The sequence below is a fragment of the Clupea harengus genome, chromosome 21 (genome assembly GCF_900700415.2).
Source record: "Clupea harengus chromosome 21, Ch_v2.0.2, whole genome shotgun sequence".
Classification (NCBI taxonomy): domain Eukaryota; kingdom Metazoa; phylum Chordata; class Actinopteri; order Clupeiformes; family Clupeidae; genus Clupea; species Clupea harengus.
The window spans coordinates 11,910,695-11,982,783 of record NC_045172.1 but is presented as its reverse complement, the minus strand read 5'-3'; the positions used below and the strand labels follow the sequence as shown (position 1 = coordinate 11,982,783).

Below are 72,089 nucleotides of genomic sequence, written 5' to 3'. Positions count from 1 at the left end.
TAATAGCAGGAGACAAAAGTGGATTGTAACGAGTACGCAGGTCTTGCATACGCACACACACAAAAAAAACAAAAACAAAGGGCTAGATCATTAAAATCTCTGTGTCTGTGGTAGTCTGGCTTTCTGTTTCGGTTAAGGCCCCCCTTTGCTGGACAATGACTTTCTAGAATACCGTCAACCTGCAGAAACAGGGAAGCTAATACACTCTTCTTTTCATCTGGAGACTTAGAGGCAGACAGACACAGACACAGACAATGATGTTAAGTCCATCTGTATGCAAGTAGAGGACAAGGGACAGTGAAGGAGCCGGATCAGTTCCTTTTTTTATCATTTTTTTTTTTTTTTAAGATTGTAAAAGAATGCATCCGTCTTCTCTCCTCTTTCCAGAGGTCCTGAGTCTTATAATGTGGAGAATAGCTGTGGTGTCACTGATAGTGCGTGTGTCTGACATCAGCAACCCCATCTCTCAGCATTGAGATCAGCACACGCACGCACACACATGCACGCAGTAGTCGTCACGGGGGTCCCTAAAGACGATAGCTCTGTTGACATTCACAAAGACAGACTCCCAGTGAGAAGAGTGCACACACACACACACACACACACACACACACACACACACACACACACACACACACACACACACACACACACACACACACACACACACACACACACACACACACACACACACACACACACACACACACACACACACACACACACACACCCTTATGCAGTCTAGCTGGGAGTCACCCATTCTCTTTTAGAGGAGCCTCAGATGCAAAATAGAAGGCGTGAATCTATGAGACGTATCCATGAAATCCATGAAAATGAATGTCAGATGGTGCAAGCTGGTGTGTGTGTGTGTGTTTGTGTGTGCGTGCGCATACATATGCATGTACAGTTATTTTCAATCCACAGGTAATGTTTACTGAAAGTGTACTTTTACAAGGAACAAATGCAATTTAAATTCCAACCAGCACCGGTCAAGTAGGGCCCTATCATTTTCACAATGCAGGAAAGGAAAATGGAAATCACAGTTAAATGCAGAATTGCACAGAATATGACATTTTCGAATAAATTGATGGGAGAGATACATTTGATAGCATTATAGGCAACATTTTTCCCTGTATGAGTGACACAGGCACATCATAGATGTTGTCAGAGACAGCTAGCCAGAGTTAATGAAACAACAACTCTGTGAATCTCAGAATATCAACCCCTCGTGTTCGGTGGTTTTAAAATAAATACAGGGTTTCCCACAGAGATGGCGATCTGACACATCCCTACGTATTGAGAACTGAACAGGAAATACGGTCACTCATTGTAGACTGACACAGGAGACTAAATCTGAAAACAGTTAGAACAACCAAAGTCTTAACTGGAAACCTCAAGGTAATCTCTCCTTGCGAATGAAACTGTTCTTGTAGTTTTCTACCAGCCTTATGGTAGCAATGCTTCCCTATACTCCGTATCTTATTACAATATAGGTCTGCCACCTAGACAGATTTAAAAAAAAAGGTGAAAAAGGCACAGTAGTCTATGTTCTGAGTACATCCTTGGAAATTGGACAAATGATTTGATGATAATCAAATTGATAAAAACTGAATCTACAAATATTAAAATCAGGACATGGCAAAAAAATTAAAACAGAATTTGGCAAAAAGATTCAAACTGATTTCATAGGGCCCTAAATGAGGGATAATCCAAAGCATTCCATATCCAGAGCCATGGCAGACAACCGGGCAGTCTGTACACATCAGCCACTACCACAGGGGAGAGCACAGCACGGAAGATGTCACTGATTCAATAAACTAGCAGGGGACTTGTCTGCAGCCAAGACACCTCTCACACACACACACACACACACACACACACACACACACACACACACACACACACAGACACAGACACACACACATGCCTTCTGCCACCTATGCACAACCTCCTCAGACTAAGACCAGAACTTTTTCCAGGTTTCAAGGTTACAGAAAGGATGGACAGCAGAGCAGTATGTGTGCATGTGTGTGTGTGTGTGTGTGTGTGTGTGAGTGAGTGAGTGAGAGACTGCACCTTGAGAGAGTACCAAAATGCCAACTATGAGCCTATACTAATATATGGTGCCTTAAGAGTCTTCCACTAGGAGTTAATAAAGCATTTTCCATATGAAAAACATTTCTTCAGGCTTCAGTCAGAGTAGACCCACCATGATAAATATTTAACCAGTGTGTCTAATCACTTAATACACACACCACAACTTCTTTGAAGTACTATGACTGCACGGAGGAGTGGCATGCGAGATGTGAGATGTGTGTGTGGCACTTTATCACACAAACAAACCACACCTTCATAAAGGCAAACACTTCCAGTACCCTGAATGACTCTACTTAAATTAACATGGGCCAACCCAAACCACCCCTCCACCTCCCCCGGCTGACTCACTGCAGGGAGGCAGGCTGCCATTCCTCACGAGGGGAACACAATCAGCATTTTAGGCTACTCTCTAACCTGTGCTTTTCCAGCAATTACAAGTAAATGTATTCACTTTCTGAGCGAATGTGTGAGAGCACGTGTGTGTGTGTGTGTGTGTGTGTGTGTGTGTGTGTGCGTGTTTGTGTGTGCGTGTTTGTGTATGCGTGTGTGTGTGTGTGTGTGTGTGCGTGTTTGTGTATGCGTGTGTGTGTGTGTGTGTGTGTGTGTGTGTGTGTGTGTGTACTCACTTATTTTCTCTACAATGCCTTGTGCCGAATAAATTCTACAGAGACTGAGGGCTAGAATTTAAAGGCTGTCATTCAGGAAATTGGCAAATTTACTCTCAGGGTCTGTTAAAACAGAGCCCCTCGACTTTAATGTGAGTGAATGGAAGGGGGCTGGCATAAGTGGTGGCTGCTAATGGTGTTCGTTTAACCAGTCTGGCCACGGCTCCCAAACAAACACTCCTTACGGCTGGATTTATTTCCTCCATGGGTTATGCAAAGGACTCAGTGTGAGTAGTTCCTGACAAACAACTGAATTCAAACAACTGGTTGGTGGCTAGAGGCATCAGAATCAGCTTGAACACACACACACACACACACACACACACACACACACACACACACACACACACACACACACACACACAAATGGCAGTCTCAAGAAACTGACTGTGCCTTTAGAAGGTAACCATTGCTGTAAATGCACACCTGTAATCCAGCTGGTCAGGATGGCCACTGAAAGGACAGATGACAACATCACTGGCCAAGCACTTAGCCTCAGAACGGCGAAACAAACGAACTCAGGAATAAAGCAACGGCAGTGACTAAGGCGCTCCGCTTTTGCATTTCAGTCCAATTCCCTCTCACCCTCCACCTGTCTAATTAAACAGAATTATGGCTGTAATTAGTGGCGTTAGCCTGCTCCTGTGCCATGCATTATTAATAATTATGGCTGTTTATTAGGCCACAGTGTGCCGTCATCCATCATAGCTATTCTGCCACTGAAAGGTCGACTCTGCCAAAGTCAGTGTGGGTTGGTTAAAGGGAAACTGCTACTTGGCGTCAACCTAAGCTGATATTCTTCACTCTTTTCAAATCATAATGATAGGAGGGTATAGGCTTTGTCTCCTGAAAAGAGGTATGGATAATTTTGATGGGCAAAGTGCTAACATCTTGCAGTTGTGTTCCACTTCATTTGTGGTTTCATTTGGATCAAATCCAGTCATGCTCCAATTCCTCTTGCCCTTGTTGTCATTTGTGGTCTTCTTCAGTTGGATGACTTTATTTGGTTAGGAGAGGGGAGAGGAGATGGAGAGAGGCGGGGGACTACTTACTCCCTCCAAAAAAAGCCTTGTGCTCTGCCATAGCCCAGCAACAGTTGCTAGGACACCCCATCTCCCAGCCCAGAACGACCTCAACGAAGTGAGGAGGCGAGGCTCATCCGGTTGTTCGTGCTATGGCCATCGCGGGAGTCTGACACACAAAGTCAATTAGAGAGGTGGCTGTGGCCAGGAAGTGGGCCAAAGGGGAGAAAGAAAGAAGACTGAGGGGACATATTTGGCTCTTATTAATGGTGACTATAAGGAGAGAAGGGAGGACAGTGGTTGGAAATCTTCCTTTGCGAGGAGGCAGCAGAGACCTTGTTGGTATTCATGCAGGCAGGGTTCCCTTTCGCCCAGCCAGCAGCTCATTCTCTGCAGTTACGGCTGACCGGGGGTAGAGAAAAGAGCGGCGCCTCTCCTTTGTGAACGCCGTCCTCCTTCTCCTCCTCCTCTGAGAGTGGGAGTGCGGAGCAGGACCTGCGAGTCATCTGTTTCACTTGCGTTGTTATCTGTGGAGAGTCCCCGCTAATTAAAACACTGATAATGCATCTTTCAATTACCCTCCTGCACCGCGCCGAGAGGGAGGACCAGAGCGCGCTGGGAAAACAGAATGGCCTACGTGGCACAGGTCCACCAGGTAACAACATGGTTAGTGGGGAGTGTGTGTGTGTGTGTGTCTGTGTGTGTGTCTGTGTGTGTGTGTCTGTGTGTGTGTGTCTGTGTGTGTGTGTCTGTGTGTGTGTGTCTGTGTGTGTGTGTCTGTGTGTGTGTGTCTGTGTGTGTCTGTGTGTGTCTGTGTGTGTCTGTGTGTGTCTGTGTGTGTCTGTGTGTGTCTGTGCGTGCGTGCTTTCGTTCGTTCGTTCGTTCGTTCGTTCGTGTGCGCATACATACAGAAAAATGGCAGAGATGGCCAGATCACCACGTCAGCCATCAAGGTCACACCAAACACCTTCCTCCATCAATCGCTCCCCTACACCCTGACAAGACGTATGAATGCCAAACAGATTTTTCACTCATTGACGCTGGCGTGAAGTGCAGTGAGCCCCCATTAAAATCAATCTGACGCCCCCTCCATCAAGGTGAGAGCCGCTAATCATGTGGATTGCAGTCCATTAGGCCAGGCTGCCGATCACCTGCTGCTCACGGGGCCTTAACCTTGGGTGGGAGGACCCGCCTCTGTGCTGCAATCAGCCACTCAAGACGACAGATACGCCTTTGCCTGGTGGGGTGATGTATTAGGTGTTTGTGTGTGTGTGTGTGTGTGTGTGTGTGTGTGTGTTTGGGGGGGGGGGGGGGGGTGGTCTGGGCACACAAAAAAAGAAAAGAAATACCAACAGAATGACAAATAGCAAAAGGGAGAGAGAATAATAGGGTTTTAGAAATGGAGGGGCAGAGGTGCTTCACAATCAGAAACAGAGCATCTCCAGCATACCTTCTTGCCATTTCTAAAGAGTACCATATAGAATCAGAGTAATGACAGATACATACACACACATTTCTTGCATTTGTATGGATATGTGTGACGACCATCCTTATGTGCTACTGTGAGTGTGTGTGTGTGTGCGGCGTACGTGTGTGTGCGTGTGTGGTCGTGCAGAGCCAGTTTTGAATATTTGATACATTTTCATTGTACTCCTCAAGCCCTGTTTAGGTGGTGGAGAGTTGGGTTAGGTCTCATTTCAGGCTCTGTGTCCAAGCGCAGTTCGTCAGTGTGAGACGGGAGGGGCAAAGACTGGAGCTGACAGGTCGTCTCCATGGACACAGGAGAGGTCAGGCAGTAAGAGGTGCCAGTGGCCACCAAGAGCAGCATAGCAATCAGGCCATCAGGGAAGTGAAAGACAGAGTCGCAGGGCGGGGAGGGGAGAGAGAAGGACAGAAGGGGGAGGGAGGGAGACAGACAGAGACGGTTAGAATAAAATAAAAAGAAAGCAAGAGTGAGAGGGGGAAGACAAAGATAGAGGAGAGGTGTGTGGGGTGTGTGGGGGGTGTGTGTGTGCAGGAAACATGGAATGCCAGGACAGACAGCAAATAGTGTGGTTGAGAGATGGACAAAAGCCACAGAAGGGCAACAGGGAGCTGAAGACAAAGGGAAGAGGAGAGCTACATCCAAACTCCATCTCACACCTACCCAGCTCTGGAGGCGCGTCAGGTCATCGGAAGTGGGACACCCTGGGACCCCCCACCCACCGCACCAGTACCTCCTCCCTACCCTTTTGATGGAACACCATGGCTCAAGGTTGTAAGCTTTATATCACATTTGTCTATTTTTATTTGCCAATTTCCCCCAACCCATGGGATTTCATGTCGGGACTCATCTGCAGAAGGTTGTAGAGCAGGAAGTTGCTATGACCGCTCCACACAAATACCATTCTCTCCACGAGATCCACCACCCCCACACCTCAACACACACACACACGCACACGCACACGCACACGCAGAGAATACTCCCTCGAAGGGCAACAACCCCATAAAACTCATAGGCAAAAACCCACTGCGGCACAGGCCAACATCCCCACCCCTTGTTGCTGCTGCATCTGCTGCCACGGCGCCCTGTTACCATGGAGACAGGAAACAATCTCTGTCTGCGTTTGTGTGCGCACGTGTCTGTGTGTGTGTGTGTGTGTGTGTGTGTGTGTGTGTGTGTGTGTGTATGTGTGTGTGTGTGAGAGAGTGAGTGAGTGAGAGACAGTGTGATAGAGATAGGGCCAATGATTTTCCGTTTCAAAAAAATGCATTTTCCGTTTCACATTTGGTGAATTCCGTTTTTTTTTTCGTTTCAGCTCATTTTGTTCACCCTGAGGTAGATTGATGGCTTAAAATGAGTGAATAATATGTGCCCTTCTTAGATTGTTGTTTGCCAGCCATCAACAGAACAGAAGACTAAACATTTTTTGTTTTAAATGCGATTGGGAAGACGAGCGCGTGAATGTGACTGAATGTGGCTTTAGCGGAAATCTGTGGGTCAACCGTTGAAAAGGGGGGCGTGGCCAGAGCAGAGTTCAGTGCAGACGTGACATTTTCTCAGTGGTTTTGTTCTTTAATTAATGTTTGTTCATTGTTGCAATCGTTGTTGTGTTTATTTGAAAGAAATATAGCCTTGCAGCCCAAAATACAGGGGAATTTGGGCGATTTGTATGAACAAAATCATGTTTCCGTTTCAAAGGTGCAATTCCGTTTCAAAGTGTTCATTCCGCGAATTCCGTCCGTTTTCCGTTATCGCGGAAAATCATTGGCCCTATAGAGAGAGAGAGAGAGAGAGAGAGTGTGAGAGAGTGGGGAGGGCAGAATGAATTCACTCATCATGCCAGTCATGAACCGCCATGCCTCCTGTTGTAGGATGAAACCACAATCCCTTCTTTCCAACCAACACTCTGATGCACACCTCTGACACAAAAAAAACACACACATAAATGCACACACACACACACACACACACACACACACACACACATAAATGGATAAACACAAAGGCTGATCAAACGAACATTCATCAAAAACACTTGCACGCACAGAGACAGACAGATACACACACACACACACACACACTGTGCGTGTGTGTGTGTGTGTGTGTATCTGTCTGTCTCTGTGCGTGCAAGTGGTAACACACTGCAGCTCTTCCCACCACAAGACTCTGTTTCCCACAGCCGTTCCTGCTGATCAACAATCACCTACGCAACTTGCTCCTGAGCATGACATTGGCACACTGCTAACGCGCACGCATGCACAAACACACACTGGGGCTCGACATTCACGCTTGCCAAGTTGCCTTTGGCAACCAGATTTTGGCAACTGGCAACCACTATGTGACCATGGGTTGCCTCTCTTGGCATCCACTTTATTAATGCAAAAACAAAAACAACAAAACCAGAAACTCTAATTTAAACAAATTAAACGTCAAGTTTAAAAGTCAACCCGTGACTGATCTACATTTGAAAATAATTTACAATATGTCAACACAGATGACAAAGCAGCCAAATTAAAGATGCTTCAGGGGGCCGAGTATCCAGGTTTGTTTGTGTCTCTCTCTCCCTCTCCCTCTCCGACTACACCGCTGACTGCAATTTCTGCTGTTGCAGCCTGAAGCAATAAACATTCCACATTCACAATTTTTATATTCCTACATTTCTAACCGATAGTGAACGCTTCCTAGGGTGCAATAAGCTAGCCTAACTAGCGAATGAGTGTGACTCAAGCCAGTCTTACATGGTGCTATGAGAGGATCTCGTCATCTGATGGCTTTTGACTCTGCAACACTATACGGTTGAGTGGCACAATACACAAAATGCTTTCCAGATCAAACAGTGTAAGCATAGTATTAGACAGAGCCATCTCAGCCTTATTCCATCACATTTTACCTAGTCTGATGCTGCTACCAACCGTTCTTCTAGTTAAGCTTAGTCAAGGGAGGGCCGAATATGGTTCCGGACATGAAAACAGACATCCTCACACTCCAAACACTCTTACTCCAGCCAAGCTCTTACAGGACAGGGCATATTTGTCCGAAGAATCACAGAAAAGCAACATCTAAAACTCACCAAACAACCCAACCAACCAAACAAAGAAAAAAAAAAAAAAAAAAAACAAACTCACCAACCAACCAACCAACCAACCAACACACTCACACCAAGACAGGTAGAAGAGGGAATACAGCTCGAGTGAAGAGGATGACAAAGAAAGCTTGAACCAAAACCACAGGGGTAGAGTTTATGTGGGATTAAAAAGCTGCTACAGTTTGCAAGTACACACAGCACATATTGGAATCTTAGGGAAGCAGTGATTAGTGGAGACATTCGTTGTCATATAGTGCTCTTCCAGACAAGGATCCATATTAACCAAAGACCAGACAGTATACTTCAAAATAAAAGTACCTGCATTGTAGTAATGGTTTCATCAGCAACCACGGGCAAACAGACACGTACAACCCCACATGTAACAACATAATGTGACCAGAGTTTCTTTTATATAAATTGACAACCAATTATGTGTGCAGACACTGGGGAGTAAGTACAGCACGTTAAAACAGATTCCATACATTTGTCTCCATCTTGATACCAAAACATGGCCACCATATTAGGTCCCATTATCAAATATTTCATTTATTGTATTTCTTGTATCATCATTTGTGATTATGGAGCTGCCCATAACACCCATGAAGACTGACAGGCCACCAGACAGAATATTGGCTTCTGCAAGCAAAACACATTTAGTGTGGTTTTCTATTCAGAATTCCATAGCCCTACAAACTAAAAATAATCCATTAACATCTGTATCTAGTACATTATATGGGGTAAAGAATGCCAGTCAAAACTAATTTCTGAACACACATGAGATTTAAACATTTCTTCATTTTTTTTTTTTTTTTTTTTAAAGAGGTCTTAATTAATGCCTATGCATCCCAGTCATGTGGATGTTTACCTGTAGGCATTTGTAGGGAACCTGTTAAGCCCTTTGTCAGGCTAGAGGACTAAAATAAATGCCTGCCTGTGAAAAACATCATAAATACAGGTCTAGAAGACCATACCTGGGTTTTTTTATTTTTTGCCTCTCCTGTAACGGAGCATTTTCCCAGGCCATCGCTCATGTCATTGGATTGGATTGTCACTGTGGTCAGCTGTAAAAGCAGAGACCCAAGTCCAGTGTGACAGGCGGGCTATTCACCACGCCGATCCTCACAGCTGGTAATGAGTAACCACACCAGGAAGCCACCAGCAGCAGTCAATCACACAACAGCAGGCCTGAAAGGTACCTGCACATTCCCAACGACATGGCATTACAGATAAAAACGGGAGGAATAATTAAATAATTTTGCATTCATGAGAGGGGGAGAGAGAAAGAGAAAATGAAAGGGAGAGGGCATAAAGGAGAGAAAGGGGCAAGGGAAAAGGAAGAGGGAGAAAAGTTTAGAAAGGGGAAATGTAATTGTAATTGGAACGCCCTCTGAAGTTGTGCTTTCTCCTCTTTGTGTTGCTGTTATTATTACGAGGTCCTTAGATGTGGGGGGGTGGGGGAGTCAGATCTTTTTCATTTGGCCACACGTTGAAACGTCTGCGAGGTCCGGCCGGTTGGGCGCTGGTGTGATAAACAGCCGGCAGCTGCTGTAATTGCTTCTCCTGCTTCTGGCTCTGTTCAATAAGAGCAGTGCCATCGCCACGGCGACTACCAATGAGGAGGAGGCGCCACAGCCCCAACCTCTCACCTCTGCCAAGGCCATGCACTGTCTTCCACACACTTACTGAGCACTCCTTTCCTCTGCTCAGTTTGTTTTTCCTTTTCTCTCACTCGCACTCGCTCCGTGTGTGCGTGTGCGTGTGTGTGTGTGCGTGTGTGTGTGCGTGTATGCGTGTGTCTAATTTCCTATCTGTGTGGTATTCAAGGTGAAGCATGACAAGAGAAACCTGGGTGGAATCCAGTGATGTCAAGTCACCCCCCTGATCTGCCTGTGTCTGGGGGTGTTTTTTAAACAACCTGGTGGAAGATGGGAGCATCTCAGTGTGTATGACCACCGTAGAGTCAGTCAGGTAACCAAATAGGCCAATTTCACATTTCCTATTGTTAAGTTAATTTTACTCTTGCGTGTTGGTTTAGAGAGAGAGACCACCAGAACGAAGCATTTAGTTGTAACAAGTGTAGTTTTACTGGTACATAGTCACACAAAATTCAGCCTGACCTGACTTCATCACACACAGTTCCGTCACGCCAGACTGGAGAATGCATTCTGATACACAAAACAAAGATTCAGTCTTTTAAGGGCCAGACCCACTGATGTTACTTCCTGGGGGCCTCAGGTATCCGCCTCTAGGGGACTGTAAGTCTGATTCAGTAATAATTTCTACGTGACAATTATGGCTTCGTGAACATTTTCACTCCCCTACGCAGATGGCGCCTTTATCTCTTCTGCGCTCTGCTAGAAAGGCCTCATACCTTGGACTGGTCAGCTAAGCTGAAGCAGATGAATTCTTGTTATTCCAGGCCTCTGGTCTGAACACTGTGTTCTAACTGCACTAGTATACTGGTTAAATAGGCCCATAAATTGTTAATATGAATAAGTTGTTAATAAATTCGTATTGAACTGATTTTATCTTACACTATGCAGTGGAGGAGAAAAGGGTTCAGAATCCTAAACACCCCCTTCACCCCAAATCTCAAGAGTTTATACCCCATAAAGCCAACTATAAGTTTGTCAACTTGAATTTATCTAAAAGAACAACAAGAAGATAATGGTTATCCAAAGCTTCTCTTCCAAATAATGTAAAAAATGTTTTATATATTATATTAACCTCTCACTCAGATGTTACCACAGACTTTAACCATGTCACTCACTTATATAAACTCACTGTCTCACTTATGAAATCAGTTTATAAAATCACTTATAAAGTTATTATAACACCTTCCATCACCATGTACCCATAGCAGTCTCTCACTTCACACCTACACCATGCCAGACCCACACACACACACATACTCCTGGGGTCCCCACGTAGGTGTCTCAGCTCAACTTCCCACACACACACACACACACACACACACACACACACACACACACACACACACACACACACACACACACACATCCCTGCTTGCGGGCTGCAGGGACAGCGGGGTGTTGGGCGAGGGACATGAGCGAGATTGCCCATGAGATGCCAGCTGTTGGCACTCCAGATGTCCAGGCATCGCCGCAAACGCTGGGCGTAAATTGTTTTTCTTTTCTTTTATTTTTATTTTTTTCTCTCTCTCTCTCTCTCTCTCTCTCTCTCTCTCTCTCTCTCTATCTCCCTCTCCCTTCCCAGATCTTCTTTTCGATCTCTCCTCCACCTGCTACTCTCTTCGGCTGTCCGCGACAGAGGAATCAATCTGACGGCTTAATTGCCGCTCGCTCCTCTAGTTGCGTTGACCCTCATCATGTTGCACTCCCGTCGGAACAGTAGTCCGGGGCTTGTACTCCATCCTTCTCTCTCTCTTGCTCCGTCTCTGCGGCTTTCACTCACGTGCTCTCCCTCCGTCTCGTTCTCGGCCTCCGCAGAGCCAGATGGGAGAGGTGATTGTTTGGCTTAGGACAATGCATTCTGAAGGGGACCGGGGAATGTCAACGAACAAATTCGAACACCTGCTCTGGCAATTGCGGCTAATCGGGCTAAATTGAGTGCTTTCTGACTCACCGGAAACAACTCACTCTGGCCTCATCAAAGGACTCATTATTAATGAGGTTCGGGTGGAATCAAATTAAGACAAAAGGCAGAGTCTTGCCTACAGCCCTGTGAGGCCAATATTGCATTATTATCAAAAGAGAGACAACAGAAGGGACAGCAGAAAAAACAGAGAGAAATAATAGAAGACTCATGGCTCTTAATCGAAGCTAGCCAATGACAATTCAGCTGTGGTTATAGGTCACCAAGAGTGAAGCACAAGACAATGCCAACAGTGTTCGTGGTACTTAAGGGTAGTGACTTGACCCCTTGAGCTTGACAGTATATACACACACACACAGAGACACACAAGCTTGCAGGCATGCACACAAACACAGTGCATGTGTCATTATACCAGACGTCTATTCATTTGAAAACAAGCACTGAACAGTTTAGATGCCAATTATATATAACAACCAATTCATTTTAATTGACCCAAGATTTTCATCTGGTCACAGATGTATAACCATGTTATGACAGCCATGTCAAGCATTAAGTCAGACTTTTTCTTCATAAATGTTAATGTTCTATTGGTAACTAAAACGAAAATCTATTACCCACCGAAGCTCAGAACATGTTTTATGAACACGGCAACCTTATAGCCCGCTACAGGCAATGTAACCCTGGTAGATAGGGGTGCATCAGGAGAACGGAGGATGTATACACAATCATATCATGGTTTTTGAGCACCACCTAATGGACAGCCAGCAAACTTCATAAGACCAGCAAGCTACCAGGAAAACACTTCCGAGGTTCATTATGTGCTCACATTAGCTGCATGGCATTGGCATCCTTATAACTTAATAGTGGCCCAAATGCTTTCATTAGGCTACTTACAACAACAGCAGACAAGACCAGATATTGTTCTCCAGTGTGGCTCTGAGATGTATGCACACGAAATTCACATAGTCCTGATTTTTAAGGCACAAACCTCATTAACTGACTTTCTAAAACAATTACTAAAGGTGATCAAATGAAATAACTAAAATAAATAACACTAACTGCTAACACCCAGGGCTGAGTTTAAATATCTTTTAAATATTTCTGGTACCTCGACCCTTCAAATGTGGAAGGGCATAAGACAAAAGTTCAGAATGAAGACTACAGAAGACAGCTTCTCCCAGGATACATACTAGCCTTATCATGTTCAGTTAGTGTGTACCTCCTTTCTCTTCTGAGGCCATATCAGACCAGGCCACCGGTCCATGTCTACTGGCCACTGTAGGATGGCATGCTTCACTTCTCACCTGCAGAAACCAATTAATTTACAGCCTAATTCACAGGCCGCAATCGATAAGAGATGCTGCTGGGATAAGCATAAAAGACTCCTGCTCTGCTTGAAAATCAAATGAGGATTAAGCAGGAGAGATTGGGAAACAATCAGCAGTGAAGACACTGGAGCCACGTCTGCGCCACGTCTTCTTTCAAACACAGGTTGCCAACAGAGCAGGTTGAATCTTTTTTTCAATGAAAGACAGCTTCTGCTCCTGAAAAAGTATTTGATCATTTAAAAAAAAAAAAAAAAGGAATTGTGTCCAGGTTTAAAGCAAATTAAGATGGCATACAGAAAACATCTTTTGTTTGAATGCTGATTGTGTTCTCATCGATCGGCAGCTGAAGCTGCATTGACTGCATTATTCTCCAACATCATAGACAACACGCTTGTCATTCATCAAACTTTCATCACTACTGTGGGTAGTATCCAAATACACAGCAACGGGTGAACTGGGGAAGACCCTTCATTTTTGTTATACACATACCCACATACACCCAAGGCTCCCTCTGCATGGCAGCTCTCAGAAAAAAGAGAAACTGCAAACTGCTGACAAAAGCCCTTCACACACAAACCAAATGTGTTCCTTGGGCCCCATCTGCAGAGCACATAACCTGTAACACCAAGGACGTGGCTTCCATTCCCGGCGAGCGTTTGCACCGATAAATGTCCTGCACACTGTGACTCAGCCTTAAAATGTCTGTGATGAACAGGCTCCACTCTATTCAGTCTGCAGTCATCTGCTAACCTGGGTGTGGACCTGAGCAGGATGGAGGGAAGGCTCAGGCCTGCTAATTACATTAAAAGGGACACATACCCACTCACACACACTCACACACACACACACACACACACACACACACACACACACACACACACACACACACACACTTGGGTGTGCTCTCAAGCACACAGACAAGCACACACACACACACACACACACACACACTTGGGCGTGCTCTCAAGCACACAGACACATTCACACAAATAATCCCTGACACACACGCACAACAGCCAGGAAAGGACAGCTTTGCCACTACAGCCTGCGGCCTGATGCCCTTCATGACACACATATAGAGTAACTATCACACAACACAATCAGTTCTCTGAAAATATTAATAGAATATGTAATATATTTAATAAAATGTTAAAGATCATAAAGGAAACAAAGTTTCATTGAGTGTGACGTCTGTCAATTTGAAGAGGTCATTATCACTGCAGTAAAATGTTGGGCTGTTATGTACTGCAAATGTAGTAAGAAATCCACCCTCCTTCAACGGTCTTGGCATTCCTTTCGAGATTACTAAGGCTGCTGGAATGGGTGCATGCTGACAAGTCGGCATAAGTCAGGCCACTAACATAAGAATTCCGGTGGTGTCCCGCCAAAATGAAGAAATGGAAAAAAAGAAAGGGAGTGAGGTTAAAGAAAAAAGACGTTGAGGTAGAGAGCAGCCAAGCATGACAATCCCTCTGGAACAGGCCCACACCCTTCCTTATGCCTGAATCCATTACAGAAGGCACTGCATACAAGTGCGTATTGTAGTAAATCTACTAGGCACACACTTGTGTGACCAGGTGTCCCGCTCTGCACTGCACAGCATTTGGACCACTTATCCCCACATCATGCAAATTGAGATAATGTCTTGTTTTTTTTATTGGTCATTTGGAATTGAATTGTGCATTTGGTAATTAGTTGGTTTTTAATGTACACAGGTGTTTTTTTTACATGCCTGGCACATGACTCACTTAAGCAGTTTCTTAAGCGGCATAGTTTGTACTCCATTTAATAATACTACTACATCAAAAGCAGACACTTGGCTAATGCAAATGTAACATAGCCCAAGACATTTCTAAAAGCCTGGCTTAGAATGGCTTAGAAGAGAGCAGTGTCTGCCGTCAATCAAACAGAGTTGGGACCGGTGAACTCCTCAACAACATCACAAAAAACAACTAACTTACACAAAGTTTGCAGGTGAGGTAAAAGCCATCTTTTTATATCTTTCACACAGCAAAAGCTTTAGCCTGTATCTTGAATGGCCCAACTGGTCTACTGTGGAAGTGAGTAGAGGACAAAGTATAGGCGTGTATGAGCCGAAAGGCAGAATACAAATGTTTGTTGTTCAGTTAGATAGACATTATGTCAAAGTTTTAGGTTACCTCTCAGCATTGGTAACATGTCCCACACAAACTTCCTACTCGTCACACATTTGGTCTGCTTGCACCTGGTCACCCTAGCAAAACATGCAAGCGCGCACACACACAGACACACTATAACACTACTGAAAACCTCCATTAAAGCTTCTGTTTCTTCTTTCCCTCTCATTTTCTCATGCACATTGCATAAACTCTGACTATTACCCAGCACCCCTCTGCCTCCGGGACAGCATAGGCTATAGGAGCGATTAATCATCAGTGGAAGATTGGCCATTACTACAGCGAGATGGAGGCCAGGTATCCGCTAGGCCTGAGGCAGTGGCACAGCTCTGATCAGCAAAGCACTATGGGAGAATACAACGAACCATGACAGCCACAAGTCTGTCTCCATGGGCAACAAGCAGCAATTACATCCTGGTCCGAGAACCACTTATCATGCCGTTGGTGCACATTATAACATTCTGTATCTTGCACACCTGGCAACAGGGAAGAACGTGACAAAAGCAATGGTCTGTTCTTGCCCATTATAGCGCATGTCACAAATTGAACAGACCTCATTGGTTCATTGACATTTATTTCTTGCACTAAATCATGGTTGAATGTATGAGCCTGGTTTGCCCTGTCTGTCAAATTCTAACCCAGAAGTTTATTATGACTTTAAAAATGGAAAAATAAGATCATCAAGAAGCTTTCACACCACAATCATTATTTAAAGTCCAAAACAAATTTTACAATGGTGGATGTATTTAGCTAGGTATTTCAATTGGGTATTTTTTTTCATACCTGGCCATAAGGTCATATGATTGCGTTGTCTGGCCTAGGTGACAGTGAATCCAGTTCATCGGTGGTGTTATGGTTCTGGGCTACCTTTTTCTTATACCCATGGTAATTAATATCCTTACACATGTATGAAACATTTTACCGTGTCACACTGATGAGTTGTTTACCTCTACACGTGGATATGGTAAGGTTAGTTAAGATGCTGACAGACACAATGCGACCTGCCATTGAAGCACGGAAGAGAAACCGGATTAAGGCTACTTATGCTTGGCTAATTTTATCCTTCGATACGTAAGACGTCAACAAGCATACATCAATGTTCATGGAGCTTTTCTCTCTACAACTTCATGACGAATCGAAGATGATTCACAAAAACCCGCAATTAAGTTAGTCATCGTGACTCATTCCGCAGGCCTTTTAAGAACGGTTTCAATAATAGGCAAACCGCCACGACAGTACATCATAAAAAGCACAATTGATGCCAGTGCTGTTGGAAAAAGACCAGAACATTCCTGGACACTACTGTAATCTGTCTGAGCGATTATTTACCCATTCACAGATTTATTAAGGCAATGACGTATCATTACTTTATTGTATGGTATGTGGGATGACATATCAAACTGGCCCTTTAGGGTTAACTCGCATGGATGTACTAAAGACAATCTAATAAAAATGCCACAAATATCAGACTTCGCTGACTGAAAGCTCCCTTGTTCTTCAATAATGTGCTGGTCTTTATAAGGAGTGCTACAGACACCACCGAGTACATTATATACAATAGCTCAAGATGACGTAGGCAAATGTTCAATCTTTCAGAAAAAGTCACCATTCATTTAAAGAAATCTATCCAACAATGTTTGTTGGTCTGCTAACTAACATGTTAAAAACACGACTAGACTGAGGAGCCATAACCCTAATAAATGGCTAGCTAGACTGTCGGAAAGGCAAAGGTGACATATATGGCACATTCTGGCGTTGGTTAACTTCAGGTATGACAGCATGGCTAGGATAGATAGCATTACTTACAAATTTAGGTTTCCTTTCGGCGTCTTCATTTCCAGAACTTCCCATTACCACTCCTGTGACGAAACCTTTTTTGCGGTGCAATTTATTTTCTCGACTGTGGCCAGATGTATCATATCGTTGATTGTAGTTATCCATGTTTAAGCTAGGAAGATAGCAAACGAGCTAGCCAGCTACCAACGTAAACTCTTAACGTTACAAGCCTACCGGATGGTTAAAATCACGTCAGCACAAACAAGCTATAAAGTTTTTCTTAATGCATGCTAAGGGTATATCAAGGAGGTCTTTATCTTCTATGGTCCCAAACCACTGTCACAGGCTAATTATAAAGTCCTGCCATGGGGTATAACTGAGAGAAAACTAGATACCGCAACTAGCTAACGTTAAATGAAATACAAGCGCTACTCCGATGGCTTGCTAGTTTAGCTCCAGCTGATGTTAATCCAATTTCAGGCTTTTTTAGATCAGCTAGCGAGGTAACTGACGTACTGGCATAGGTTTGGCAACCACCCGTCAATTTGCGCTTTTATAATAGTATAAACAAAAATAATTATAAATGCTAACTCTAATTAAGTTCTTGGTAATTTTCTAAACAAACTTGAAGCGGAAACGACCCAGTCGTTAGAGAAGTCCTCCCTTAGCTAATAATTCTGAAAAGCCCGCCATGAAGGTTGTTCAATGACAGATCGAAGATAGCCAATCAGATTCAATGCTCCAACTTCAAGTGGGTGGACACGAGCAACCTGATTGGTTTAAAGTAGGAGATACAACTTCTCTGTCGTGCCTGTCAGCTCATCTGCTAACCCAGAGCGGTAGGGAAAAAACAACGGCTCTGGCTAGACCATGATCTCAGTGAGGTGTGTACTGGCGAGGAATTCACTGGCGATAAGATTTGCAATATTTCGCGCCAACAGAGAGTGAAGTGTATCGGTGGTGCAGTGGTTAGTATTGCTGTTTTCCAAGCAGTTGGCCTGGGTTTAATTCATGCCAAGTCAATTTTAATTAAATGATCATGATAAGTAACTTTAATCAATGTATGATGTCACAAAGTTACTGACTAATCATATGGCCTACAAAGATTAAAATCCGGCCCTGTGAGACGCGCCGCGGAGCGAGCCCACACATCGACAAAAGCGCAGCACTAGGATTCACCACAGCGGCGGAGGCAACCGTTGACCCTCTCCACTGGCAAGCACCATGTTACCTAATGCTACGGAATGGAAGTAAACCATACGGAAAGAAATCTACGGAATTTCTTCGGCGGTTGCGGTTGCAGTAGCTTGGCACGGAAAAAAAAACATTCCGATAATATTCAAACATTTGGTAGCCTATGGAATTCTGTAGCCGTAGCAGGTGGGGTCCCAGTCCGTTATTTAGCCTATGTACTGGAAAATATGGCACTTTGTCAAAGTAATGTATTAGGCTATTATATGAAGAGTCCACGTGTATCAATGTAAATAAATATAATCAGGAAAGTGTTGAGGAGTACATCGAGGTGTCTTCGAATTTACATAATAAGTAATAACCTATATAACGCTAACCCTACATAATAAGTAGACATTATAAATTATGCTACTCTCTCCACGTTCATTTACCATTTCCTGCTACAATGCTGCCATCTACGGGACCTAAGAAAAACTGGATGTTTTCCAAAAGCAAGGTAAATCCCAGTGACTGTAAAAAGCATGCATTGGTAAATCTATTATAGTCTACTGTATTGATAAAATATTGACCACACTCATTCCATGATATTGTTTTTGAAGTGATAGTTGTTCTAAAACTAATTTCTACTTGATCTGGCTCTAAAAATAGTGTCAAGGACAATTTTCCTCAGCAATGGCAACACAATAGTCATCTTGCAGTAATTAGGCCTAGGGTTAAAAAAAAAGAGGACACTATTATACATTATATATATACATATATATTATAATACACCACATGCCCGTGCAAGGTCGGTAGTGATGCGCAGCATAGGCATGCTGAAGGGAAGGTGGCGATGTTTGGATGCATCGGGAGGGAGACTGCTATATGACTCCGAAAAGGTTTGCCAGATCATCCTAGCCTGTTGTGTGCTATACAACATCTGTCTAAGCCATGGCATAGAGCTAGAAGAAGACGAAATGTGCATTGACCAAGATGACCACCCTCCCATCCCAGCTGGCTGGAACACGCACATCACTGCGCTGAGAAGACGGGAGCTGATTCACCAACTATACCAACCGGTAAATAATGTTGATAAGAATAAATGCACAAATGTTCACATTTTCTTCAGAATGTTTTTTAGGCACGTTTTTTCAAAGAACCCTCAATAGCGGACAGAGTTCGGCAACAACCTCACTAACAGACTCATTCAAGTCCCTTTGTGTCTGAAGGACGGCCTTGGATAATACTGTAATGAACTCTGTTTACTGGCCGCAGTGGGCACGCCCCGCCAATGGATTAATTATGACCGGCTGCAGGTGGGTGAGACACCTGTTGCCTGTGAAGGATGTATGATTGTTCCTGGAGTAGGATGTAAAAGACAGTCTGAATCTGGGCGCGGGAGAGAACGCTTGACAGCACTAAGAAGAGAAGCCCTAACCTTCTGTGGACTATTGTGTGATTGCGTGTTTGAATGCAGGGTGAGTTAGCCCCCGGCCGGGGTTAATGGCCAGTCCCCTCCCCTACTTTAAGTCGGCCATAGAGAGGCTCAGTTGTGTTTGGGGTAGTGTAAATATGGGTGGTTGGGTTGTATGTATTGACTATAACTTGTAATAAACAGTAAAAGTGTATTCTGTGTTTTCATGGAATAAATCTTTGTTTTTTAATATATTCTACTCAAAACCTCTCTTGTGTGTTTTTTTTTCATTGTGGAGTGCTATTTAAACCGCACCTCCCAACTGCGTCCCCCCCCCCAAAATAAATCACCAGCCGCCACTGACTGCTACTGTACTGCTACACTGACTTCCTTGAGGGTCACTGTCGCTCACACTGTTCCCTAAAGAGCAAAGAAAACTTAGCCTGGATTTCTGAGTTTCGTAAATGCATTTCAAAACTAGAAAATGCATTTCCTGAAGGAAATACCAGTGCATGAAATGCAAAAGTTGAGAAAGGAAGAAGAAAAGAAAGAAGAGTGAAAGAAGGAAAGAAGAGTGAATGAAGGAAAGAAGAAAGGAAAGAAGAGTAGAAAAAGGAAAGAAGAGTGAACAAGAGTGGCTCTGGATAAAGACAGTAAAGAGAGAGTGAAGAGGGAAAACATTGAAAAAGGAGAGAAAATGGAGTGAAGCAGAGAGATGGAGTGTGAGAGAAAGTAGATGTGAGAAGGATAGAGAGAAAAAAAAGGAGAGTATGGAAGGTGTTAATATTCCTAGTTATACAGTTGAATGGAGAGGGACAGAGAGAAGAGGAGCCTTGGAACCTTGGTGCAGGTGTCAGTGAAGCACAGGTGCAAGCCAGTTGAATGACCCTATTATGATGTCATAATGGCCCAATGTAAGTCAATGGGAAAATTTGTATCAGAATCAGAATCAGAAAGGTTTTTACTGCCAAGTAGGTTTTCACCTACGAGGATTTTTTTGTGGTACGTTGGTGCAAACAATAAACATACACAATAAACAATAAACAATACACATATTAAGTTACAGCAGGAGTGTGCAAAAAAGGGATTAGAGTCCGTGTTGGGGGGCGGGGGTCCCGGGCCTTGTTGATGAGGCCAACCGCAGACGGGAAGAAGCTGCTCAGGTGGCGTGAGGTTTTGGTCCTGATGGACCGCAGCCTTCTGCCGGAGGGGAGTGGCACAAGGAGTTTGTGTCCAGGGTGGGAGGGATCAGCCATAATCTTCCCTGCACGCCTCAGGGTCCTGGATGCATACAAATCCTGGAGAGATGGCAAATTGCAGCCAATCACCTTCTCCGCAGAACGAATGACACGCTGCAGTCTGCTTTTGTCTTTGGCAGTGGCAGCAGTGTACCAGATGGTGATGGAGGAGGTGAGGATGGACTCAATGATGGAGGTGTAAAAGTTCACCATCATTGCCTTTGGCAGGTTGAATTTCTTCAGCTGCCGCAGGAAGTACATCCTCTGATGTGCCTTTTTGGTGAGGGAGATGATGTTTAGCTCCCACTTGAGGTCCTGGGAGATGATGGTGCCCAGGAAGCGGATGGACTCCACACTGTCAACTGGAGCGTCACTCAGGGTGATGGGGTTGGGAGGGGCTGGGTTCTTCCTGAAATCGATAACCATCTCCACTGTTTTCAGCGCGTTGAGCTCCAGATTGTTCTGTCCACACCAGGTCACCAGATGGTCAATCTCCCACCTGTAGGCAGACTCATCACCACCAGAGATGAGCCCAATGAGGGTGGTGTCGTCGGCGAACTTGAGGAGCTTGACGGACGGGTGACTGGAGGTGCAGCTGTTGGTGTACAGGGAGAAGAGAAGAGGGGAAAGAACGCAGCCTTGGGGGGAACCGGTGCTGATGGTTTGGGGGTCAGAGACATGTTTTCCCAGCCGCACGTGCTGCCTCCGGTCAGACAGGAAGTCTGTGATCCACCTGCAGATGGAGTCAGGCACACTCAGCCGGAGAAGCTTGTCCTGTAGCAGAGCCGGGATGATAGTATTGAAGGCAGAGCTGAAGTCCACAAACAGGATCCTGGCATAGGTTCCTGAGGTGTCCAGGTGCTGGAGGATAGAGTGAAGGCCCATGTTTACTGCATCGTCTACAGACCTGTTAGCTCTGTAGGCAAACTGGAGGGGATCCAGTAGAGGGTCAGTGATGGCTTTGAGATGCCGCAACACAAGCCGCTCAAATGACTTCATCACAACAGAGATCAGAGCAACGGGTCTGTAGTCATTAAGTCCACTGATCTTTGTTTTTTTGGGGACGGGGATGATGGTCGAGGTTTTGAAACAGGCTGGTACGTGGCATGACTTCAGTGAGGAGTTAAAAATGTCTGTAAACACCGGTGACAGCTGTTCAGCACAGTGCTTTAGGATGGATGGAGAGACAGAGTCTGGCCCGGTTGCTTTGCGGGGGTTCTGTCTCCTAAAGAGTCTGAAGACGTCCCTCTCCATAATGGATAGAGTCGTCACTGTGGTGGGGGAGAAGGGGGGTGCTCTGAGGTGGGCAGCTGTGGAGAGGCGTAGGCCTCTGCTGTGGTAGGGAAGGTGAAGCTGATGGGCTGGAGCTGGTGGGTGGTGTCACAGGGGATGGTATCAGGACTGTCCCATTGTCTTTCGAAGCGACAGTAAAACTCGTTCAAGTCATTGGCCAGGCGTGGGTCGTTAGTGGAGTGGGGGGCTCTAGGCTTAAAGTTTGTTATCTGCCTAAGCCCTTTCCAGACAGATGCAGAGTATTAGTTTTTCTTTAATATCTTAAAAAGTATAAAGTTTAGAAAAGTGAAAAATACATAGCATAAGTGTCCTTTACAAGACCTAGGCGCCAAAGTTTGAACAAAGTGATGGAAATTGATATGTTTCTAAGTTAAGCGGTTCGAGCTGAATTAAGCGCAGAAGTTCGGTACAAAGAATAATAATAAGTATAAGAAGCCTAGGAATAACAATACAGGGCATTTCATGCACTGTAATAATAATAATAACTAGAAAATGCATTTCCTGAAGGAAATACCAGTGCATGAAATGCAAAAGTTAAGAAAGGAAGAAGAAAAGAAAGAAGAGTGAAAGAAGGAAAGAAGAGTGGAAGAAGGAAAGAAGAGTGAAAGAAAAAACGAAGAGTGAAAGAAGAAAAGAAAGAAGAGTGGAATAAGGAAAGAAGAGTGCAAGAAGTAAAGAAAGAAGAGTGGAAGAAGGAAAGAAGAGTGGAAGAAGAGTGGCTCTGGATAAAGAGATAAAGAGAGTGAAAAGGGAAAATATTGAAAGACGGAGAGAAAAATAGAGTGAAGCAGAGAGATGTAGTGTGAGAGAAAGTAGACTGAGAGAGATAAAGAGATAGATGAAGAGAAAAAGAATTAGAGTATGGAAGGTATCTTTTAATATTCCTAGTTATACAGTTGAATGGAGAGGGACAGAGAGAAGAGGAGCCTTGGAACCTTGACGCAGGTGTCAGTGAAGCACAGGTGCAAGCCAGTTTAATGACCCTATTATGATGTCATAATGGCCAAATGTAAGTCAATGGGAAAATTTGTATTAGTTTTTCTTTAATATCTTAAAAAGTATAAAGTTCAGAAAAAGTGTCCTTTACAAGACCTACGCGACAAAGTTTGAACGAAGTTTCTACGTTAAGCGGTTCGAGCTGAATTAATCGCAGAAGTCGGTAAGAAGAAGAAGAAGAAGAAGAAGAAGAAGTATAAGAAGCCTAGGAATAACAATACAGGGCATTTCATGCACTGTAATAATAATAAGAAGAACTAGAAAATGCATTTCCTGAAGGAAATACCAGTGCATGAAATGCAAAAGTTAAGAAAGGAAGAAGAAAAGAAAGAAGAGTGAAAGAAGGAAAGAAGAAAGGAAAGAAGAGTGGAAGAAGGAAAGAAGAAAGGAAAGAAGAGTTAAGAAGGAAAGAAGAAAGAAAGGAAGAGTAAAAGAAGAGTGGAAGAAGGAAAGAAGAAAAGAAAGAAGAAAGGAAAGAAGAGTGGAATAAGGAAAGAAGTGAAAGAAGGAAAGAAGAGTGAAGAAAGAAAAGAAGAGTGGAAGAAGGAAAGAAGAGTGAAAGAAAGGAAAGAAGAGTGGAAGAAGGAAAGAAGAAAGGAAAGAAGAGTGGAAGAAGGAAAAAAGAGTGAAAGAAGGAAAGAAGAAAGGAAAGAAGAGTGGAAGAAAGAAAGAAGAAAGGAAAGAAGAGTGAACAAGAGTGGCTCTTGATAAAGACAGTAAAGAGAGAGTGAAGAGGGAAAATATTGAAAGGATAGAAAATGGTGTGAAGCAGAGAGATGGAGTGTGAGAGAAAGTAGAGTGAGAGGGATAGAGAGAAAGATGGAGAGACAAAAAAGTAGAGAATGGAAGGTGTCTCTTAATGTTCCTAGTTACAGTTGAATTGAGAGGGACAGAGAGAAGAGGAGCCTTGAAACCTTGGCGCAGGTGTCAGTGAAGCACAGGTGCAAGCCAGTTTAAAGACCCTATTATGATGTCATAATGGCCCAATGTAAGTCAATGGGAAAATTGTATTAGTTATCACAGTGGTTCTCAAAGTGGGGGGCGCGAACACTCTCCAGGGGGGGCGCGATGTCACAGACGGAGAAAAAAAAAAAAAAAACGCCGACCTGTCACTGGTTAGTGAAAGCTCCCTCAGTGGCGAAATGCAAGGGGCTGGACTCACCCAAACAAATCAAATACTGTTTTTGCTCCTGATCCACCAATCAAAACGTAGTCTTATCATTTCAACGCGAGTTGCACCTCCGCTTCCGAGTATTAAAAAAAAACGCAGGCATGGTAAGCGCTCACCCTGAGATGACACTCTGCAGAGTTTGTCCAATTTCTCTTGTTTCCTCTATCATTCAGATATTCATTGCTTTATAAACAGTATTTTTAAAGACTCACTCCTTCCTTAGTAATACCTTACTGCACTTGCAGTAGGTCTATTCGTAGCCTATTCTAAGGAGTAATTTGCTCCACAATCTTTAAAAAAAGCTTGTAGCCCCGAGAGCTAGCCTAGCTAGCTACCTTTTCCAACTACAGCTAGCCCTTTTCTCCTTAACACCTAGCCTACCTTTACATTTTTTGATTATCCACCATGTTGCAACAAATAAAACACCAGCACTTGAATACTATTTTGTGCTGTCCCTGTCTACATTGTGTACAGTTCGTTTTGTTAGGAATCATTGCCTAGCACAGCCTTATCCATTATTCGTGTGCAAATCGTTCACAACCACACATACAAGAACACTACGTTGAAATTAGAACTTTATTAACTTCACACACAATGTATCAGCAAACAAACACAACATGGACAAGTTTCTGATTCGTAAAAGTCAGAAAGAGAAGCCTGTGGATTTCTTTAAACATAAACGTGATGGCCTCCAGCAACAACGAACCACCATGTCCAAGCTTAGCACTGTCTCCAAGCAGTGTCTGGAGGCATCTTATGTAGTTGCTCATAGAATTGAGCTTGGCAAACCCCATACAATTGCCGAAACACTGATTTAGCCGGCCACGCAAGACGTGTAGAATAATGATAGGTATTGTGCTGAGTTTATCTCCTATGTCAAATGAGACTGTATCACGCCGAATATCAGAAATCAGTTTGGGTCCTATTTCAAAGAGGACTACCGTTCATTCGCCTGAGTTCGGGATCCATTTCTGATAGATCAATCAGAATGATCAGCTTTGCGACATAGCCTTAAAAATGCTCCTCCTTTTCGCGTCGACATATTTGTGCGAGATAGGCTTTTCAAAACTGCGCTCAAAACTAAATACCGCAACCGCGCACAGATCGAGGATGACCTGATGATATATTTGTCAAACATTGCCCCAAGATTTGAGGACCTTTGCAGTGCAAAGCAGGCTCATGTCTCACATTGACAGACCTGTAGGATTTTTTTTGTAAAGATCACAAGAGGCCCATAATAATAACAGTATCCTAATGATAGCAATAATAACACTTATTATTTTTATGATAATAATAATAATACAATAATAATAATTGGTCGATAATCATTAATTATAATAATAATATGGGCTAAGACCAAGTTACATTGCAAACTCCCTAGTCAAATACTTGCCCTCAAGAACACTGCGATCATCGAATGCTGGTTTATTGGAGGTTCCCAGCAAAAGCCGTAAGAAAATCGGGGACGCACATTTGTCAATTACGCCCCAGTGCTATGGAACATACTGCCTATAGACATCAGGGAAGCCAGCTTGCTTAACATCTTTAAAAGAAAACTAAAAACGTACCTCTTCACATTAGCCTTTAACTAGCTACCACTTCGCACTATATATATATATATAAATACTTTTAATTTAATTTAAATCTCTACTGGTGATATTAAGGGGTTGGATTAAATATATCTCTATAATCATAATTATAATTTATTTTTTTTTGCACTATATCTGAGTTATGTTTCTTTGATGTCTATTTTTATGTGCATGTAATTTCTTTGTGCATATTATGTATTTGCTGTAAAGCACTTTGAGCTGCATTCTTTTGCATGAAAGGTGCTATATAAATAAAGTTTTATTATTATTATTATTAATGATGGTGATAATAATGAATAGCCTAATAATAGGCCTACTATTACTGATAATAATAATAACAATAATAATAATAATAATAATAATAAATAGTTATAATAATTGTCTGTATGGGCCTAACAATAACAATAGCCTAACCTTGACATGTCAGGCCTATCAATAACAATATGCTATCTATCTATCTATCTATCTATATATGGTGGTGTAGTTGAGGGCGGTGGCGGTGGCCCGCGGGCAGATGGGGGGGTCCCAACTACCCCTAACCAGCTTTTGGGGGGCCCAGCTTGCAAAAGTTTGAGAACCCCTGAGTTAGCATAAGTGTCCTCTACAAGACCTACGCGGCAAAGTTAAAACGAAGTTTCTACGTTAAGTGGTTCGAGCTGAATTAAGCGCAGAAGTTCGGTAAAGAGAATAAGAAGAAGAAGAATAAGAAGCCTAGGAATAACAATACAGGGCATTTCATGCACTGTAATAAGAAGCCTAGGAATAACAATACAGGGCATTTCATGCACTGTAATAAGAAGAAGTATAAGAAGCCTATGAATAAAAATACAGGGCATGTCATGCACTGTAATAAGAAGAAGTATAAGAAACGAAGGAATAACAATACAGGGCATTTCATGCACTGTAATAAGAAGTATAAGAAACGAAGGAATAACAATACAGGGCATTTCATGCACTGTAATGACAGGTGTGCATGTGAACTGTCTGCCTGCATTCCTGATCCTGTATTTCAGGGTGTGGTTAGGTTCCTGGTCGGACCGGATTCTCTTCCTCCTACTGTGGAAAACAAAATGCAAAACATGCAAAAAAAATGCTAAACATTAATCTTTCAATGTCACACTTGTCAATATCAGACTTTAAAACAACATTTTGTGCGAACACTGCACTATCTGGAACTGAGTTCCCACATCTTCTGTACTGGATTTCTGAGCAATGAAATGAATGAATTATATGATGTATACATTTGGGCATCCCAATTTATAGCACCTTTGTACTACCTACAAGTATAACATTTATTCTCAAAATAGCCAGTGTGAATGATAACATTCATGGGGAATATTGTCTGAACATCTCTCAAAAAACAGCAATTTAATACAATTGTTGCGGTGAGACAGCGTCTCACTTCACCTTTTTTTCAATCAGACTGGAGACTGGATCTAGGAATCTGAAGTTTTATTGTAATCGATAAATTACAATGAGGGGATGCCCATGCATTATCTCATTGTGTGAACGTCTTGCATGCCTTTTTAGGGCCCATATCTTCATGTGGTCTGTTCTGTTTGGCTGTTTGCCAAAACCAATCAGCATTAACTATTCCCTCTTCGCTGGGTACCCCTGTGTGTGTGTGGAACCCCTGAGACCCCCTCATCACCGGGGGTTTCTTGGAATATGCCTTTGTCGTGTCTTTAGTGCTGACTTTAACGTCAGTTAACCATGTCAATAGCTAAATTACTGCTTCCCGCCTGGTCTGCCTTCCAAAAGTGAGACTTTCATACTGATGAGTTAATCCATGTTCATCTAAACATAAAACATATCCCACATAGTCTTTACCAAAATGGACAATTCAACGTCTCACCTGAACCCCTGATGCTGATTCATCATCACCCTGCTCTACATCTGTAGCTTCAGGCTGCTGTTTTTCCTGCACAGTAATTCATCAATTTAATACAGACACTAACCATGCTTAGTTGACTGATGACATTGGTCGAGAGATTAAAGGGAACAGAGATAGCCTTATTACTATCCAAGGGATCATATAATATGTTGTGGAAAATTCTAAAAGCTTCTCAAGAAACTTCTCAAAGCAAACAGGTGTGAAGATACTGAACGGTTTATTTCAGAGGAGTTAACTGCTGCTGAGCTGGTCCATGGAGCCTCTCAACAACTCTAAGCATAGGGCAAGAGCGATCAGGCAGATGAACTGAGGACAAAGCCTCCTCCAACCCATTTCATACAGTTCTAACCACATCTCTTCTTCCTTGCACCTCTGTCCTTGTTACTTCTTAGAATCAACCACATTGAACTCTTTTGCTGATAAGTTTTGAACAATTTGTAGACTGGACAGTTGTCACACTACTGACTGTTCACCTGTGACAACAGTCATCTTGCCCTTTTCAGAGGAGCCTGGTGAACACTGCTGACTGTTCTCCTGTGAAAACGGTTGTCTTGCCCTTTCTTGACCTTTTCAGAGGAGAAGGCCTACAGCAGGGGTCGGTAAGTAACTTGGGCCGCGGGCCAGTATTTTTCCTCGTCACTAGGTGGCGGGCCAGAGTCTGGGTTGCTGCCTATTTAGACCGTGCGATAGGTGCCCCTTATGTGACCTAGGCCAACATGGAGAATGGATAGGTCTACTTAAAATAACTAATGATAGTAAACCATGTGAATGAGCCCATTGGTGGTCTGTTTGAATAATTTCATTATTTTAATGAACTCTATCTTAGCCCCCTCTGTCAATATAGCCTCGCCTATTGTGAATAATAGCAATGATGGACATCTTTCAACATTGAGCTTCCTAATTAGGCCTAGGCTACTAGGCTACTAGGCTACTTTTATTTCGAAATAGTTGGCTGACACACCTCCTTACAATGTAACAATGTTTATTGTTTGGGGAAAATAGCGTGCAGAGAGAAGTTAGCATAGAATTAGCTGGGAACGATGTCTTTGTCAAAAAGTCTGAAGAGGAAAGTTGACAACCAAAACAGAGCCTATAAAGGGGAATGGAAAGACAATTTTGCATTCATCTTACCTGGTTTCACTAATGGAAAATCCATGTGTCTCATATGCAACAAAGTTGTCGTGGTTTGCAAAACATGAATCTATGTTTTTTTATTTCGCTCTGACGCAATAATCTTGTTGCAACACTTCTGTCGGGCTGAAGTTCATTTAAAGACGAGTGATGACATTAAGAATGCAAATCATGGTGCCCTGGTGTTCTCTCTCATTTCTGCTTAGCATCAGCTTGCTTAATTCGTGAGTCTGTCGACCGAAAAAATTATAATAATCGGACGGGCCAACATAAATCGCTGGCGGGCCAGAATCGCCTGTTGCCGACCCATGGCCTACAGATTCTCTATGTCTCGTGGCCTTCCTGAGAAGGACTCTCTGCCTTGTGGCAGCCTTTCCACATGGGCAGCCATTCTGTGTAACTATTTCTGTCTATTCAGGTGTTCCATGTTCCAGCATCAGCAGTCAAAATCTTATTATTTATTACAACAAGGCCTTCTTATCACCAGTTCAACAAGACCAGCTGCTGCTTACACACTGGTCGAAAGATTGCGGATGCTAGGGATAGATTTAATACAAGCAAAAGTTACATGCTGTACACTAACAACTTTTAAAAAAAAAATCCATTGTATAATGGGTGGCGATGTTAGGCTAGCAGGTTTACACTGTGTGGGTAGTTAGCCTACTAGCTAACTAACAATGACCGGGCTTTTTGATGGCTACTTAATCTCTGGGTAGTGGAAAAACTTTGTATGTCTTTTTTTCTTTTTTGGTGGCATTTACCTATCTACAAAGCACAAAAGGGGTGTGACCATGCTGAGGCCAAACTAAATACTAACATGAGGCATTATTATTTCCTGGTGTATTCAGTAGCTTACTGTGTCTCTTTCTGCAAGTCACGATTCACAAAGTGATTCTGACTCTGCCACGACCTTAGATAGCCACAAGGTAGTGAAAAAGTGCTTTGATCCTGCTCGCATAGCCGTAGCTCTGCTTTGAGGTGCTGAGAACGTGAGCCTCTTCAGCCAATTAAATGACAGCATCTTGTCTTGCAGGCTCGAGGGCGTATTGGAAAACATAGACATTTAGTTTTCACTCTTCTCGGCGACGAACATAGCATAAATAATAATAGGAATGAGTTTGCAAATATATTGTGCAAAATATTTTTTTCTAACAGGTAATTCAAATTAACAAAATATTGATGGGCACAATTGTGTCTTTCCCAAACTTTGGTTGTGACTAGTCCCTATCGGACCATATGCAAACCTACGCCCTTGAAGCCATGGCATAGCGCTAGGAGAAGAAGAAATGCGCATGGACCAAGATGACCACCACCCTCCTGGCTGGAACACGCACATCACTGCGCTGAGAAGACGGGAGCTGATTCACCAACTATACGAACAGGTAAATCATGTTGATAAAAATAAATGCACACATGTTCACATTTTCTTCAGAATGTTTTATTTAGGCACGTTTTTTCAATTAACCCCCAATAGCGGACAGAGTTTGGTTTATTTGAACCAGAGCATGTCGCACTTCCCGAAGTTCGGCAACAACCTCACTAACAGAAACCATAATCTGATTAAATTCCACAACATTGTGAAGACATAAGAAGCATGTATGTTAGGGCTTTCTTCTCATCATTTGCATTTGTCATGTAACAACAGGTTTTGATAAACTGATATTTTTAAAGTTTATGTCAAAAAGATACAAGTGCAGAAAAATCCTGCAAATAGAGTCTGTTAACGTTGAACAGTTTCATATCTATGAGGACAATCATAAATGAAAAGGATCATGTACGTTGTTTAATTAAACTATTATTTGTAAGTTAGGTACCTTCACTGAACACACAATACTGACTCATTCTGTACAATACTAATGTATGGTAGGCATAACAAACTTTCCCATGTCCCCAAATTTGAAAAAGTAATTTTGAGCAATAGAAAAAAGTAGCACTTGCCTTTCGCGTGGTGTGTCTTCTAAGCTGCAGAAAGCACAAAGTGATTTCTCTTCATGCAGCTGCTGGTGACGAATGCAAGCATAGTTCTCTGATTGAGTAAGAGGCCACCAGATGGCGCTTATTGGCACAGTTGATTGTTGTTGAAAACTATGTAAGACTGATATACATCTGTTTATAATTGTGAGATATTTGACATGAGGTTCTTGAGAAAAAGCATTCTGGCATTTGGAGTGGAGTTAAGGCTTTTTCTACTTAGCACCAGCTCATAAAGATTGCAAATTATTATTATTACAAATTACATAGAATTCCAATTTGGATGACAGAGCAAAAAAACAAAAAGGAGAAACTGAAACAAGTTTAAGTGGACAGGTGTGTTTACCTCTTTCTTCATATTTTTATATTGTATTGTTCTTCACTCTTAAGTATATTGTCTTTATTTTTCTTTGGTTGTTCCTTGTGCTTTTTCTATATGTTAAGCACATTGAATTACCTCTGTGGATGAAATGTGCTCTATAAATAAACCTTACCTCTCCTTTGCATGACCACATTCTATTAAAATAAGTTGGCAGATGTTATTAAAACAAAAACATACCGTAAATAATTGGATAAAAAAGAAACAAAAAAACAGTATAATGTCATTTTAAGACAACAAAATGTACAAGATGGGAGAGATAATCAGAGAACCTTTTTTTTGTGAACATGTGTGCATTTATTCTTATCAACATGATTTACCTGTTGGTATAGTTGGTGAATCAGCTCCTGTTTTCTCAGCGCAGTGATGTGCGTGTTCCAGCCAGCGGGATTGGGAGGGTGGTCATCTTGGTTCATGCGTCTTTTCTTAGCTCTATGCCATTGCTTAGACAGATGTTGTGTAGCACACAACAGGCTAGGATGATCTGGCAAACCTTCTCGGGGTCATATAGCAGTCTCCCTCCCGATGCATCCAAACATCACCACCATCCCTTCAGCATGGCTATGCTGTGCTCCACTACCGACCGCGCACGGGCATGTGCTGCAGTGAAGTGGGCTTCCTAGGCTGTCTGAGTGTGTGCAATCGGGGTGAGAAGCCATTGGGAACCCTGTTTTACGCAGGAAATCCTCTTTCACATTTCGCTGTTCCTGGGTACTGTATGGAAATGTAATAAATTGCAGACATAGACGGATAATACCACGAAGAACATCGGGCAAAATTCTGCTTAATGATGATTGGGATATACCAGACCGGTCTTCAATTTCTCGTTGGAACGTTACTGTAGCCAGGAACCCAAGAACAGACAAAACCTGAACCTGAACGCGTATGGCCTGGTTGCATATGGTGCGTGCATCTCTGTAGATGAGGGCCATTTGGGCACAAAGCTCTAACAGAGCCGTTCTTGGCAAGCGGTACCTGCTTATCAGCCATACATTATCATGTGCCAAAAAGTCTGCGCGATCACAAAAAAAACCTTTCTCTCTTTATTGCCTATGGCAATATCCTCTAACAACGCCAATGCAGCCATATCTCCTACTGAAAACTATCAACACTATCAGACTTTTTATAGGCTATAGATTGAACAAAATGTTTTACACGCATTTGTGTCCTAAGGACAGTGCTGTGGACTGATGCAATTTCAATTATTCAAATTGTTTAATTGATTTTATTGAGCATGTGACGGGGCACCTGTGTGACCAGCCACTGCAGCTTGTATGCTGCTGCCTTTAGTGGACTGGGCGCAGGTGGTTTGTGTGTGTGTTTTGCATGTTCGATATTCGTGTACATTTTATGTACAGTTACAGTTTATATGTTCGTTATCCACATCATTCTGTTTAAAATAACCACACCATTCAATGTCTTGTCTCACAAATGTTCCGTTTATTTAATTTAAAATCATAAATCATCTTGTCATATTTCATAGCGTTTGTCTTACTGTTGTTTAAGTCTCGTCTTATGGGGCCGTCACACCATAACGTTCTGGTCAACGTTCTCTGAACGTTCTAATCGTTCAATTTCGAGCGTTCTAGGGTGAGGTGGACACATCTGGCGTGTGACTAACGTGTGACTAACGCATGACTAGCGTGTGACTAACGCATGAGGAGCATGTAACAGCGACCAAGTAAGACACCCCTGAAAACTATTAGCGTGTGCTGACGTGTTACTGGCGCGCGACGAACAATTAGTCAACGTTAGACGAGCGTGTTGAGCGTGTGACTAACGTGTGATTAATGACAGAATAGCGTTTAGCTGGGGTGTGGGTTTTATGGTCAAACGGGTATAAAAGTACATCTACTTCATGCTGGGCTATAGCAAGCCTTTATACCCTCTTTAGTCTTTCTGGATCCTCCATAGTGGGTGTTCTCTACGGTATCCCAAAATCAACTGAACCCTGCTTAAAAAGCATCTGTTTATATACCCACATGCATGGACGTTCGGGAAACGCTCAAATGACGCTAATTTCCTGATGTGAAGGACTCAAATGCACGACTCAGCACAGGGGTAGGTTGAAAGGGTTAAACGTTTTACTAGCCGGGTTCGGTACACAGGTAGGCAGTCCAAGAGTGGCAAACAATCCAAACAGGGAATAGGCAGGAGAATAGTCGTAGTACAGGCAGAGGTCAGAAGCACGAGTAATCACATTAACCAGGAGGACGCGCTAATCGCTAGGAACAGCGGAAAAAACAAGGAACATACCAGGTAACATTAATTTTACGAAGACGCAACGAGAAACAAGAAAACAAGGACTATATATACACACAGGCAACAGATAACGAGGGACAGGTGAGAACAATCAAGGCGGGGCAGACAAAGACACAGGTGGACTAAACAAGGGGAATTAACAGGACACAGGTGAAACCAAGAACACAAACAAACCGGGAGATTTGGAACAGGTGAGGGGTGGAGACACGGACAACAACAAGAGGGCACATGGCATAGACAAACAAACATAGGAAAGCACATGGCGGGAACAAGGAAGCACGAGGACAAGACAAGGGAACAAACATGTGACAACACAAGGGAGACAAACTCAGAAATTAAACACGGACAGAACACAGACCTTACAACCTGGCCTGAGGCTGCCGCCTGTGAGAGCTTACATGGACCTTACCAACCTCACCACGACCAAGGCTTGCACTGTACGGCTGCTGAGAAAGCTGCAAGAGAACATCGAGCTGGCTCGGATGAAGATCAAGCCGAGCAAGTCCAGAAGCATCTCCATCGTCAAGAGGAAGCTGTCAGACCAACGCTTTCTCATTGGCGATGAGCCTATTCCAACTGTCTCTGAGAAGCCTGTGAAGAGCCTTGGCCGATGATATGATGCCTCCCTTAAGGACAAAGAGCAAGTAGATCAGCTCAGGAAGGATGTAGCCAGCGGCCTGGAGAACATCGACAGAACCGCACTACCTGGCAAATTGAAGCTCTGGTGTATGCAGTTCGGGCTCCTTCCACGCCTCTTATGGCCACTTACCATGTATGAAGTCCCGAGCTCAAAGGTGGAAAAGCTGGAGAGGCTGGTCTGCTCATATGCAAGGAAGTGGCTTGGGCTTCCCAGGTGCCTCAGCAGTATAGGGCTCTATGGCAGAAAGAACTGCCCATTTCCAGTCTAGCAGAGGAGTATAAATGCGCCAAAGTTAGACTGGAGATGATGCTATTGGATTCGAGTTATCCATTTGTAGCCCAAGCTGCACCCATCCTGGCTACTGGGAGGAAGTTGACCCCACTGGAAGCAACCAAGCAGGCAAAGGCAGCACTCAAGCACAGGGACATCATGGGCCGGGTGCAGCACGGGAGGAGTGGTCTTGGAGCCGGAGCCAGTACACCGGCCTGGAACAAGGCTACTCCGTTCCAGAGACGCAAGCTGGTGGTCCAAGAGGTACGTCAGCAAGAGGAGGCAGCAAGGTGTGCAAAAGCTGTTTCACAGGCAAGGCAGGGGCAGTGGATGACTTGGGAGGGAGTGGAGAAGAGGAAGATCTCCTGGCAGGAGCTGTGGGAGATGGAGGCATTCAAGGCTAGCTTCACCATCAGGGCCGCTTATGATGTACTACCGTCTCCCAAGAATCTTAGCCAGTGGTACGGAGAAGACCCGACATGCTCCCTCTGCCCGACTCCAGCTACACCAAAGCACATCCTGGTGGGCTGCAAGACCGGCCTCACTCAAGGCCGGTACACCTGGCGGCACAACCAGGTGCTACAGTGTCTTGCGGCAGTGCTGGAGAGTCGACGGATGAGCGTCAATGCCCTTCCTCCACCATCTCGTAGGCCGGCAACAACATTTGTCCGGGAGGGCGGGGGCCAAGCCACTCTCACCACCTCAAGATCAGAAACTGGACAGCTAGGTGGGGCACGGGACTGGAAGATGCTGGCAGACCTAGGCCAGAAGCTCCGATTTCCAGCAGAAATGCCAACAACAAATCTGCGACCAGATCTTGTGCTTTGGTCGGCCTCACTCAAGCAGGTCTATATCGTCGAGCTCACGGTGCCCTGGAAGAGTGCGGTGGAGGAGGCCTACGAGCGCAAGAAGCTAAGGTATGCGGACCTTGCAGCAGACGCACAACAACGAGGCTGGAAAGCTAAGGTCTGCCCAGTTGAAGTAGGCTGCAGAGGATTTGTAGCCACCTCAACATCCAGGCTTCTTCGAGAGATGGGAGTGCGGGGGAAGGCCCACAGGCAGGCAGTCAAAGACCTTTCCAGGGCTGTTGAAAATGGAAGTCATTGGCTGTGGAAAAAGAGGAAGGACTCCGCCTGGGCTGTCGGATGAGTGATGGCATCTAGGGAGTGAGCCCGGGACGCCGGATCTCACTGCTGAACCCTCTGGAGGTGTCGTGGGTCAATCAGCGAAACATCGAAGAAGGAGGGCGCCCACTTGATAACCCATAGGATGCCATCAATCATTCGACCAACCCACAGAGTCTCGAGTATGCAGAAAGGGATATTAACACCTTGTCCTACATAACAGATCAAACTGGTCTCGGAACTTGGAATATTATGTGTATGGCAACGACAGTACGAGCGTTCTGATTGGCTAATGGGTAGTCATTCCAGCCGCGTATTGCCCTCCTCACCGGTCAATACTGCCACAGCTAAAAAAAATATCAAATAGCAATTAATAGATACATAAATAAATATCCCTGAGTAAAAAAGCAATATATATATTGAGGTGCATCAATGAGTGATGGGTAAAGTGTAGGAGGGAGGGGAAGGGTAAATCTTTCAAATCATAGACATATATAGGACCTATATACAGTATGTCTATGTTTCAAATGACCTCTGCTGCCGGTAAATACAACCCCAAACTTCCTGTCTCTGCTGTGGGCAGCACCACCAGAGTTTTGAAAATAATTTAAGAAGGGGAAGCGTGAGACGAATGCTCAGGGCTTCAGCCTTTTCTGCTTAGGCAACACTCATGACACATTTGCTAATACATGTACATTTCAGAAAATACTCACATTTACTACAGGAATATATCTGTTATGAAGTCACATTCATCCTTCCTTCATTCTATTCACTAGACAGGTCTCCAAAGCACAGAACGTAACTCATTACATCCACAGTATTCTAATTTTGCCAGAAACGCAATCATTCAAGATTTCTTGACAACTGCAGTGATTTATCAAATTATGATTACTTCCACAAAACAAAATCATTATTGGTCATCTCTGTTCTCCTACACCCTTTTTATGTGTTTTATGTTTCGTGTTTTTATGTTTTGTGAATGCAGCCACAGAACAGCTATTATCTGATGGTAGTGCATAAGCAGACAGGCTGCTGTGGGCAGCACCACCACCTTTCCTGTTATCTGATGCCAGTGTGAGTTCTCTCTTCTATTTCATACTTCTGGAGACACATGAGTGTGCAAAGAGGAAAAACAACTCAGGCGGTAAGCTACACCTTTAATCATTGCATGTGATGGTTTTTCTAAAATGCAAACAAAAAACTGTCTTTTCTGGAATGGGCAACTGGTACCCCTTCAGTCTAATTAAAAAATGTAGCTATTTCTTACATGGAGGAAATGTCTGTTAATGGTTTTGCATACAGTAGATGTATAATTTTAGTCCACCCTTGTGCTGGTAAATAGATAAAAAATTATGTTCATAAAGACACCATTACTGTGTGGAATATTTGATCAAAACATTGATCTGTATACTGTAATGTTTGAACTTTGTAGAAATATGTTGTGATTATAGAAACGGAATAATCAGATGATGTGAACAGTGATATGATTACAATATGATTACTATATGCTACTATGTACTATATTTACTATATTACAATTAGGGCTGTCAATAGATACAAAAAAAGAACTAATTAATCTCACATTTTGAAATCCATTAATCTAGATTAATCGCAATTAAAAGTTAGTTTTTCTTCTAAAGACTAAATCTTATAAATTAACGAGTAATCACTTCAGACAGCGTGTATTTTAGACACTGTTGTTTAATGGTATTTTTTTCGTGCTCTTTCGTACCTCAACGGTAAATCATAAGAACACCTCAGTCAGCCCACCGTCTTCAACTATGTTGATGGGCCGACAGTCACCGGCAACCCAAACTGCTACAGCGTTGGTAAACTTTTCACGGACTGGTCTGGTTATTTTCCTAGAGAAGTCGTGGAGTGTGGGTTGGCGACCATCTAACCTGGGACTGCTTTCTGTCGGGTGCTTTGCATTAAGGTGATAACTTAAAGACGAGCTGCTTCTGTGATAGCTAAATTCAGCTTGACAAATGCTACGTACAACTTTAGTTTTGTCGATTGTTCCGTCATTTTGCCTCTTAAACAGAAACTTTCCGCCCAACAATCCCTTAGCTCTCTCCATCTTCCACTACCATCTCGGTCTCTCCTATCTTACTGACTGCAACTGTTTCATTACAGGGGTCAACGCACACCGGAAGTAAACAAAGTTGCGTTAACTGCGTTAAAATATTTTATCGCATTAATCTCGGCCACAGTAATCTCATAGATGAACTCGTTCATTTTGACAGCCCTAATTACAATATAGGTTTTTTTCTCAGTGTTGTGGGTCACATTTTCTTCTTTCATTGACGTTTGTTTTTAGACATTCCTCCGGTACTCTCTTTGCATGGTGTTGGATACATTGGATGACTGTGAGGCAAAACCTACACAATGGGTAAGAACATCAGAGACATCCACTCTAGAATGTTCAGAATGACATCATCTGTGATGATCATCTGTGTTCTTTGCATGTCAGATGCTATTAGGGTGACAGATTTTTTGTCCTTTTTCATTTTGTAGACAACTCATCAAGCAATGGAACAACAAACTTGAAACCGACTCAAACATCTCTCACCCCCATACAGACATTTTGCATGGTCTTGTACTGTGTCATATTTGTATTGGGTGTTACTGGCAACGGCCTTGTTATCTACGTGACAGGCTTCAAGATGAAGACCACGGTTAACTCTATCTGGTTCCTGAATCTGGCACTGGCTGATTTCCTTTTCACGTTGTTTCTTATTTTCAACATCATCAGTCTTTCTGTCAATTATGAATGGCCCTTCGGAGATTTCATGTGCAAGTTCACCAGTCTAGTTCAAGTGATCACTATGTTTGTGAGCATCTTCCTACTTACAGCCATCAGTTTTGACCGTTGCTTGACTGTATGGGTGGTGGTTTGGTGTCGCAACAAGCGTACTCCAAACAAAGCCAGGCTCATTTGTGTGTTAGTGTGGCTCCTCTCCCTGGGGTGCAGCATTCCCTTTGTAATCACACGCGGTGCTATCAACAACAGGTGTCGCAAGACCTCAGATGCGCTCACAAGCAAGAACCTTGTGATATTCCGTTTTGTGATTGGGTTTCTGATCCCTTTCCTCGTAATCACATGTTGTTACGTGGCCATTGGTGTCCGTGCAAACCGAACCCAGAGGAGAAAGAAGTTGAGGCCTTTCCTCTCCATCCTGGCAGTCATCTTGGCCTTCTTCATCTGCTGGCTACCCATCCAAATCATTGACCTAATTACGACAGATCAGTTATACATTTACAGCATAAACAAACAGCTCTTCAACAGTGATGTGTTCAACATGGCAAAAAAAGGAATTCCGGTGGCAGTCAGCTTGGCCTTCCTCAACAGCTGCATAAACCCCTTTCTGTACATATTCATGTGTGAGGAGTTTCAGAAGAATCTGAAACGCTCTGTGTTGCTGGTGCTGGAGCATGCCTTTGCCGAGGAGCAGCTGGGTTACTTCACCTCTCAGGTCTCGGTCCCGTCACGCCAGTCCGTTTCTTCCGGCTCCATGCACAGAAGAGCAACGCTGACCTTCCTGATGACCTTTGAGAGAAGTCCATCCGTGGGAGAGTGAGCAGATGCTCAGGTGCAAAGCCACTGCTGGTTAAAGCAGGAAGGCTTCATCTTTGCTGTGTTAATCATCCCCAAAAGCCAATTTTGTGTTTTGATTGATTGTTTTAATTTTTTACTTTTAAAAATGCTTTTTTATATGCTGCGTCTGTATGGTGTTCATAGTATTTGTTGCTCTTTATCCTTAAAGTCTGAGGTAAAAAGTATGGTCTCTTCTGCTGAAAATGTTTATGCAGACTAATTGTCACAACGCTTGAACCTTGGTGTGCACAGTTGATCCGTATTCCCCTTTGACGAAAATTTCTAAATGAGCGAAAGCGATCAGTCCAAGTTTTACTATCCAGACGAAAATGAAAACATCAACAGCCATTCGGAAATTCAGAAGAAGCGAAGATTTGTTATTGAAAGTGATGATGAAGACTAGAAACTATAGTTTGAATCACTTGTCTTGTTACCTTACTGTAAATTAAAGCCATTTTAGCTGTGCCGTGTTGTCCGTTTTCTATTGATCATTATAACTTGAAGTTAGCAAGTAATTGGTTGCTACGCAACACCTGAAACACATTGTGTCCTGAGAAGACTTGAGAGCTGAACAAAACGACATGTTTTCTATTAACAATTACCATGTATTATCATTTACAAAATGAAAGGTGCGAAAAATGCCATATAATAAACAACATACCAACCTCGACCATTCGGTCATGCCGGGAAATATCAAAATTCGGCTTTGGCTTATCAACCTCGCTATCGCTCGGCCGATACATTAAAGCCTCAGTTTGATATTTCCTGGCATGACCTCACTCTCGGTTAGTAAGTAGTTAGTATTATGTTTACTGTTGTGCAGGCTGTTCATAATATACAAAGATCCAACTGCAGTGGAAGTCATGGCACTGACCCCCACAGTCAAAGTTATATTTTTCTCAAATTTTCTGACTTCAGATTTCTGATTCCGATTTCTGAGGTTGCATTACATTTTTGAAGTTGGGAATATCTAAGTTCTTAGTGGTTCTGAACGTGGCATTGTAAGACGGAACTTTCCTAGACCAATGAGGGAATAGGCGTCTGGAAGGTTTGGGTGGATGCGTCTCTCTCTTCGCTTTGCTGAAAACGTAACATTTATTAAAACACCTTTCTTAGTACGACCATAATTAATCTGACTCCATTTTCATTGTCTGACCCCATTCATTTAGGAGCTCAACTTTAGCTCCTAACTTTTAATGTAGCTTGCTACTATATAGATTGCTACTATCCTATCCTATTACACCTATCGTCTGTAGTTTGAATTCCTCTCTTACTTTTTAATAACCGGTTTCGTCTTGGAATAGTGTCGCTCAGGATATTGCCAGGGCCGATTTACATCTTAAATTATTCCACGGACACAAGCTGTAACTATTCTGGAGTCTAACTCAGAGGATTTACAGTGCTGTTACGGGACCTTATAGCATGTTAGTTCGACTTGGTTCAGTGACGGGCGCCATTCCATATAACCATTCGATCCAGTGCAGAGGCTGGTCGGCAATTCACCGCTATATAATATAATTAACAGTTCTGCTGTAGCATGTCTAGTCCAGTTGAGCTAGCTAGGTACCTCAAAGTCTTACACTTGTGGCCGCTTTGGGTATTGAACTACCTCTAGCCAGTCGTTTGTGGTAACACCGTTACCTAAGAGTACTTTTCTAGTTAAGAATTTCTACCAGAGGCCATAGTGGGTCAGAACTTAACAATTTATTATGTCAGGTACAAGTTACTAATACAGTTTACAAATTCAACAAGTATTAAGTTGTAAGTATTGCTCGTAGCTTGAATATTCTCTCCCTTGTACGTCGCTTTGGACAAAAGCGTCTGCCAAATGACTAAATGTAAATGTAAATGTAAATGTAAATTAAGTGAATAATCTAAAGTTATAAGTCTAAAGAAACACATGAAACATCCAAACACTTAGAGAACATGAACATACCTGGCTGCTTAGAAGTGACTACTCAAACGGTTGTGAGGGAGATCTGGAAACAGAATACTCCTGGATCTTTGAATATCTTCCCTTTAAATACCCATTTATTGCTCAATCTGGCCTAATAATTACCCCAATAGATAGTGGGTTTTCTCGAGATGAGAATCACACATTAACAACCAAATGGAGGGGGTTCTCACCCAAAGTTGGGGTGTGCCCCCTCTGAAGAGAGATTCCTTTGCACTCTTACAGAGACCAGAATTATCATGTCTCTGATATCCATGCTCTAACTAATATATGCAGCTGTAGAACAGAGTCTGAACTGAAATGTTACATTGAAAGAAACCCCAGATCAGGCTCTGTGTGAAGGATCCCTTGTCGCATACAAGCATGGGGGAGTTCAAGTTCAAAGTACTTTTTTGTCATTGTCACAAAAACAACGAGACAGACGAGTCAGCACCAGACAGCTAAAAAACTTAAGTTGCTGTGCACACTAACTGCCACAGCTAAAAAAAAAAAAATAACAATTAATAAATAGATAAATAAATATCCCTGAGTAAAAAAGCAATATATATATATATATATATTGAGGTGCATCAATGAGTGCAAGGTAGCATGTAGGGGGAGGGGGAGGGTAGATCTTTCAAATCATAGACATATATAGGACCTATATACAGTATGTCTATGTTTTAAATGACCTCTGCTGCCGGTAAATACAACCCCAAACGTCCTGTCTCTGCTGTGGGCAGCACCACCAGAGTTTTGAACAAAATTTAAAAAGAGGAAGCGTGAGATGAATGCTAAGGGCTTGAGCCTTTTCTGCTTAGGCAACACTCATGACACATTAAAGGGCAGGGATAATGTGCTAATACATGTACATTTCACAAAATACTCAACATTACTACAGGAATATATCAGTTATAAAGTCACATTCATCCTTCCTTCATCCTATTCACTAGACAGGTCTCAAAAGCACAGAACGTAACTCACACCCAACGTACAGCCATCACATCAACAGTATTCTAATGTTGCCAGAAACGCAATCATTCAAGATTTCTTGACAACTGCTGTGATTTTTCATTCATGATTACTTCAATATGATTACTGTGTTTTTATGTTTCGTAAATGCAGCCACAGAACAGCCATTATCTGATGGTATTGCTTAAACAGACAGGCTGCTGTGGGCTGCACCAACAGCTTTCCTGTTATCTGATGCCAGTGTGAGTTCTCTCTTCTATTTCATACTTCTGGAGACACATGAGTGTGCAAAGAAGAAAAACAACTCAGACGGTAAGCTACACTTTTAATCATTGCATGTGATGGTGTTTCTTAAATGCAAACAAAAAACTGTCTTTTCTTAGAATGAGCAACTGGTACCGCTTCAGTCTAATTAAAAAATGTAGCTACTTCTTACATGGAAGAAATGTCTGTTAATGGTTTTGCATTCAGAAGATGTATAATTTAAGTCCACCCCTGTGCTGGTAAATAGATAAAAAAAATTTTTTTCATAAAGACACCATTACTGTGTGGAATATTTGATCAAAACATTGATCTGTATACTTTAATGTTTGAACTTTGAAACTGAATAATCAGATGATGTGGTCAGTGATATGATTACAATATACGTTTTTCTCAGTGTTGTGGGTCACATTTTCTTCTTTCATTGACGTTTGTTTTTAGACATTCCTCCGGTACTCTCTTTGCATGGTGTTGGATACATTGGATGACTGTGAGGCAAAACCTACACTATGGGTAAGAACATCAGAGACATCCACTCTAGAATGTTCAGAATGACATCATCTGTGATGATCATCTGTGTTCTTTGCATGTCAGATGCTATTAGGGTGACAGATTTTTTGTCCTTTTTCATTTTTTGTAGACAACTCATCAAGCAATGGAACAACAAACTTGAAACCGACTCAAACATCTCTCACCCCCATACAGACATTTTGCATGGTCTTGTATTGTGTCATATTTGTATTGGGTGTTACTGGCAACGGCCTTGTTATCTACGTGACAGGCTTCAAGATGAAGACCACGGTTAACTCTATCTGGTTCCTGAATCTGGCACTGGCTGATTTTCTTTTCACGTTGTTTCTTATTTTCAACATCATCAGTCTTTCTCTCAATTATGAATGGCCCTTCGGAGATTTCATGTGCAAGTTCACCAGTCTAGTTCAAGTGATCACTATGTTTGTGAGCATCTTCCTACTTACAGCCATCAGTTTTGACCGTTGCTTGACTGTATGGGTGGTGGTTTGGTCTCGCAACAAGCGTACTCCAAACAAAGCCAGGCTCATTTGTGTGTTAGTGTGGCTCCTCTCCCTGGGGTGCAGCATTCCCTTTGTAATCACACGCGGTGCTATCAACAACAGGTGTCGCAAGACCTCAGATGCGCTCACAAGCAAGAACCTTGTGATATTCCGTATTGTGATTGGGTTTCTGATCCCTTTCCTCGTAATCACATGCTGTTACGTGGCCATTGGTGTCCGTGCAAACCGAACCCAGAGGAGGAAGAAGATGAGGCCTTTCCTCATCATCCTGGCAGTCATCTTGGCCTTCTTCATCTGCTGGCTACCCATCCAAATCATTGACCTAATTACGACAGATCAGTTATACATTTACAGCATAAACAAACAGCTCTTCAACAGTGATGTGTTCAACATGGCAAAAAAAGGAATTCCGGTGGCAGTCAGCTTGGCCTTCCTCAACAGCTGCATAAACCCCTTTCTGTACATATTCATGTGTGAGGAGTTTCAGAAGAAGCTGAAGCGCTCTGTGTTGCTGGTGCTGGAGCATGCCTTTGCCGAGGAGCAGCTGGGTTACTTCACCTCTCAGGTCTCGGTCGCGTCACGCCAGTCCGTTTCTTCCGGCTCCATGCACAGAAAAGCAACGCTGACCTCCCTGATGACCTTTGAGAGAAGTCCATCCCCGGGAGAGTGAGCAGATGCTCAGGTGCAAAGCCACTGCTGGTTAAAGTAGGATGGCTTCATCTTTGCTGCATTTATCATCCCCAAAAGCCAATTTTGTGTTTTGATTGATTGTTTCAATTTTTTACTTTTGAAAATGCTTTTATATGCTGCGTCTGTTTGGTGTTCATAGTATTTGTTGCTGTTTATCCATAAAGTCTGAGGTATAAAGTATTGTCTCTTCTGGTGAAAATGTTTATGCAGACTCATTGTCACAACAATTAAACCTGGGTGTGCACAGTTGACATACAGTGTCCATGAGTATGTATCTTATGGAGAATGACTTCATTTGTCTCAGCACTTCCATACTTCCACTTCAATGGACTTCTATAATCTGATGTTCTGTTTGCTAAGTGATTAGCTACTGGGTTATTTTTAATGGGGCTAATGGGCACCTCAGTCAAATTATCCTGAACGAAAAGGATAATCAGTGTTCTGTTCTCACCTAAAAGACAAAGTTTGTACTAAAGAGTTTCAAAGAGTGTTTCAAAAACAGGATGTTTCTGTGGCTACCACCTGTTCCAGGGGAAATATAGATGCTATTTTTGATCAGATATCTGATCATAATCTGCTACAAGCCACCCCTCTGCATGATCTTATTTGCACACAACACATGCTCACGATAGCATTGATTGCAACTCATTTTGGTCTAATTGTTCATGTGGTTTTTGCTGAGAGAAGTGCAACTCATTCCATATCTCGCAATCAAAAGAGGAGAAGGCCAAACACGTGTATCTGCAGTTTTGTTTATTGAAAGGCTCTAAGCTTTCAACAGAAGATGTCCATGGATGATCTCACATTCTACTCTCAACCCCAAACAACCCATAACCCCTAATTCCCTAATACCCAAATTCTAAATCCCACCTCACTGAGGACCTTACCTGGACCCGCTACCCGAACTTGAACTTGAATTTAGGAACATAGTGTACAACATTGTACTATTGTTTATACATATACCGCTTGTAAATATCTTTTTGTTTTCATTTATATCAGTCTTTTTGTTTATAATTTCACACTTTGGATTATGCACTGGGTGGAGGATAAATAAATGTACCAACTACAGAGCCTTGTCTCCCTGCTGCCTTTTGTGCCTTCACTAAAGATCCTCAACATGGGTACCCTTTGACAGTTGGATAATTCAATTCAATTCAATTCAATTTTATTTATATAGCGCCATAACAATACAATTGTCTCTAGGCGCTTTACAGAGCCCAGAGCCTGAAACCCCCTTAGTGCAAGCACAATGGCAACACGGGCAAGAAAAAACTCCCTGTTAGTCAGGAAGGAACCTTAAGCAGAACCACGGCACATAAGGGGGAACCCATCTGCTTGAGGTCGGCCGGGTGGAGATAGGAAGGGGGGAAGGGGGGAGGGTTGTGTGGCAGAAGGGGAAGGGAAACAACAGGTGTTGTACATAGCCTGCATTTGGTAGATGTACATAATATATATACAGACATCCAGTGGTAAATACATGATACAGACAAGACCAGTTTAGTGGATATACACTGTGCTGATAGGGTTACTATTACAGGGGTAAGGGGAGTAGGAACAGAGAAACATGTCGATGGTGGCAATAATATATATTGTATATAAATGCTAGCATAGGGTATGAGGTAGAGTAAGTGTACGGCAGTGCGGTGGCGGTGGGTGCAATTGGTCGAGGGTTTCTGCAGGTAGACCGGGTAGAGAGACTACAGCAGCGTCCCATGGCGAAGATAGTCTAGATTAGGAGAGAAAGAAAAAGAACAGAGTGAGTGGGTTATTATAGGCATTAGCAATGTGATAAGAAAGAAGAGGGAGAGAGAGAGAGAGAGAGAGAGGCTGCCTGGCTGGGTGTATGGGGATTTTATTTAGTATTTAGTTGGCTGGTGACAGTCGCAATACGCGCTGTGTGCTGTACCCGGGATCTTCCGCACTCCTTCACGGTACAACATACGCTGTCTGTAGCCCAGTTATGTTGATTAGGGGGGTATTGCATGTGTTTTAGATGTGTTTAGCTATTCTGGCATTTAGCATTTAGTTTGGTTTGACATTTAGTTTGGTTTAGCATTAGTTATGTTTAGTTATGCTGCCATTTAGCAATTAGTTTGGTTTGGTACATATGGAGATTTTAGTCGTAAGCTTTGTTAGGGTTGCAGGGTACAACATACGCTGTCTGTAGCCCAGTGATATATATATATATATTTTTTTCTTATGTGTTCAGTTATGTCTAGTTATGCTTGCTGACTGGCTGGCCCAGCAGGTGATGGGTTTGTTGACGCAATTGCTTATGGCTATAGGATGCACTAAAGAGGAATGTCTTTAGTCTTGATTTGAATATAGGTAGGGTGTCTGCATCTCGGATGGAGGCAGGGAGATTGTTCCAGAGGAGGATTTTTTAGTTCTGGTGAGTGTACGGGCAGCAGCGTTCTGTATAAGTTGGAGGCTCTTTATTGAGTTGATGCTGCATCCGGACAGGAGAGCATTGCAGTAATCTAGTCGGGAAGTAATAAATGCGTGGATTAGTTTTTCTGCATCTTGGAGGGATAGGACTTTTCTCATTTTGGCAATATTGCGTAAATGAAAAAATTATGTATTTGAGATCTGTTTTATGTGTGAGTCAAATAGGAGGTCTTGGTTGATAGTTAAACCAAGGTTTTTGATGCTAGTATTGGGTGTTGGGATGCCATCGAGTGTGGATAGATGGCTAGATAGTGTCATTCTCAATTGATCGGGGCCTACAAGCATAACCTCAGTTTTATCAGAGTTGAGGAGCAGGAAGTTGTTAGCCATCCAAGATTTTACATCTTGCAGGCAAGTTTCTATCTTGGGTAAATGTACAATTTCATCAGGTTTCATGGATAGGTAGAGTTGGGTGTCATCAGCATAGCAGTGGAAGTTAATGCCATGGTTCCTTATGACAGCACCTAAGGGTAGCATGTAAAGGGAAAAGAGCAGTGGTCCGAGGACAGAGCCTTGGGGAACACCATAGCTTACTCTAGTGTGATTGGATGACTTCTCATGGACGTGAACGAATTGATGGCGATCAGAGAGGTAAGATCTAAACCAGGATAAGGCACAGCCTTTGATGCCAACATGATGTTCAAGTCTCTGTAATAGGATATGGTGATCTATAGTGTCGAAGGCGGCACTAAGGTCTAGGAGAACTAGTATTGAGGTGCACCCATGATCGGATGAGATTAGTAGGTCATTCAGGACTTTGACTAAGGCCGTTTCAGTGCTGTGGTGGGCTCTAAAGCCAGATTGGAGGGTTTCTTCGATTTTGTTTTGGTGTAGAAAGGAAGTAAGTTGCTTAGCTACTATTTTTTCATGTATTTTTGACAAGAATGGGAGGTTAGATATGGGTCTATAGTTAGCTAGATTATCAGGATCAAGGTTAGGTTTTTTGAGAGATGGTTTGATCACTGCTATTTTAAATGATTTGGGGACGTATCCGGAAATTAGTGAATTATTCATTACATTAAGTAATGTCTCACTTAATAACGATAGTGCATGTTTAAGAAGTTTTGTGGGAATAGGGTCTAATAGGCACGTTGATGATTTAGATGAGAGGATCAGGGAGTTTAGTTCAGGGAGGTCAATGGGTGCGAAGGATTCAAGGAGAGCACCAGGTTTAGGGGGTGTTGCCATAGCCATAGGGCATTTTGGAAGAGGTGTAAGGAGGAGACTATGAATTTGTTCTCTTATTGTTAGAATTTTGTTATTGAAAAAGGTCATGAAATCATTACCACTAAAGCTTATGGGAACAGAATGTTCGATTGTATTGTGGTTTTTTGGTAGCCTAGAAATGGTGTTAAATAGGAACTTTGGGTTGTTTTTATTATTGTCAATCAATGAAGAATAGTAAGCCGATTTTGCCTCAGAAAGTACTCGTTTATAGCTTAGAAGACTATCCTTCCATGCCAGGTGGAATACCTCAAGTTTGGTGGAGTACCATTTTTTTTCTAGTTTTCGTGTGGTTTGTTTAAGTGCACGAGTCTGATCAGTGTACCATGGGGCCAGTCTTTTCAGTTTTCTTATTCTCTTTTTTAGTGGCGCAACAGCGTCAAGGGTTGAGTGGAGCGCATGTATGACGCCATCCGTTAGTAGGTCGATATGGGGTGGGGGTGTGCGTACGTCATTTACTTTGCCAGTGGTAGGAGCTGTGGCAAGAGCGACTGGTAGTTTTTATATGAATTCTGCTGTAGTCCTGTCGGATAGACAGCGGCTGTAGAAGTAGGTTAATTCCGTTGTTGGATGGAGATCTAATTTCATGTTGAATGTAATTAGGTGGTGATCTGAAAGGGAAAGGGAACTTGCATCATGAGTCATTTTGAGGCATGGCTAGGGTTGGTTCCCTCTGGTTCAAACTACAGACGTAAAAATGAAAATAAATGCAGTCACTTTTGATCTCTAATTTGGGGTGAATGATAGTTTCCATGCTGTGATGACTAATAAACGTTTCACGTCTATGGTAACTTTTATATAGATTGGTTATCCTCATGTACATGAATTCCGTTAAGATTACGCGTTAGAGACATTAAATACCCGTGTTTTTATGCGCATAGGCCTAAATCTATGTATCTATAAGAAGGGTCAGAGCCGGCTCTACTTCCTGAGGAGGCTGAGGTCTTTCAATGTCTGCAACAAACTCCTGCGCATGTTTTACCAGTCTGTTGTTGCCAGTGTCCTTTTTTATGCTGTGGTGTGCTGGGGAGGCAGCATGAAGAAGAGGGATGCAGGGCGACTAGACAGGCTGGTGAGAAGGGCAGGAGCTGTTGTTGGCATGGAACTGGACTGCCTAACATCAGTGGCGGAGAAAAGGACATTGAGTAGGCTGCTGACCATCTTGGACAATGACCACCACCCACTACACAGTACTCTTAACGGACAGAGGAGCATTTTCAGTGGCAGACTCCTGTCACTGTCATGCTCATCGGACAGGCTGAGAAAGTCCTTTGTCCCCAGGGCAATACAACTCTACAACGCCACACAGAAGGGGAGGGGGAGGGAGATGGACTTCTCTGCATGAGTCTACCTCAGTCTCCCCTCCTCTTCTCAGCTCTTAATTTTTCCATCCCACTGTCCATATTTTTATCTTTTTACTCTTTTACTGGCTATACTAGCCCATTGCACAGACTGTACTATTATATCACTTTGCACTATCCTCACACACAAAAGCACCAGTACTCAATCCTTGCACTATCCACACAAGCACATGAACACTATCTCTCTGCACTCTTTGTACTACTTTCCTCGTGAACATCAACACTGACACAACCAATTTTTGCACACTGTAATATCTGTATAATATCTGTATACACCCCACTCCCTGTGAACATCTTCTCCCTATGTGTATTGTTTTTCTATGTTTGTGAGTTAAATTAAGTGTATAAGCTACTGGATGACCTAAATTTCCTTCGGGATTAATAAAGTATCCATCTATCTATCTATCTATCTATCTATCTATCTAAAGGCTATCATTTTTCATCAAAAAATGCAGCCCCCTGTTGGTAATTTAAGGTCAATGCAGCAACGGACGATAACTGAGATGTCAACCTTGTCGCGCAATGACCAATCCGTCAACTATGTTGGCCCCTTTTCTCTTCGTTGAAAATGCATTCCTTTCTTAAAACTTTGTTCGGGGAGTAGTATTACTGCTGATTATACTATTACTGATGAACAGCACTGCAATAAACGGCTTTTCACTGACGTCATGCTCATCTTCAACTTTGACCCATGACGTATTAAAAGTTTGAGGTCAATGTTTTTGTTCGTTCTCGCGCACTGGAACTAGCCAGCTAGTCACGTTTCATTTAGGAAATAAAATGGACTGTCAACCTAATAAATAAACCGATTGGCAGAATTTTGGAGACGTTTATCATAGGGGGATGGCTGAATTAGCCTCAGCCCTCTCGAAAGAAGGCTGGTAAGTAGCTGTTAGTGGCATATCTTGCTTTAGCTAAGTAGCTCCCTAGCCAACGTTAGCATATTATCCTAGAAATAGTAGGCTCGCATTAGTCTGGTAGTGAGTGAGCTACCTACCAACTAGCCAGTGGTGTGATATAGGAGACCAATGTGAAGTCCTGTGAGGTCATCCTTGCAGTTTTGAGGCAGAGTTTAATGTAAAAATAAAATGTATTGATGTGAAATTATACTCTACACCACGATTTCAGAAGGGGGGTCGTCTCTACGGTTCTTGGCGTTTGGTTTGTCAGCTAACGTTAGCTTGCTAGGTAGTGAGTTCATTGACTGAAACGGTCTCTGTAAGTTATCGTTAGCTGCGTAGCTAGCTTTCAATCTCTTGCAAATGTCAACATATGCCTGGCCAAAACACCCACACCCAGATTATTACAGCATGATACATTTTAGTAGAGAAATCAACAACTATTGCGGTCCCAGTTGACTTATTAGTAATGACTTACAATAGGGAATACTATCTTATATTATCCTATGTTAGCCACGTAGGAAACATTCGCTGAACTGCTTAGCTAGGTATTAGCTGGTTGGCTTGCTAACTCAATCCCCAAAATTGGTATGGCACTAGTTAGCTGAGCTAGCGATGTTGGAAATGTGCAGGGAAAGGTTTTTGGCTTAGTATTTAGCCCAGGGCACCGAATATGATGAGGGCCGACTGTAAATCAGGCTTACTTTTTAGCTAACTGATCCCTGATGGATTATCAAAAGTTATCCTGTTATATTATATAAACGTATAAAATGTATATATAGATCTAGAATATAATATACTTTATTTGTCATTGTGCATTAGATACACAACGAAATTTGTTTGAGCAACCACTAAAAAAGTGCAGTTGTGCTGGGTGGAGGGTATGAGGGTTGTGTGATTATATAGTTCTGTGATGGCCCTGGGGATGAAACTGTTCTGCAGTCTGGAAGTGCGGCTATCTATAAAGGCTAGTCAAAAAAGCTCAGTAATAACGGGTGTAGAAAACACTTTGTTGGCTGTTTTTGAGTTACCTGAACTGCCATGATCAAATTTGTTTTCAAATGTATTAGTTATTAGAACGTCTCCACGACAGAACAAATGTAGGATGAAGTCTCGCGTAGATTAATGTGGTTAACTGAATATTTTCAGTAATGTTTACACTCTGTGTAGTTTTCCACATCTGCTTCTGTTGTTCCCGTGTAGGTACCTTTCTGATGAAGGCATAAAAGAGTGCAAAGGTTCTACCGAAAAAGCCTCAGCCAGTGACATCATTCGCATCGCACTCAATGTAAGTAAGCCACTGCGTGTTACATTTATGTCATGATGAGAACATGATGACATGCAAGATAACATGACCTGCTTGCCATCTAGATGTCAGATGACCAATCTCTATCTGTGATATATTTCCTAGCAACAGTTTTGTGAGTGGATAATTTTTTTTGTCAACAGTGTCAAATCTTCCAGTCACATAGGACTTGGAGGATCTTCTACCACCCACAAGGTGTTATTCTCTGCATGTTGAAGTAAATAGTTTAATTGAAGCAAGTAGTTTAGTGCAGTGACTGATAGCAGGTTAAATGGCTGTCTTTTTGGTGATGCATTCAGGTAAACAATAAAGGGTTAGATGGAAAAGTATTTTGTAATATCCAACATAGCATATGACAACATTATTCTGCCTTTTGATTAGTTTAGGGCCCTATTTTGACGGTAAAATAACGCTGGCGGAAACGGCAACGCATGCACATTATTGCACAAAAAAGGACGTGCTTCAGAGCGAGGGGTAAAGGTGTGGTGAAAGGCACAAAGTGGGTAGAGCCAGACCGAAGTCAATTAGTGAAAGGTTTGGTGAAAGCCAACCAGTAGCATTGTTGAGCAATCTCTTTGAACTGAATGCGTCACGAGATTACAATATAAGAAGACGGCAATATCGCTGTGGGTTCTGGGCAGTGTTTGCCAGGAGTGCTTTTACAAAGAATAAACTGTAGTGCTTTTTCTGTTCAGTAGACATTCTGGTGGGACTTGTCGGAACAGAAGCAGTCAACTCTATTTTCTATGCAAAGGTTTTCTGATGAAACAGTCTCGGGTAACAATGGTATTCAATATCAGTTAGATGGGAAATTATTTGTTTTTATTACCAGAACATTTTTTTAACTTAGAATTATTCAATGAACAAACTGTAGGCCATTTGGTGCAGTTGATGCATCCAGAACCCCAGCTGAACCGAACAGATGAGTGAAAGCCTGTTCTGCTGAGCACTGGATCAACGGGAGAAGGTGGACATATAAAGATATTCTTTTGTGTAACAAGAGGCTACTGGTGACCTGTATGTGTAGATATACTGACGATATGGGATATCCCAGAGACGGGGAAAGAACTTGAGCAGCAGTGACCAGTAGCCTACATGAATGGGAAGTGAGCAGCAGTGACCAGTAGCCTACATGAATGGGGAATGAGCAGCAGTGACCAGTAGCCTACATGAATGGGGAATGAGCAGCAGTGACCAGTAGCCTACATGAATGGGGAATGAGCAGCAGTGACCAGTAGCCTACATGAACTGGGAATGGGAAGTTGCAAGCTATGTTTATGTTGATGCATTTGAACACCTGTACCAACCTGAATGGAATCTCTCTCTGTATTCCACTGCATCTTTTGGTGTAGTGCAGCATTTCTTCTGCCTTAGTCTAACTGGTCTCACTATTTCGATGATCCCCTATACACTATCTACAGATGCTCAGACTATAAACAAACTATCTGTTGAAACTCTGTTAACTACAGTTTACGGTTAAGGTTAGAGTTTGATTAGGGTGATGTTCAGTAAACAATTAAAAACACTGAATTTGAATTTCAACAAACCATCTGTAAAGTCTCTGTAAGCGGACAGTCCAAATAAAGTGTTGCTGTCTTATCAGACAACAATATGTGAATATAAATAACAAGAAATGGGGGGGCACTGTGGCGCTAGCCAATAAGCCCCCCATTTACGGGCTACAATGCCTGTGGGTGGGGACACAGGTTCGATTCCGGCCTGCTGTCTTTTCCCGATCCTCTCCCCACCTCTTCACTCCTCCTCACTTCCTGACCAAAATACTTCACTGTCCTATCCAAATAAAGGCTAAAAAGCCCTAAATAAATCTTTAAAAAAAAAAAAACAATAAATGGGCAGTGGTGGTTTGTGATTGATATATCCCCTGCCAGAGAAGAATATGTTCCCATGCCTATATATCTAAACTCCACGCCTCAACAAAAAGGTGTTTTTTTCCCGCCGGAGGTTAAGACATCACTCCGCCAGCCATTTTTGCTGTCAAAATAGGGCCCTTAATCTCTGATGTCCACTAGTAATAGAGAGCTGTGGCATTTCCTTGTCAAACCTTTGTACTTGTCCAGGAATGAACTATTTAGGTCTACATTGTAGTGGACTAATTGAGAATTACAAATCTGTCTTTGTTGGTAACTCAGGGGTCATATACTTATGCTTTGTAATTTCAAAATCTCGCGCATTTCAAAAACTTGTATTTAATGTAAGGCCACTAAGTGGAATCTATCTGTTTGACCAGCTACTTTGTTGGAATTAGGGTGGACATGCTTTTTGGAGATGTAATCGCCAACCAAAGATCTTTTAGGCTTTTAGGAGTGTGGATGTCTGGGAATCAGGCGCCTTCAACTATAAGCGCCTCCTCAGTGTATGTCTGACACCGACGCTTCTCTCACCCTACAGAACGACCTGCGACCCATCGGAAAGAGCTTTCTGCCAACAGATATCAACAGCGGAAGAGTAGAAAAGGTAAGGAGAGTGTGTTTGTGCTAAAGTAAGAATGAGAGAAAAGAGATACACCTTTTTTGTCTAATTGTGGGGGAAAGAAAAAGAGCCCTCTTGTGCTCTCTGCTGCACTTACTCTACATGCCCACTAGATGGTGGTAGTCACTCATTTGAGAAGCCCTGTGTCACCAGACTGGCTCTTTGTCCTCATTACCACAGTGTGTCACTGAATGCAGGATAATGGTTTCATTTGGATCGACCTGTAATATCCTGCAGCTGCCCCCAGGCCTGGAAGGACAAATGTCTGATTTATTTATATGAGATGAGCGACGAAGTAATCAGACCAGTGTCTGGATGTTTATAATTCTCCACACTAATCAGTTGGATTGCATTTAGGAAGCTGACCTGGGGCATACACATTATAAGTGGTTGTTATGAGTTTTGCATGACCATAGGTGTTCAGGTATTTCCATCAGAAATTGAAAAAACTGCACATGGAAACTTAATTAGGTATGCAGTGGTGGAAAATTAAACTTGTGTGTATGTGTTTTGGGGTTGTTGTTGAAGTAATACATGGTTTGCATTTCTTTCTGCAAATGGGTTTGGCCAGTTAAACAGAAGGAACTAACCCAGAAGGACATCAGGGCTCTTTGACCTTCAACATACTACACTATACACACCAACACATACCATACATACACATACATACCCAGACCTTATATTCATTATGATAATGACCCAGATTACAAAGGTCATGGGGGCATGGCCTTCAGGTTTGATCAAAAAACCAATGCAGTATTTGGCCATTTTAATCATTTGCCATTGGCATACGAGACAAGTTTATTCTCACATTGATCCTTATTTCCTCTATTAATGAAGGAATATGCCCTCCTATGTTTAACAGTTGTTAAGTACTAGCCTAGAGATGTACTCTTGCATGGAGCTCTTCTTAGAACACTTCTCATACTTTAATATCTCCTCAGGTTGAGGGACCATGTGTTCTCCAGGTCCAGAAGATTCGGAATGTGGCGGCCCCCAAGGACCACGAGGAATCCCAGGGTGCTCCCAGGATGCTCCGACTCCAGATGACGGACGGTCACAGCACCTGCACGGGTATCGAGTTCACACACCTGTCCAAGATCAGGTGCGGTCCCCCCCCACTCAAAACAATTCCGCTCTGTGCTCTGTGGTGCTATAAACTGTATCTACAAACTATATCAACGCCATTTTGATTTTTAATTGTTCAATTGTCTGTTGTTTTCTATGTATGATCAGAATGTTGCGTCAAAGACATTCTACATAGAAAGGCACTTCTATATATTTAGTTGTGCCTCAAGGATATGTTTAGGGGTGTGAAGTTAGTAAGTAAATAAAGATTTTCTGGTTGTCCTCTGTGCATTATAATGATGTGTAGTCAGAAAAATATATTTCTTGACTTGCTTAAGAGTTGACTAATTGTAGTCCTGCAGCTATATTGCTGGGAAGAAAAAAACTCTCTCTATGACTCCTTTGCTTGTTTACACTGACCCAAACATAGCCGGCATAATGCTGCCTCAGAGTAGGTTTTTAGACAGCATGCCAGTAGCAGAGGCGTGGTGACGTTAAACGTAGTGTCAGCTTTGACCTTAATGCCGCGTTTGAGACCACTCAGAACTTGGATATTTCCGAAATCAGGAACTCTGAGGAGAAAAAACATATCCCTGACTTCAGTGAGGTGCAACATTTAATCAATTTCACATCGTTATCAATATGGTGACAAACTCAACAGTATATCAGAGGTTAAAAACATTAAATACGTTACAATAAAAAAAGTTGCACATAGTTATTGATACCCAGCAGATAGATGGAAAATCTATTGATGAGTCATCACCACATTAATACTTGGCTCGAACACATTGAAGTTGGAGCTGGGAAATATGTTTGAGTTGTCTCGAATTGCCCCAAATGTGCCATAACTTACGCGTTGGAGATAAACTAGCCTACCTGTTACTTTAAAAAAAAAAAAAACAATGGTGGGTGAATTTATGTGGGCTTTTGCAAGACGTGCACATTTATAGCAATGTTCAAACACAAACAAAATTGGTGTGAATCATGAAAAACATGGTAATGCTTTTGGGTTTGTGTGTGTTTCTAACAACACAGTTGTCTTGCTTCATTTCGGTTAGCTGCTAGCCTGCATCACACCCTTATCCCGCCGTGCCGGCTCTCCCTTTTACACAGACGTTGATTCAGCTCTGTGACTACCTTCGCCACTGGCTCAAAAGCGGAGCAACAATACCCCCCCCCCCCCCCCCTATTCTGCGCTTGTATGTTTTATAAAGAACGGTGAGGCGGAATGATCGTGCCTGCAGCAGGCTGTAGAATAAGCCCCTATGAAATATTGACGTGGCTGTAATTCATAATGGCCTTTTAAAAGATGTAATGACTTTAAGACCGGGGGGGTGGTATATCCATGCAAACTTCTATAATAATCATATTTAATTGGCTGATGAGAACGTAACTTGTCTACCCCCACATTGCTCACTAAGCATAGTGCTGATTTTGATTTAAGTAGTTGATGAGACGTCATTTTTAATGTGTTAAGGACTCTTCGGCTCAATTGCCTCAGGAAACACAGAGCCCACGCTGAAGCAGTTTGACAGTTTGAGAAGGAAGGAAGGCAGGAAGGAAGGAAAAGAAACCCTTACCTTTCCACATCAGACAGGAACTTATTTGATATTGATTTGATATTTTGAATTTGGTATTTTTAGTATCTCTGAAATTGACAGCATGTACATAGTGATTTAATAGCAATCAGTAGCACTCCTTTAGAAAGACCATATTAGAGCCTAGTCATGATAAATAGGGCTTTGCTGGAAAAATAACATTATGGGAGCACTAATAGAATATGGACATTATGTGGCTGTGTTTATTTAGCATGTTGATCTAAATATTAGGAATGTTTCACATCATAGATTGAAATGTATCACTTGATATCACTCTTTTGGTGTGCATTTTCTTTTGTTATACTTGTTGGTGCTTCTCAAGTTGCACAATCCATTTCGCTTCTTGGTTTTGTCAGGGCACTTCATTTTCGTTCGCTGTTGCCCTCTCTTTGGCATTCTGTTTGAAGTGCAGAAGCTGTTTTCAAAGCGGTTACTGACTCCTTGTCTAAAAGTAATAATATTTCACTCAAAGCAAGTGTAATTGCAGGTGCAAAAAAAATATATAAAAAGAAGAGAGAGAGAGAGATGTGAAAGGGAAGGTGCGACCTTCGGGCTGAGAGTGAAGCAGTCTGCAGTAAACAGAGCTGGTAAAACAAAAAGAGGGGATGCTGCAGTTCATGGTGGATGGTCTCCCTTTTACCCAGGCAATGTGCCAGTACTGGCGGCGCACACACACACACACACACACATACATACATATACACACACACACACACACATACACGCGCACAAACACATATGTATGCCCTGCCTACAGCAACAGTGACACACATGCAGATACTTCAGGATATGCCACTTAACACACTCGCATACACACACACACACACACACACACACACACACACACAAATACACATCCTGCCTCCATCAACCTCAGGTTACACACAAACACATCAGGAGAGGCCACTTATCACCAACATCCACACATACACACATCAGCAGATGACACACACACACACACACACACACACACACACCCCCCCACACACACACACGTACGTGTGTCACCACTGTGCCCTTTCTTCGCCTGCCCTTCCTCTGGCCCCCAGAGTCAGCCTGCCCTCATTGGGTGAGCTGCCACCAATGGTGCGTCTTAATTACATCTCCAGCCATCAAGCCGTGGCTCCCGGCCAGCCTCTACAGGTGGAAGAGTCGGTTGGCACGGCCGTGGCCCCTGCTGAAGAACAGACTGCTCTTTATCCTCACATAGTCTGCCGCTTTTTGCTCTCTCCCTCCACGCTCGCTCTCCTCAGAACTTGCGCACAACGCTCACTACTGTTGACGTCCACAAGTCATTAGGAGAGAGGAATGACTCGCTACAAAGAGAGAGGGTGTTTGTGTGTGTGTGTGTGTAAGACGGCAGGAGGAATTGGGTGGAGGGAGTGAGAGAGAAGAGACAGTGTTGTGGCTCAGTAGGAGGTGTATTAAGCACGGGGTCTTTAAAAGTCATATGTCTGCACTGCAGCTGTGTGAGTGTGAGTGTGTGAGAGAGTGTGTGTGTGTGAGTGAGTGAGTGTGTGTGTGACATCAAGACTTCTAGCTCTCATATCCTGTGTATTTATCCCAGCAGGATACTGTGACACTGCGGGTTGGGTTTGGGGATGGGGTAGGGGAGTTAAATCTCTAATTGCTGTTTTGGTCATCATGCATGACTGGTCATCCCCCCCCCCCCCTCCTCTTCCCCCTCCTACGCCATAAGTCCTTAGGCTTCTCTAATGAAGGGGAAATAACCAGGGCAGCCCTGCATGTATGTGAGAGAGTGTGTGTGTGTGTGTGTGTATGCATGCTTGTGAGCGAGAACGCATAGGGGTGTACAGAATGTGTATGAAGGATTATGTAGGAGGGATTCATGAAGTGATGGAGAGGAAAGGGGGGAGGAGTTATTTTTAGCTGCCTTATCCTTTGCAAAGATATGTGAAGTAATAACATTTTTGGTCAACGAGGCGCTGAAACTGTTTTGGGTCTGAGCAATTCGCCTTTTCGTTTTATGAAAATTTCATCGGCCTATTACCCCATACACGCATCTCCACACACACATACGTGAGCCCCCGCTCGAACGCAAGCAAGCTTATTGGACCATTTCTGAAGTAAATTGAGTGCTCCCTCACTCTTCTCTCCCTAATCAGAGCCAAAATGGCTTCTCCCTGGCTCATAACTCACTCCGGTCCCTCCTAAATCTGTGGCAGACAGGCAGGCAGGAGAGTGACTTTACCTCTTGCCTCTGCCTGACTGGGCAGCAGAGAGAGATGGCTATATATGGCCTCTTGGAACCTGTTCACCAGAACCCAAGTCAAAAACACATCACATGCCAGTCTTGACTTTTAGGTCTAAGCCCACAATCAGTTTCCATAGCAGACCAACTATATTCTTTTAATAAAAGAAACTGTGTCTCACTGATAGTATGGATATAGTTTAGTTTTTGTTAAATCGCAATAAGAAATGTTCACTTGATCATCATTTCTTGACAATCATTTCAACTTGACATAATGAGGTGGTTTAGAATTTCCTTTCCAGTTTCAACGTTTTAGTGTTGGTCATAACTTGGTCATGTTCTTTCTTTTGGGTTCTAGTTTGAACACGCCGCCGGGTACCAAAGTCAAGTTGCTGGGTTCCATATCGGTGAAGAATGGCATTCTTCTGCTGGACGACTCCAAGATCTCCGTGCTGGGGGGAGATGTGGAGCACATGGTCGAGAAGTGGGAACTGCAGCGGGTAAAAGAGTCTCTGTGATGAGACTGTCTGCATCACCTCACACTGTGCGCCTGACTGCGTCACATGTCACTTCAGTCTGAGAAGATTGGCACTCATTTGAGTGAACTTTGAGTGACCTTGACTGTGATCTTTCCATCTTTGTAGAGCCTGGCTAAACACAAGTTTCGGAGTAATATCGGGGCTGAGGGCGGACCACCTCCTTTTGTGCAATTTGGACAGGTAAGGTTGTGGAGTCCTCTTCTGGGTGGTATCTTTGGTGGTTGTGCCAGATATGGCTGTCATTCTATATATGAGATGCCACTTAGAGAAATATGGATGGATTGATGGATTGATTGAATGGATCTGTTGGTAGAAATGTGTGCGTAAGGAAGAGGTGGACAGTCACGAGCTGGACCAAAGGAAGACCTTAAAGACGACCGAAGCTGCAAAGGGAGCAGACGAGAACGACGAGTTTGAGAGGCAAAGGATTGCCGCCATCGCAGAGATTGCTAAGAGCAAGGAGGTAAACATGCATAATTATATACTATAACTACTGGTCCTAATCACACAGCTAGGCCAACAGTTTAAAAAATCCGTATGTACCTACCCAAGCTGTGAAGTGCTGTGTTTCTCATCAAAGCTATTCATCTCCAGCTATGTGGGCTGATTATAATATGGAAGGAAACATTCATATTTTTCGAAGGCTGTTCATTATTCCCACCATATCCAGTGCCGCAAGCTGTTAGGGTTCGTTGTAATCACGATGAAGGAGTCTTTCAAATCTGTACTTTTATACAGCCGTTGGCTGTAGACAGTCAGAACCCTCATCGTGCGTGACCTCTGACCTCTTTCCTGCCTGTCCCCCTTTCTGCAGACACGCACGTTCGGTGGAGGTGGCAGTGCGGGGAGCAACCTGACCAACCCCAGCTCAACCTACAGGAACAGGGAGAATTACCAGCAGAGGCGGCGGGAGGACAGAGGAGAGAGGAGCACCACGGAGAGCAAGCCGGAGGGGATGTACAGAGATCTGGTGAGCTTGGAAAAAATCTCACCGGCGGCTTACTTTCTTTCCAGGAAAAAAAAAAAGACGTGCATTACGTCAACCAACGGTAGAACATTCCGGTCCACATCAGTGCATATTACATCCGACGCGAAAAGCCCACCCCATCCCCCATCATAAATATTGAGCCTTGTGTTTCAGGGTTCAAAGGCCAAGGGGTTAAGTCGTTGAATGGTGGGATTCGGAGCGTAAGAGCTCTGGAATAATAACAGCAAAGCTGTGTAAGCACTCGTGCAGCTGAGGAATCAAGGAAATTTATGTCAACCCTCAGTTATCACACACACACACACACACACACACACACACACACACACACAGTTTGTTACAACCCCCAACTCAATTCTGTCATCTTTCCCTTGCTCTTTTAATCTGGACATATATCCATCGATTGACCCTTTCAGACTGACTCTTGGCCTTGCCCCAACTGCCCACAAAACAACATACACACAGAGTCTCTCTCTTGTACGATCTCTCTCTCTCTGTCTCCGTCTCTCTTACACACACGCACACACACACACACACACACACCCCCAGGTATAGTACTCTAGTGCACATCCACTAAAACCCAGACCTGTGGTGTGTTTGGGTGCCAGGTGGACGAGCGAGCCCTGAGGGACTTCATGGAGATGGGCTTCAATAGGGAGCTTGCACGCCAGGCCTTGCTGGACAACAACAACAACCTGGAGGTGGCGCTGAACTCCCTGCTGACCGGTGCCACTCAGCTAAAAGAACCCCCCCCAGAGGAGTACAGCAGACCCCCACCCAGAGGTACCAGCTCTCAACTAGGCCCAGCACAACCCCAAAACAACGTAAACCAACCTCTAAACCATGGGGGAAACACTTTAAGACATCTGATTTGTCCACTAAACAGATACTCTAAACATGATTTATAGAATCCATTTGTAAAATTCTATCAAAACTCTCATGTATTAAACCATGTTTGTCCAATGATGTTTTAGATACGTATTTATTTAATTGTTATTTATTAAGTGTGTATAAATGTGTGTTTGTAATTGGGACTTTGTTCTCACTGGGTTTGTCCCAACATATAGGATAGAAAGAGTATTGTAAGCAGAGGATCACAACCATATTTGCACAACCCATCAGTGATCCATCTCTCTTTCAGGGAGAGGACGTGGACGGAGTAGATCCAGAATGGACGAGGATGAGGAGGCCGGAGGAAGGCCCTCTGGGCCCAGTACGCTTTTCGACTTCCTGGAGTCCAAGATGGGCGCCTTCTCCGTTGATGGTAAGTGAAGAGACAATCATGTTATACGAGAGACTCGTCCACTATGGATTGGGTCCATGCCTTGGCCTGGAAAGATAATAATAATCCATTGTACATAATCACAGAAGAGGCTTGGCTAACACAGGGAAACCTAAAAGCCACACCACCATCGACCCAATCTGCCAACTTTTCTCCACCTTCCCCATAAACGCTGTAATTGACTACATCATTCTTGACAAAGCTATGCAGAAGCAGCTGTTGTTCTACAATGTTCCTTCCTTGATTGCCATTTCTCAGGAGTTAACAAACTGTAACTTCTAAGTAATGGAAACACAGCATGACCAGGAAACTGGCCGACCGAGGCCACATCAAAACAGTGTAATTGCTGGTGGTGACAAAACAAGAACAACAACTCAATTCATTACCTCTAGTGGCGTAATGAGAGGTGCATGTCGCGATTCAATTAAGAGTTTGCTTGGCCAAGAAAAAAAACGGTAGAATGTTAAAGGAGAAGCGTGAGTGAGAGATGGAGGGAGGGAGAGAGACAGAGGCAGACATCGTGGGCAATTACTGAGGAGACATCAAAACACCCTTCTCTGGCTTAGAAGCAAACAGCAGCAGATAGATTGGTCGTGAAAATTAGACATGGTCTGAAAAAAAAATAAAATAACATCTGTCTTTGAGCAGCCTCTCCCTCCCCGTGCCGCACTGCTCGCCTAAATGAGAAGGAACACAGCCCGATGTGGTCGACTCAGACAGATGGCGGGTCTCAAACGGAGGAATTACAGAGTTTTAAGGAGGAAAAAAACGCACGTTCAATTAGACAGCTTTATCTAAATCCCTGACATCAGGTTATGCTGATAGGAGGGAGATGGACATATGGAAGGAGGAGCGGGCTAATATAAGTGGGGCGATTTGTTTGATGTTTACATTTGCGCATACCTGTTTTGTTTTCCCATCTGGAATTCTGGGAGACTTGTATACTCTGTCTCTTAAAGATGTAGCATTTGATGGATGTTGGCAAAACATAAAAAAACCTTGAAGACTAACAAGAATTCCTTACTGAAAACAGGGCAAGTAGACCCTGTTAACTCAAAACCCAATCTCAGCAGTCATATTGATAGTGTAGTTCTCAACAGGCAGTCTACTGAAGCTAAGCACAATTGGGTACGGGTAGTATCTGGATGGGAGGCTTTGTGGGAAAACTGAGGGTGCTGCTGGGATAGGTGTATGAGGGCGAGTAGGATGCCTAGGGGCCACTGCACTTCTGTTGGAGGCTGTCATTGGGAAGTGACATGAAGCAGAGGTCCCGTCTCTGTGGTAGTGGAATATTACTTTTCAGGAACAGGGGATCTAACCCTGCTGTTCACACTAACATGCTCTCTAAGGGCTTGACATGTTATGATGTTTTCAGGTCACTGGTCTAGAAATGTATTTTTTTTTAGACAGCAATAAAATGCAGCAAGTTTTAATCTATAAACATTAATCCGGATAGAGGGTAAACCTGTGTTGCCTAAAGCATTCCATTACAGTATGTTTAAATTTGAAATTGTGTTGAAACATTTCTTAACTCATCTGTGTTGGTCTGCTAATTGATTTCTTCCTCAGACTCAAAGAGCCAAAGCCAGCCTCCAGAGAGGTACCAGCAGGAGCACCCACACAGGATGACATTCCCCAGCTCAGACGGCCCCAACAGGGACGCCCCCTATTTCCGAAACCCTCCGCGTAACGAGGGGAGAGGCCAAAGGAACGACCGCCCCCCTCGGTTCCAGAGGGACACTGATTTCCCCAAACCCGGCGGCGAGGCCTTCCCCCCGCCCCCTTCCTCTGGGCCCTCTCAGTCTCAGAGGGGGAGGGCGTCAGAAAGGGGCGGGAGGGCGGGGCAGGATCGCCGGCAGGATGACAGGCGCGAGGGGAGGAGCAACGGCACGTCGAACTCTTTGCCTTCGTCGTTCTCTGCTCCCTCTTTCTCATCATTCCCGTCTTCGTCCAATCGGCGGCCGAGGGAGCATCACCAAGGCCCATCCGGAAGCTTCCAGCAGGAGGTCAGGGATCACCATCAGGGTTCCCGTGACAACATGCACTCGGGCGGCCATCCGCAAGGGTCACGAGACCATGGTAGTGGGCCGCGGAACCAGCAACAGGGTCCAGATTCTCAGAACCAGAAGAAAGGGCTGCTAAACGGGCCTGCACCCAAACCCTTCGAGTCGGCAGACCCCAGAGGGCGGGGAGAGCCCAACAACCGCAGGAAGGGGAACCGGTTCGAGCGGCCCAGCTCGGTCCACTATGACCGCAATTTGGAAGGCGGGGGGAATCTGAACTCTGGTCCGTCATTGGAGGAGGACAGGGGTGGGGCCAGACCACCGGGGGGAGGAAGGGTGAGTGGAGACATGCACCTCCAAAATGGTGATTCAGATCCCAGGCGAACAGGTCCCATCAAGCAGCAGCAGCAGCAGCAGCAGCAGCAGCAGCAACAGCAGCATCAGCAACCACAGAAGAACCCCACCTTTCTCAACTCGCAGCATTACTCTAAAAAGAGGTCCGGATCAATCAAGAATGCCAAAGGGTCAGAGCCAGGCCACATGCCAGACATGGGGGGCCATGCCCCCTGGAGACCTGGCGACCAGTGCCTGGCACTTTACTGGGAGGACAACAAGGTAAGAACAATGCCACAAGGAAACACCTCAGTCACAATGACAATTGTGATTTGTGCCTTGTCCATTATAACCATTATAATTTCATTCTCTTTCCCTGTTTTTGTCACCAGTGTGCACCATAATATCAGTATTTTGATATTGGCAGAATTAAGACTAAATCTCAAACAGAAAGAGTGCCCCATTAATCCTGAGATGTGCTGTGTGTTTTCCTTTGGTCGTGTAGTTCTACAGGGCGCGTGTTGATGCTGTACATCCCTCTGGCTCCACCGCTGTGGTAGTGTTCAGCGACTACGGCAACTGCGAGGAGGTCCTACTCAGCAACATCAAGCCTGTGCACATGGACATGTGGGTAAGCGAAGTAATCTTACTCAAACATACACACTATTTCATGCACACGCACACACACACACACATCTCAACAACCGTGTACTTCTTGGAGGTCTACATGATTTGTTTGCCTTCACCCCTATGTTTGACATGGAATCAAGAGTGCCTATAAAAGGCAATGTTGTTGCTATGTGCCAGCATGAATTCCTCCGTTAAAGACTAGCCCTGGAGGAGTTTTCCTGCTGGTTTTCCCCATTCAGGATGAATGCAGGTATCCACAGAGAAGACTGCTGTGACCTTCTCATAAGTTCAGACAGGCTGGGTTCTTGCTGTATGATCAGCACTGACACCACCCCGTTCTCTGTGATAGGAAGAAGAGGATGTTTACTTTGAAAACTCAGTCGAATATCGGCGAGGCGGAGACGGTCAGCCGAGGCGCACGCGGCCCACGCAGCAGTATTACCAACCGCCCTGCGCCAGGGACTGAGCAGCTACACACACACACATCACACACACCACCTGCACAGGTAAAACATCTGTGCAAGTAAACACACTTTGACCCCTATGCAACATGCAGTCACAGCTAAACAAACAAATACACACACATACCTACTCCGGTGAAGACACACTCATATACTTTCTGGGCAGCATACCATATTATGAATCCCTGTAAACTGTGGATGAATACTCACATTTACACGTGTGAACACCTCCAGCACCCTCAAACGCACACACACACACACACACACCTAAGCAAACGAAAACATATGTAGCAGAACAACAAACTGTTGCCAACCAGAGACTGGAGAGCAACATACATTCTCACACCTGGCCTGGTAAGTGCATACATGCTGCAACTGAGATGCTTGTGGTGGGGAATGAAGCCCACAAACCTGCACCTGTGCTTGAGCACCAGAGCAGCGAAAGAGCTGCCCACCTCAGTCAAATCTGGCCATCCCGCCTTACAGACAGCGTTCATTGCGTCCAGGCTGAAGCAACACCTGTGACCTGCACTGTGACCAAACTAACCATCACTCCTGCTGAGGCAAAGCAGTCTGTGAAACATGGCCAACACACTGGCAGGTGTTCACACACACACACACACACACACACACAAATTAAAAGCCTTGACACTGCGCACAGTCGTCAGGACTACACTTCTTTAGCCAGATAACTCTCTGATTATAACTCCATTATCAGAGAGGATAATACGCAATCTTCTCCGTGTTCAGGATCCTCACAGATTAGAACTGTATTCATTTCTGCCTTGTCGGCGCTGCCATATGTGCAGTCCTGATGGGGCTCATGCCCTGATTGTGGAAGAGAATACACTGCATGGAGTATCCGCCTCCTTTGTCCGCAGCCAGACCTATTAGCACCAAGTCCGTATTCATTAGCATCAACACAGGACCTTCCTAATTAGACTCGTATGAGCAGCAGGGTTCTGGCTATTGCCTGACTGAGAGAGGAGAGCCACTGCTTCAGGCCCCTTTAAATAGGGTCAGGAGTGGAGCTGGTCGTCGTGTCCAGAGAGCATGGCAGGATGAGAGTGTGCGTGCGCGCGGGTGGTGGTGAGGGGGGCAGGTGTAACGGTAGCCAGCGTGTACAGTGTTGTGCAGTGAGTAAACTTTACTCTCCGAAACACCTTAAAAGACGTGCTAGCACCCATGGGTTTTAGCCTCCTTGCTGCTCCCATGCCCCAGGTTGCGAGTTCGACTCCAATGTGGGACTGTGCGTGTCTCACTAGCTCACGTTCTGGAATACTGTGGGTGGCCACGGCTCTGGTTCTGTGGAGAACATCTGAAATCTGCTCCACACGGACCGACCCAGACATTTGCAGCGGGAGATGCTCGGAGCTGAGGTAATGCAGACAGACTGGGTTAACCGCAGCTAACCACTCGTCTGTTGTCTCCCTACAGGAAGCAAGCAGGAACAGACGGCCGGCAGGGTATCATCTGATGGGACCTGGAGGCGACAACTGAAGAGTAGAAACATCTGCACCATTGCTTCCCCCCCCCCCATTTTTATGGTTTAAAGTATCTAGAACGAGGCGGGGAGAACCATCCAAGGGCTTGCAACACAAGTTGCAATAAATGAAGAAAAAAAATCCAATAATTTATGATGCAAGCAAGAGCAACATGCTTGCTGTATGTTGTGAGGATTTGTAAAAAATACTTGATTATGATAAATAATAAAAACTAACTCTTTGTGTCATATTTGTTTCATTCAGTCTAAATGAAGTATCTAAAGTAGTACCTTAAATGTGTATATTGGATCAAAAGCCTAAGTCATGGTACAGGGCCAGCTCAGTCAGTTGGCCAACATTCCGATTCTATGAAGTGTGTATCTGCTAAGACACACCTCTTGTAATTATTTTTTCTTAAACCTTAACGGGTTCTGGTGATTGCTGTCCATCAGAGTATTTAAGCTTCAACTACCTTTTACAGAAATGTCTTTTTCTGGCTACCTAACAACTGAACACTCATGTTAATGATCACGTCTCTTGGCTCCTAGGGAATCTCCCATGCATGTCCTTTATTATCAGATCATACCCTTTCTGCATCCCCGCTGTCATGCAATCGTTCCCAATCCTGCTCCCGTTCCACATTCAAGTTCATTCAGAACGGCCAGTCAAGCGCGCGCGCGGTAAGCCGATCGCATCCGCCCGAAACGGATAGCGTCAAGGGGAGAGATATTATTTCACAGATTACAAAAACACATTATCGTTGGCCACTGGAGCGCAGCCTTGCACACGTCGCTATTCATTCAAAGAGCCGGGAGCTTTTATCCGTGTCTTAAAAAATCTGCAAGCGGCTTCTTTATCCTTATGACGATGGCAGGACCAAGCATGACATAACTGACTAATGGGGCAATCACCCGTAAATGTTTCCAGTAGTTTTGTAGCATATATGTTCAGGTTCCAAATTTAGCTTGTATGAATTATTTACCAACAGTAATGCCCACCCTTACTCTGAACTGATCAGAATTGAAATAGGCCAGCTTGTGGTGACACTGGCTTCCGTAATAATGCTGCTCCTTATAGCATTGTCTGCCACTAGAGTGACTCTCAAGGGACATTAATCAAAAAGGAAGTCTCACAAACTTTAAAAAATGATTCAATAGAGCTATGGTTTCACTGTGTGTGTCTGGCCGGCCCTGTTTTGATCGATAATGATTACATTTTTACACCATAGTACTCAGTTTATACCTCATATGAGCAGGTCCTCTCAGTGTAGTGGCAATTAAGATAGGCCTAAAGCAGGTTTTTTGTTTTTTCAGTTTTTATGAAATATGTTTTGTGCTAACACAGGCACCTGAAACTAACATATACGTTCACAATGAGGCTGTCCGAGCTTGAATTATACCACATAAAGTTCTCTTTATGTAAAATACAATTAAAGTCGTAGTGATGGTGTCATGCAAGAAGCGCCATCATCATATAGGTAGTGTATAATAATAAATAATACATATATGATGTAGAAGGCCAGAAACATATAAATATGGTCAGTCTCCTCTTCCTGTTGTCCCATAATCAAATATATCTCATTAGCTTAAATTTAGAATGCAACCTAATTATGACCAGAAATGTACCAGTGGAAGACGATAAACTTCCTTCGCTGTCACTCACTTTTCACCGTCACATATCTCCTCTCTCTGTCCTGCTTTTGTCATTAAATTGTGAGTATTTTCGTTATTTTGCGACTAAATGCTTTGGATCTTGATGTTTTTTTTTTTATAAGTGCATATACATGCCTTCTTTTTCTTTATTTTCTACACAAATAATGTCCCTATTATCTTATATGGCTTGCTTTCATGTGTGTTTAGGCCCTTATATGTTAAATAATGTGAAGACCACATGATTAGCCTATACTTTGTTGAACGGTGCTTTTATCAATTCAACATGACATATTTAATCATTTCACAATGATACGATATTCATCAGCACTCCCACAAATTAATATTCCGTTTCACCTGTCCCACAGAGTTCTCCCGATACTCTTGCGTATGAGTGTATACATGCAAATAACAGTTCGTCTCGACTCTTCCCTGTCATGTTGCGCCTATTAGAGCCCTATGCGTGGAGAGAGAGATACACTACGAATGAAATGCATAACTCGTCGGACAGAAGATGTGAGAACTGTTATGCATTGTTCCAGTGACCGAAGTTGAACAATGTCAGAGGAACGATTTTAATTTTGTGTTCAGTTTCGATTCATCGTACGTTAGGCATTTTCGTATTGCTGCCTCTGGCCTTGTGTAGTTGTAACGGTCAAATTGTAAAAGGCTTGTTAACAAATACATAGTATGCACACCATTTATTTCAGATTAGCTGCTGTTGTGGCGGAGCTCAGTCTGGCAGCTTGATAGCATTTTGCCATTGACTTCTCCAATAGTTAAATGCTTGTTAGCAAAGAAGTAGCCGAAACATTGACGGTAAGGGAGCTTTCGAACCCATTAACGATTGAAAACATGTAGGCAAGCATAAATAAGAAATGAGAATAACCTACAGAGACGTACGTCATACAGTGTCAAATTAAATTTAGCTCACTTTTCAAATCTGTTAACCGTTTTAATTGTTTTGTTTTTTTAATCTCTCTCCACAGGAAAGTTATAATCTGGCCATTTGGCATAAAGGTATTTTCAGGGCATTAGGCTATATATCTAAGGAGAGACAGATTTAAAGCAGCATGAAGGAGTTCTGATCCAAAACTAGCAAGCTAACTGCCTTAAAGGCGTGCAAAAACCTTGCAAACACCACCAACAGCCCAGACGCTGATATAAGCTTGCCAACAGACTAACTGGTGTCTTTTGGCAGTATAGCTAGCAATGTCATGCTGTGAAAGCTTTTCTTCCATTTTTGCAGAGTATTCAGGCCCGGTAATCAGAACTACATAGGGCATATCCTGGATGGTTAGTGGGAAAGACACAGGTGTTTATCTGTCCTTCACTTGACCATATGCTATCAAAATTAATTTGAGGATGGTACCAAAACTATTTGCCTATTTAACCATACCTCAAAAAGTTTCAAATTGTTGCATAGTGTTACTTTAACAGTTCTTTTGACAGGTTAAGAGCATCACTTGACTGTATTTTCTGGTGGTTGAATGGGCGTTTGAAGTGGAGTGTGGCCAATAGCCTTGATGTTGTGGCACTGTCTAAACTAAACTTCTGGCAGCCCAATTTGGTCTCCTCCCAGTCTAATACTGCACAAAGAAATCCATGAAATCAAAGGATCAATATGTAGCCTTCAAACCAAGCGTTTAAAATTGGTACTGCATTACAAATTCAAAATATTGGAAAGTGTTGTCTCCCCCCTCCCCCTCCTGCTCCTCCCCAGACTCGAAGCTCACTCATGCCTGTTGCCAGGTTGAGGACACTGAACCTATATGAACGGGCGCAAGATGAGCTCAACATTAAACTTTTACAATGGAAAGCGACGAGTCCTACACTATAAGTAGATCAGCTACTGTATACGTTTGCAGTGTTTCTATTGTTTGTCATTTATAAACCAACTGAGATGTATTTTTATACTATTCTATAGCTAGATGCATGGCTGGCTATGTACCTTAGCCAAAGCTAAGCCTGTTGTCCCGAAAACAAGTCCACTATTCCGAAAATAGGCTACTGACTGGAGTACACACTTACTTCTTTCTAGGCCTTTACAATGATAACATATTGCTCAATTTAACAGATAAAGTATAAATAATTCACATCTATTTCGGAGTATTAGCCTACTGTTGTTCCTTGTTGCAGCCAGATCTGTTATTACGTGCCCTCAACAGTGTCAAGTGAAACCAGCAAGGGCTGGTCAGGTGCAATTGATAGGAGAGTTAGAGGGCGGAGAGGGCGAGCTAGAGAGAGGAGCATAGAGAGGTGGAAGAGAAGAGAGTGCAGGTCCCTCTAGTACAAGAGGCAGAGGTTCTACAGGAAGAGCATCATAGAAAAGAGAGTGCAGGTCCTGCATACCTGTCAAGTAAACATGACTGAAATCCGTAACAAATCTGTGCGCCATCCCTACCACCCACACATACACACGCAAGACACCACGTGCACATCCCCACCACCCACACATACACACGCAAGACACGTGCAAGCATATGGTTACATTTGCAAGGCATTTTCTAAACAGGTTTGGTTCGCCTTGAGAAAAGAAGGTCAGTGATGCTGAATATTGAAACCTTGTAGAAGCCTAAAACTGCTACACACACATTGTGAGCTGCACAGTGCGAACATGGCAGTCCCTCACTCGCACCGCACAGCAGTCTAATGGCTGTGTTGGCCAGCTCACCGGCTATGTGTCTCAAATACTCGCTGCCAGTGGCACACGTCCCACATGGTATGAACGCAAGTACTGGAATGTTCAAATTAATTAAAATGGCCATTCCTACTAGTCGCTGTGATACATTAGTTAAGGTTAGATTGAAAGGTAAGGTTCAGTGCTTACCTGTTTAGGAGAAAATTAGCCAACTCGGTTTCCGTCTTAAAATCCATCTGGGTTCTTAGCTGTCTCCATCTTTCATGCATCTCCTAATATTTACCTGCATTTTATTACATCTCTGGTCATGTAGCTTTTTAAGGTAGATGTGGAGGCTTTTTTGGTCAGGTAGAATCCAAGATTATCTCTGTTGGTTCAGTTCATTTACTTTCTTCCATGGCTGTTGCACACTGTGTTCACATTCTTATTGGGCAACCAGGGGTGTTGAAATGGTACACTGTTTTGGCAGATTTTAGTTTTGAACACGTCTCAATCTACAGCTCTATGTATATCTCTAAGCTTCTTTTCTGATTAAAAAAAAATAATGGTATTAGTCTTGTGCACCACCAAGAACTGAGTTATTGTTGAGACGCTCATTGTGTTAGGTGAAACTGGGAAGCCCTAAATGTGTGTGCTGCATTCCCAGTGACGCCTGGTCTGCTTTCTGGAGATCTGCTTTCTCCAAGTCCGATTGAATTTCGCTTTCACACACGAACGACTGCGAGCCACCTTTCTGTTTACTCTGGGACTTGTTTGATGCACTGACATTCTGCTATAATAGTCTATTATGCTCTGCTCAATCCATATGTCTCTTATACCTCTCTCCTTGTGTACAGTAATGCAGGAGCTAGACAGAGGGAGGGGGTGATACACACTCTCATCAGTAAATGCTGTCTTTGAAAGCCTTTGATTGGCCTCCCATTGTCTGCCATCTGTCTGTTTGTGCCGCTGAAGCCCCAGTAGTTGCTCATGGTGTATGGCTACGTGCTAGTTAATGAGACATTACATACAATCTTATAAACTTTTCCTCTCTGTCCACATTTCACTCAATGCTGGTCTTTCTGTCTTGACCACATAACAGTCACTCAACCCCCCCCCCCCCCCCCCCCCCGCCGATCTCCATTCCCACCTCGTACTCCTGTCCATCTCCTGTCTTTCTGCTTCCATTTTACACAGTCCATTTACCATTTTCTATCCCTCCACACTTACTATGTTCCCTCTGCCTCTCTCCCTTGGTGTGCACTCTCCTCTTCTTTCA

The 72,089-nt window shown here is 43.4% G+C and overlaps 4 protein-coding genes across 11 annotated transcripts in view; 3 read left to right on the top strand and 1 right to left on the bottom strand.

The window, feature by feature from the left end:
* Positions 1-17,871, bottom strand: part of LOC105911673 (protein diaphanous homolog 3) — a 250,044-nt gene extending 232,173 nt beyond the window's left edge. For all 5 annotated transcript variants that reach the window (XM_031558192.2, XM_042702906.1, XM_031558194.2 and 2 more), the window contains exon 1: positions 17,219-17,871. In XM_031558192.2, the coding sequence (XP_031414052.1) occupies positions 17,219-17,353 (135 nt within the window). In that variant the 5' untranslated portion in view covers positions 17,354-17,871. The remainder of the gene's footprint in view (positions 1-17,218) is intronic.
* A 20,450-nt stretch (positions 17,872-38,321) lies between these two features.
* LOC105911672 (C3a anaphylatoxin chemotactic receptor-like) lies at positions 38,322-39,311 on the top strand. The gene has a single exon (XM_012840502.2). The coding sequence runs from the start codon at positions 38,322-38,324 to the stop codon at positions 39,309-39,311; it is 990 nt and encodes a 329-aa protein (XP_012695956.2).
* A 3,897-nt stretch (positions 39,312-43,208) lies between these two features.
* LOC105911671 (C3a anaphylatoxin chemotactic receptor-like) lies at positions 43,209-44,198 on the top strand. Its single transcript, XM_012840501.2, has one exon. It carries the CDS (start codon positions 43,209-43,211, stop codon positions 44,196-44,198), a length of 990 nt encoding a protein of 329 aa, XP_012695955.2.
* A 5,755-nt stretch (positions 44,199-49,953) lies between these two features.
* Positions 49,954-66,789, top strand: tdrd3 (tudor domain containing 3). 4 transcript variants are annotated; one of them, XM_012840801.3, is made up of 14 exons: positions 49,954-50,132; positions 51,354-51,438; positions 53,866-53,931; positions 54,891-55,051; positions 59,183-59,324; positions 59,469-59,543; positions 59,677-59,826; positions 60,178-60,333; positions 60,957-61,131; positions 61,490-61,612; positions 63,200-64,248; positions 64,472-64,593; positions 64,946-65,102; positions 66,495-66,789. In XM_012840801.3, the coding sequence occupies exons 1-14, from the start codon at positions 50,095-50,097 to the stop codon at positions 66,555-66,557; spliced, it is 2,562 nt and encodes an 853-aa protein (XP_012696255.2). In that variant the 5' UTR covers positions 49,954-50,094; the 3' UTR covers positions 66,558-66,789. The 4 variants fall into 4 exon arrangements, with proteins under 4 accessions (XP_012696255.2, XP_012696256.2, XP_012696258.2 ...); XM_012840802.3 differs by having other exon boundaries at positions 64,472-64,597; positions 66,495-66,579; XM_012840804.3 differs by lacking the exon at positions 64,946-65,102 and having other exon boundaries at positions 49,955-50,132.
* Positions 66,790-72,089: the final 5,300 nt, after the last annotated feature.

Excerpts from the sequence above, each read along its gene's own strand:
- LOC105911672 (XM_012840502.2), top strand. The coding sequence starts at position 38,322 with ATGGTCTTGTACTGTGTCATATTTGTATTGGGTGTTACTGGCAACGGC.
- LOC105911671 (XM_012840501.2), top strand. The coding sequence starts at position 43,209 with ATGGTCTTGTATTGTGTCATATTTGTATTGGGTGTTACTGGCAACGGC.
- tdrd3 (XM_012840801.3), top strand. The coding sequence starts at position 50,095 with ATGGCTGAATTAGCCTCAGCCCTCTCGAAAGAAGGCTG. Across the intron at positions 55,052-59,182 it reads ACACACCTGTCCAAGATCAG|TTTGAACACGCCGCCGGGTA; the intron begins GTGCGGTCCCCC and ends TTTGGGTTCTAG. Across the intron at positions 61,132-61,489 it reads CAGCAGACCCCCACCCAGAG|GGAGAGGACGTGGACGGAGT; the intron begins GTACCAGCTCTC and ends TCTCTCTTTCAG.